Genomic DNA, 60,948 nt, shown 5'->3' on the forward strand with positions numbered 1-60,948 from the left:
CAACAGGCCTTGAATCCTCGAGATGTGTTATGTAGATTTGAAGTGCACCCAAAACTGGAATCTAAAATATTGACAGTTTAAGTTAACATTTAGCAAGGGGAAATTTAGCAAACATATGCAGTTGCATTCTATGTCCAGTATGAATGCAAAGCTTCTGATTAATCGCATTGGTTTCCTTTTGCTGTCAACCTTTAAAATGATATTACTGTACATACAGTTCAAAGTGAGTGCATGAAAAATGGGTTTTGGTTTTTGTCTTATGAACACCATCATAAAGTCCACTCAAACAACATGAGCAGTGATTATTTTTTTGTATTTCATTATTTAAAGTAGCAGAAAAGAATCTAAGAATTTGAAACACAGTGCATTAGTGGGAAATGGACTTTGCCTATAGCACTTAACCTGAAACAGCAGTGGGAAGATGATTGTCAAACACAACTAGCGCAACAATGGAAATATTTACCAGATAACATTTTCCTAATGCATTAACCATTACCTTCCCAGCATTTTCTGATCATAATTTGAGGCCTGCAGCACCAGTTTGTAGTGAAAACCTTATGATGGGCTGCATGGGCCCCATATCTCACCTGCCATGACCTTCCCCCCAACAAAGGATCATGAGGTTGAACTTCCCATTCCCCTCATCTACAAGGTTTCTTGTGTACCTGAAACAAACACAAAACATTTGATAAGATGTATGTTTGTGCAAACACTCAAAAACAATTAAAGTAAATACACAATGGTGGTACCCTGAGTTTGGAACAGTCAGTTATCTTTGGCTACTGTCATGCATGAATTCAAAACCCATGATTAAGTCTGCCCTTGGATTAATTTATAAAACACAGACACAAATTGCCAAGGACTGTATTAAAAGAGACTGAAAATACAGGTGGATATACAATGTAAGAATTTTGGCTTCCTCTCAGTGTTGCAGTTCTCCAAAAACTGAAAACACCACCAGCCCCATGAACATAAACAAGCACTTCACTTCTGCAATGATGGTGAAGCTTTGTGGAAAGAAGCTCTTTAAGGCCCTTAAAGAAATGCTATTTTTTTTGACGTGGTAGTGCTTAAAGACCTGCTAAAGCAATGTTTCTTTTTTATTATTTTGAACGAAAGGAATTCATTGGAGGTGCAGTAGTTAGCATTGGTGCTTTGCACCACTGGTGCCCTGGGTTCAATTCCTGGGGTCTTATCTGTGTGGAGTTCGTAAGTTCCTCCTGTATTCATGTGAATTTCCTCTGGGTGCTCTGGTTTCCTCCCATAGTCCAAAGACATACTGGTAGGTGAAGTGGGTTCTGGGAAAACTGGCCCTAGTGTGAGTGTGTGTGTTTGTGTCTGTGTGTGCCTTGCAATGCACTGGTGTCCTGTACAGGGTGTATCCTGTCTTGTGCCCTCTAGCTTGCTGGACAGGCTCCAGTTCACCCGCAACCCTGAATTGGTTAGAAGATGAATTAATTTACAGCACTGTGAGTGATTACAACATTTCATCTTCTGTGGTACTGTATTTATTTTTCTGCAGTATATATTTCAGCACAGCAATTCTTTCATACCTAGAAATTAGGTAAATGCAAAACCCATGTGTATCCCAGATTTTTTATAAGAAAACTGAAATTACTCCATGCCATGGCTGGTTAATGTGTATTCTGTATCATAAATAAAATCAAATAAGAAAACACAGTCAATTTCACATTACCTTCCTTGAATTGTGACACAGTTTCAGGCTCAGTGTTCAGTACAGTAAGGACATATTTAAGAACCAGTTTAAAACTAACACAGGAATATGACAGCAAGATAAATTGCTGTGAGCTCTTGGCACTCTCTGTGACCACCAGAAATTCTAGATCACGATGAGCACGTCTCAAGAGGATATGCTTTACATAGATGAGAACACATTCACAGTTCAGTTCTGACTGCAAACATTTCTCCTTTATGTGTCCATACTATGTCTACTAATTTAAGCAAGGCTTTTTAAAGAAAACAGAAGAAACTGAAAATGACTGACAGGGAATATTATTAGGAATGCTTAATTTGTATTAATCATCTAGAAAATCTGGTCGGTTTAGAAGGCTCGAATAGCTAATTAAGACAAATACATGATCCAGCTAAATATGAATAAGACTAATAAAGCCAGGTTCGTGTGGAATGCTCCAGGTTTTTTTATATATAATGCAGTATTTAAAACATTCTGTTGTAGTTTAGTGTTAGTTATACTGAATAAGACTAATAAAGCCAGGTTCGTGTGGAAACACTGTATGTGCACTCACTTGATCTGAAGTATTTCTCATACATTTGAAAACTTTCTAACTGTGAAGAAAATACGGCTAAAAGTTGGTGTTTTCTTTGGGTCCTTACCTTACAGATTCCCAAAGTTTTAGATTTGTCTGCTCTTTGGGTCACTTCAAATCTATTTTTATGTGCATCATTTTATGATGTATATTACACATACAACAAATATTTATTACACTTATGATCTTTCTCACTGTGATTTCTTGGGTGGTTTTATTTTAAAGGTTTAAACTTATAATCATTTTTTAAAGGCAGGTGTATGAAAATGTGTCCAAGATCATAACTGTTCTGTTTAATGTCTTGTGAATTTATTAAGAACATCACTAACATTGCAAGACAGGGAAAGTCATTCCACCTACTGGCTGAAACTCTGGCTTGTTTTAACATTGGCAATGTATTCATCCAAGAATTTAATCCAGACGTTTCTTGAAGGATCCCCTAGAAATAGTTTCTTCCACGACTTGGGAGAAGCAGTGCCTCTGATCTCTCAGTCATAAATACACTTTTCCAAATCAGATTTCAGTTTTCAATTAATACGCACACTGGCTGTGTCCTTTCCTTTAAGCTAAACATTTCTCAACGTTTTTATTCATTCACAATTGTACTTGTGTTGCTACAGAAAATTAGATGGCCTAATGGATGAGAATAGTCACTGAAAGTGCGATTTTCTTCTTTCTTCCCCTTGGATTAGTTTAAGTAAACAAATACCGATTCATGCTTAACGAGCATGAAATTGGAAAAGTGAATGCATCTGTTGCAAGTGTAATGCGTTTACCATGTTTTTATGTAAGATGTCTTTAAAATAAAAACGACGGACATAAGTCAAAATATCCAACAGATAAGAAAATACTTTCGACGGCGCCAATGAACAGAATTTTGCCGGCACCCTCAATCTGTAGCCTGAGGTTAAGAGGCAATTCAAAAGGAGATAATTAAATTACATTTTAATAGAACTTCTGTTACAATTGAGTATGTACCGTACTAAATGCTGACAAGATACGCTTCCTAAATGTACCGCAAAAAGACACTAGGAAGACAGGGATGCGTGCCCGGCGGAAACCTTCAAGATGTGTCTGGACTTCTGCCGCGTTGTCTGTCTTAGGCACATTAATCATCTCTAGAGAAAGTTCTCCGCGTTCCTCCAAGAGATCATATTTTCGGCAGCAGCGAGGGTGTGAGTATTTATCTGCTCTCTGATTGGTGTGCTAGTCTTCCACCCTCCACAAGGAATTTTCATTCCAAACAGCTTCTCGCGCTCGCTGAATCTTTTACACGTCTACCGCAAGCGCTCAATGCTTAAGTTAAATCACACCTTGGCTAAAAAGTTTTCAAAGGACAAGGAAATCAAAATAAATGAATTATTATATAATTAATTTAATATTTAACATTAAACCTGGCAATACAAATTAGGCTACGGGCTCTTCCGTTAATATGTTTTAAATTACAATCCATTTATGTTGACGTATAGAGCAACTGTAAAAATTGTACGGGAAAGACGAATTTTAAAGCATTTTAACACTAACAAGTCAAAATTACGTACTTGTTAAATTACTAAAGAAAAACGTAGCGCTTTTTCGATGTAGATATTGCTTAAACTCCAGAGTGATGCTTTATTTGATAAAAGTATTTAATAAAACGATTGCAGACAATAACGCAGTCGCAAGAGATAGGGAATGTATATATCCCCTGCAGATTTCAAATTAATGAAAAACTTAGAACATAAAAATCAATAAAACACACCTCAAAGCAATCAGCCGTTGTTTTCAGGTTGTAGTTGATAATTATATGCAACAGAAATATACAGTACATTACACAGTACCACAAATGAAAGCTCCATATCTTTATCTTTGCTGTATGTTAGTAATCTTGTTTATTTAAAAAAAAACAATATCAGATTTTTATAAACAAATTGACCTGCTTGCATGTGTACATTTCGAGCAACATAAACATCACACCGAAATTGCCCGTTTAAAATTAGCCAATATAAAGCATGATGCGAAATCTTCTTGACGCACTGTTCTTAGCCGGGCACTAACCAAGGCACTTTTATTCTCCCTTAAATATAGTTGACCATCATGCTGCAATAGTGAAGAATGTTCAAATCAGCACTATAACCTGTTTACATGATTAAGGATTCAAGTCAAAAGAAATCACACAACAGCGACAGTAATATTAACTTTACCTAAACTGGTCGAATTTTGCGTATTTCTTCCATTCCTGGGGTTTGCTCTCATATGATTCCATTATATTTTGCACCTCTTCAATATTAATATTGTTGCCGGAAAAAATCTCGTGCAGAATCTTAATCAGATCATCTAGCGTTTCTGGTTTCATCACTTCGGTTTGCTCCATTGTACGCTTTATTACAAGGTATCGATCACCTCAATTACCTTTACTATTGAAAGAAGAGAGCAGTCTGCCACTCTTTATTCCAACCCCGGCTGAGGTTTTATTGGATTGTACCATCTATAATGAAAGATGATCCTTTACTCACACATCAAACAGTAAAACTCTAAACGGCCGTGGATTTAGAATATGAATGAAAGTATGCCAGTCCAAGTATGTTATAGATTCTTAGAGCAGTAATTTAAACTTTGATGCACAAATATTGCAGATTTTAAAGTGAAAGCTGTGAAAATCCCCCTGTATATTTGTAGAGATATGGTTTCTTCTCCTACCAGTAGAAGCTCCTCAGCGTTCTAACAATGCCCCGTGCTTCTGCTTCCCCTAAGTTGGCACTTTTGTGTAGCTACGGGAATGTTAGGGGCGTATCTGAGCCCCTCTTTGCAGTGTTGACTCCCCTGTAGTTTGAAACGTGGCAGACGTAATGGTTGAAGAGCTACTCTGCACTCTTGCGAAGTAAAAGTGAATCAGTATTTTGCACATTGTTTTTGTCTTCAGTTCAAAATCAAATACATAGTGCGTCTTAATGTATTAACAGTATTTTGTGGCATTTACTGTATTAGTTCGAAACGGTAATATTGGCTTGAAGGCAGATTTGATCAGTTACCTCATCAATGAAAAAAAATATATACAGCATATATATGTTGTGCAGTTCCTGTCCATTTTTGAAGTTCCTTTTTGTAATTTACATGGATGACCAACGTTTTAAGATAAGGTAGAGAAAACCTATTGATATTGCCTACCAATCAGCCAAAGGTATGTTTTGAGATATAGAAAATATGTTGTAAATTGCTTCAGTTTATCAGTTTAGGGAAACAAAACAGCATAGGTTTCAAATGAGAACATAGTGTCTGCACCTTACTCATTTTATTGTGATTAAGGTACCACTCCCCTAAACATTACATTTTCTTGCATCCAAAAATATATTTGGGTACTTTTTATCCACTTATTTTCTCTTTAGTAATTAATAATAGTATTATTAGATTATTAATAGTAAATAAATGCATAAATGAAGACAAACTCTTAATATAGACATACATATTTTCTAAAAAAAATGTAGAATTTTGCGCTCATTTTTAATTATCTACTTTTTCCAATAATAAAATGCAAGGTTTCTTGTATGTTCACAATGTAAAAATAAAAATGTACATATAGCACTGACAGGGCAAGGAAAACCAATAGCTGTTACTATGTTGCTGGTTTGTCCAAACCCAAGTGCAAGGGACAGGAGAGAGGTGGAACACCTGAAGAGAACAAGCTCTCTCTGGGGTCTCAAGCACTCTGGGAAGAAGGGAAAGTGAAAGGAGTCAAAGAAGGTGATAATAGAATAGCTGATGACTGGCTGGAGGGGCTTACTCAGTCCAGGCTGGTCAGTAATGGAAAAGAGAAAACGTTAATTAATAAATAACTTGCCGGAGGAGCAAGGATTCCCTTAGCCGATCAGCAAAGAAAAAAAGAAGTGGTGAGGCACGTTTTGACCTACAGTAGGAGAAACCGTTTCACAGTATCCCTGGTGAAAAGAGAGCGCATCCCCAGCCCTATAGAAACTGCTCAACACAGTCCGTTGCTCGGAATCAGGGAGCCTCAGCTTCAGGATGGAGCCAAGTGGTGAGCTGCTTGACAAAAGGGAACCGCATGGGTCTTGGAGAGCTGCCCTCATGAGTAGAGAGGGGTGCAGGTTAGCAAGCTCGAAAGCCAACATGCTAAACAAAGGAAGAGCCACCAGAGATCACAGCTGTGCTACTCCCCGGAATCTCCACTGAGAAGAGGGGTCTCACTGAACAGCGGTGAGGCAGGATGCCCCAACTTGATGATCCAGTCGGAGGCACATGATGTAATGGGGCGTCTTCTCCAAGAACAGCCCAGGTGTGAGCTGTCAGCGCGGTCTCCCAGGATTCTCACTCGGACAGAAGCGCACAGGTGAGAACAAAATTGAATACCCAGATGCCCTTTGGATCAACATCTCCAAGGCAAGGGTGACAAAGAAACCTGTCCTTAGTCCCCTCTCAATTCCAGGATCAGCACAGCTGCAGGGAGCCCGGGAACAAAAGAATCCTCAGGGAATTCATAATAATGGAGTGATGCTCACCAGGCATCGGAATGGGATGAAGATGCCTGGTTCCCTAGAGAGAAAAGGGAGAGGGCCCCAGCTGGGGCACTGGAAGGCGGCAAGAAAAAAAAGAGCAAGAACAAAACAGTGAAAGGCAAAGGTGACCCAGACAGCCCAAGAAATAGAGGGTGAGTGACAAAAAAGAGCCTTAAAGGTCTGAAGAAAAAAGCTGCCTCAGAGAGAAGCCAGGAAGGCGGGAGGAATGAGGGCAATCGCAAGTACAGGAGTCTACAGAACAGAAACGGGACTGCTAGGCAGAGGGAAGATGACTGCAAGGAGAGAGCCCTGGAAGATGAAAGCTGCCTCCTTGAGTCAGCCGGAACTGCAGGAGGAGAGGAGGCCAGTGGACAAGAGTCCAGGGTTCCAGGGCGGAGGCCAGGAGCCGCCGTGCAGACTGGAGTGCAGAGCAGAGTGAAGACTTGAACTGAAGTTGCGGCGCAGAGTAGAGTGAAGGCTTGAAGCTGGAGCTGCAGCACAGGCAGAGTAATCGAGTGGACTTTAAAAGTGCGGGCTGATTCAGCGAAGAAGGGCGAGGGTAGTTTATAAAGAGCCCGGAAGAACAGAACTCTGGATGCTCAGCCCACTGACTGGGATTGGCTAGCCTTGGCTCTCGGGGTATCACTAATTCAGTCATGGAGAGCAGATTCCATGAAAACCATGAGCCCTCGTGAGAATGTAACAATTTCCCAGGGATATCGTTAACGGAGGGCCGCCACAGGACAGCGACCAAAACACCAGCACAGTCTTTTAAATGATGAAACATAGCCTGGAAAGCCAAGGATTTGTTGTCGAGCTCTTGAAGACATTCATTCTAGCTCTTTAGAAGTGTGATTTGTTTTAGCCAATATGGGGTTAAACTTCATTTTAATTGTTGAAGCACATTTTTAACAATTTCTACCTCCTGCTTAGTAGTAATGGCTTTTGAGTCTCAACCAACTGGGTACTGCACTTCAGGGTTGGATAAACTTTTCCCCAAAGTACATTAAATAGAATTCAAATACAGGCATCCCTTTTCAGTAGCCACCTTATTCTTCCAGGGGCAGTAAGGTGGAGCCCAATGCAGAAAACACAGTATGCAAGGAGGGCTTGTCCGTTGAAGGGCACTCACGCACACACAAGCAGAGACAGGGGACGAGATCAACCTGAACAGCATTTCTTTGGACTAGAAACTGGAGTACCTAGAGAACAAAGGGAGAACAAGCAATTTCCAGGTTTAGATTCGAACTCAGTACCCAGGAACTGTAAGGCAGCAGGACTCATCAGCAAATAACCCTTCCACCCAATTCAAATACGATAGAGACAATCTTAAAATAAATATAAAAAGCAAATAACTGAGGTTAATCTGAACTTGCTGTTAGCATCCTTTCCCAGGGGTTCAAAGACGTGTGCAGTATACGAAATACACATCAGAACCTAAAAGTATCCTTAGACTGGTTTCATACATTCCTCCAGCATTCAATATCAATCCGACCGCTTCTTCCAGTTCTGGGTGGTGGGGGAGCCAGAGCCTATCCTGGAAAACTACGGGCACAAGGCAGGGTACACCCTGGATGGGATGCCAGTCCATCACAGAGCAAACACAAACACACAATCATACCAGGGCCAGTTTTCCACAAAAAAATCCAAGTTATCCTACCAGTGTGTTTTTGCACTGTAGGAAATCCACATGAATACAGGGCATTTACTCCCCACTTCACTTTCCCTCTACCACTTTCATATTTTGTTTTGTCTTTTCTTCCCCCTCCCCTTTGCCTTATATTTCTACTCTGCCTCTCTCTTCCATTCAACTGAAGAAGGGAGGAGCCACATTGTGTTTTTTCTTCCATTTTGTTTGTTTTGTTTCTATAAAATTTACTAACAACCTCAAGTTTGCATATACATTTAAATGGAGAGGCCAAAAGGCTGACTACTTCTGAAATCTTAGCATTTTAAGCAATGTCAGTCCACCCAAAGAACTTTTCAAGATCTAAGCTTTACTTGCACTGTATGTAAGAAGAACATAAAATTAGGCACTGTCTGATGCTCTGCAATCTGTAATTTAACTCCTTTGAAATCTGTCTGCAAATTTCTCAGCAACAGATTGACCATATCACTCCCTAATACCCATTACCCTTAACACAGGAGTAGGTTTTAAATTTTGCCCTAATAAATTTTAAAAGGACAGTATCTGTGAAGCAGTCCACATTGATAAGCCCTTGCACATGGAGAAGAAATGAATTCACTAAACACGTTGTTATCCCTCTGAGTCTGAATGCTGTTTCTTCCTACACTCTAAATCCTGAGGGACCACTAGAAAACTCCCTGCCACTCACAAGGTTCTAAGGTGTGACGTTTGTCTAATTTGATTGCATTTCAGATACCGTAGTCTTCAATAGTAAAAAATAATTATGAAGCATATAATATGGAAGTATAAAATATGGAAGAAAGCATGGCTAGGGTGCTATCTTCAAGAAGACTAAAAAATATGGGAGACTCCCAGTAAATGGGGAAGAGTTTAAAGTTCTGCACACCGGGTCCCAGAATTGGGCTATGACTCAGAGCAGCACACAGCACTTGACAGAAATTATAAAACAGTTTATAACAATCTGTGGCTCAGAGGGCAGCACTGTTATTTTACAGTTCCAGGTTCCTGGCAGGGTCCAATTTTACAATAAAGTGTTCCCATCACTATACTGGGGCATAAGGACCCACACAGACCTCATGGTGAGCGCTCCATAATGGTCCCAGTAACACTTCTTCAAGCAGTAACCTTAGTTTTCCCAGGAGGTCTGGACAGGCTCACACATGCTTAGCTGGGTGATATATTCACTGGCTATTTACTCTGATTTCCTCCTCAAATCCGACAACATGCTATTAAGGTTAAGTGACATCTCTAACTTGTACCCTGTATGCATGTGCCAGTGCAGTTATGTGTGTGTACCCAGAGATTGACTGGCATTCTGTCCAGGGCCATAGCTCAGTCTTGTGCCCTTTAATGCTCTGGATCACTGTGATCTTCTAAGAATCAAAGAAAAAGTGTACAAAAATGGAAAGCTAATAAGTTCTACAGTGTGGTGTTGGTTGTCTGCATCAGAAGTCCTCCAATTCATGCCCCAAAATAGAATAGTCCAAGGCTGAAACCAGTCAGTCTTTGCTCATATGATGTCATAAGAAAGGTTAAAAAAAAGAGGGGGCCATTTGCTCCATCTAGCTCAACTTTCATTGATAAAGCACCTTTCCAAGCCCTAGCACATTGTTCATCATGAATAAAGAAAAAGACAAAAAAGTACAATAAGTAAATTAAGGGGAAAAAAGTGCATACAGGTTTTTACTGATGTAGGCAATCGGATGTAGACCTCGGTAAAAAGATAAATTGTAAGTTTAGATTTTAAGAGTGTTAAAGAAGTTGTCTCTTGTGTAGTCTGAGGAAGGTCATTCCACCACACTGGAGCAGCGACAGAAAAGGCATGGTCACCAAAAGTCCCTGATTTAGTCTTGGGTACAGTGAGTACGGGACGTGACTCAACTGAAATGTTTCACTGCTGACTACGAAGAAGTCCAATGGCTTGACTACATCAGTGTCTTTTAGGGTTTTATATAATTAAATCATGTCTCCTCATTTTCTTCTCTATTCAGGACAAAATCGAGGAGCACAAACCGAGAACAAATTGAAACACAGATTAAATACAGAAATCCAAATGGGACAGGATTGGGCACACAGTGAAGAAACCAACAGATAATACCCCCAGGCAAGCCCTCACTTAGAACCCACAGGGAAGACCAAGAAACAGCTGGAGAAGAACAGTGTGGCTGAACTGAAAGGAACTGGAATATCAGGGAGGGCGATGGAGAGAACAGCACCGCATTAAGCCCGCTGGAAAATATGTTTGGATGACCTATGCTCCCCAAAGATCAGTATCTTAATGCCTTAAGATCTTCTAGGCTGTCCTGTTAAATGTGCCTAATTCCTGCTAATTTGAATTAATTTTGGACCATAGACACTACAAACAGAGCTTATAGAAAGTCTGCATGTCCCTTCCAAAGTATCAAATTTTGTGGACTAACAGTCTGAAATCAAGGCACATTAAATCAGATTTTTTTCCCTTTTATTTACACATTGTGATACACAACCTCTAAACAAATTTTCAGATTTTCTGAAGAGTAATTACACATGAAAACCTGAAATCACGAAAGGCTGACTTAGGTAGTCGATAAAAACACAGTGTATTTCTAGTAAGTCAAAGTGCCTCACTAGTCTTGCAGGTGGGACAGACCTTAGATATGAGGTTTCTACCCCAGCACAAGCACCACAAGAAGCCTGCTACGATGCAATGAATACAGCTACAAATTTTTCAGGTTTTGTGAATGTCTAATATTTCAAATACAAAAAGCAAGTAGTGTTAATGTGCTGTACATACAGTACATGTATAGGTCAAACGATTAGTCATTGTATATGACTCATTAATGTAACCAGTTACATAACACTAGTTTGCAAACAGCACTTTTATCTTTTAAATATACAAGAAATGTTCTCCCTTTGTGACTGCCCTGTGAGCATTACTTACTGGGCACACTGACTCTTTTATCTTTTGAAGCAGTGACAAAGTCATTGTGTGGTTGACATTGTGGACAGGTCAACTGCGTCTGTACAATTCTATTGTCTGTACAATTGAAAATTTTACAGGGTTTTGTTTTGCCTTGAGAGGCACTATTCCTGGTCAAGGCAGTTGGATTTCATGACAAAAATCTGTGACTTTATTCTGTACTCCAGGGAGATAGACTACAGTGATGGAAATTTGATATAAAGATAAGACCCAACACATACACTCATTATTGGTGTCCTTTATTTTGTGAAACTACTGGAGAGCACAATGATCACTTTCCAGTCTGAATTGTGACGGAGACACTACACTGTAAAAAAGGTCCCGTCTTTCAGATGAGATGTAAAACTGAAGTCCTGACTCTCCATGGTGATTAAAAATCACAGGGTATTAGGTAAGGGGTGTTACCCCGGTCTCCTGGCCAAATTTCACATTGGCCTTTACCAATCATGGCCTCCTAATAATATGCATCTATGCATTGGCTTAATTATTCTGGTTTCTTCCCCACTGATAGCTGGTGTGTGGTGAGCATACTGAAGCACTATTGCTGCTGTGCCGTCATCCAGGTGGGGCTGCACATTGGTGGTGGTGGAGGGGAGTCCCCATTACCTGTAAAGTGCTTTGAGTGGAGTGTCCAGAATAACGCTACATAATTTTAAGGCTTATTTATTGTTATATTTATAATAGCTTCTGTAGGTGCTCTTCTTTGATTGTTGAGTATTGTGTCTCTCTTTGTTGCAGCTCCACATATAACTAGGTGGGTGTTCCTTGCCTGCCATTGTTCCCCAAAAGACTTCACGAGACCCAAGGCAACTGTGTGAATAGAAATGGTGCTGCAGCCATCAGCTCTCCAGAGGAACTTGTGCATAGTTTTTATCCTGATCAGGCTGGATAAAGGAAGGGTCATCATGTCAGCAAACTGGGGAAGAAATGTCAATATCCAGCTGACTGGGCCAAGAAATGACCTGACTCATTTAATTGTGTTAGGGATGGAATACGAAAGTTTATAAAGTCACCAGTTTTAGAGATCTAAGCAACATGCAAATAGTAAAATGTTTTACCATGTAAAACAATTCAATACTTCTTAAAATAACTTTTCCCCGATGTCTTGTTAAAAAACAATCCTTCACACAAGTAACCTTTACCTGTAATGGATTACTTTTTAAAAGTAAGTTTCCAGAACACTGATCCTAACATTTACTATTTCTTTTTCACATTGTCTAGAAGATGAAATTGCGTTTTAACATAAACACTGAAATAGTTTCCACAAGCTTAGTTTTTTTCCATCTTATATCTTTAGTATGCTTTTGCTACTTGCTTATAACAAACTGTACTTACTCAAATGAATTTCAGAGCAAGTCATTTGGTGGCAAAGGGAACCATTATTGAAGTGTGGAAAGGACAGGTTAAAATATATCAGTTTATCATATTTATTGTTTACACTGGGAAGTACCAATCTTGAGACATTAGGCCTTCCTAGTTCTGATTCTCTTTACTTCAGCAGCTGGTGGTTTTTCTACTTGAGCTCTCAAGTCTTTAATTGAATCCCCAAATTTAAGCACTAATGTACTTTTTTTTTCTGGGAAAATGGCCTGACGGGGGTATGTGCATGTTTGCGTTTGTGTCTGCCCTGCGATGGACTGGCATCCTGTCCAAGATGCTTCCCACCATGCGCCCATTGCTTGCCGGGTTATCTGTAGATAAACCAGTTAAAAAGTGGGTGGATGTACTAGTTAATGCCTTCGAATTTATTTTCAGTTCTGGAATGGCCAGGAAAGTTTATTTTGCATATATACTGTAAAACATAGTGAGCAAATTGAAGGCATTTTTAGCAATGATATACATCTCTAAGCCATCAACTTTAAGTAATTTCAGTTAAGGATGCAACTTAAAAATCAGCTGACATAGGGTAATGAAAGCCTGAACTGAAAATCGCTGTTTTAAATTGTACTCGGTTAAAATTACATATAATCTGCGGTTTTTGGCTCGAGTGTTTTCCCATTCTCCGCACTTTCATTTCGAAGACAAACATTTTTAGGAGGTGCTTAAATATGCATTTTAAAATTATTTTTGAAATAGGAAAATGTCACAGGGGAAAATGTAGTTTATCAACAACCTCCTCCTCTTTTTTACACGTAATGACATCGCCATGATTTCATGAATATACACAATAGAGATATACTAAATTCGTTTTATTATTACAAATGCCCCGAATTTCAAATCTTAATGCTCTGGGAAAGTATGATGTTAAAAATATATACCTCCAACAAATGAATTTGAAGTGATGTTTTATTAGCTTTTAACAGGCTCGTCACATTATCAATGCAATCTTGTTTCGCATTGTCCACTATTATTTCTCTTTTATTAAACCATTTTAAAATCTATTAGCCTCATCTAGTGGAGAAAAGGAGAAAATCGGTTCTCGTCATCAGCTTTTCAAACCTGCGTAGATTTTGAAAGGGTGTTCGAAATTAAGACAAGGATGAGGTCGCCATGTTGTTTGACGCACAACCCCTATTGTTTTAAATTAAACTCATTTAATGGATTATCTGCCCAAATACACTCACTTAAACGGAATCTCAAATACCCTGACTTCGACTTCGAACACAACCACTTTAAAACTGGAGGAAAAAAATCCTTACTTTCATTATATTCTACTTTGCACGCTAAGTATTACTGTGCTAAACATTTTCTAAAGAGAAAAAATCCTAAATTGCTGGAATTACTGGCTAAACGGCCCTAGCACAGCCAGAATATCTGTGACAGGGTGCGATGAAATTATGGTTGATATTGAAACTGCCCCAAGTCCCACAAAAGTAATTATAGTTATTTAAAAATAACTAAAATATATTGAAATTTCTTTTTAAAAATGCATTCTGATAGTGTACTTGTATAGAAAAAAGTCTTATTGCACAAAGAGGTTTAAAACACGAGGAAGTTTGATCCTTTTCTGGGTGTTTGATTCTCTTTACGTCATATTCAGAAAAACGATCCCTGAGGGTAATTTTCTATTACAAAACTGGTTTTGCTTTACAGTTATAATACATAAATAGTGCCCGAAAGAGAGTGTGGACACATGACAACATTTTAGCAAGTAAATTCTCTATGATGGAGTAATTTTAGATAGCTTGTATCTCAAGCAATAACAACGCCAGGTACTGACCAGGCTCACACCTGCTTAGCTTCAGTGGGTTGCCAGTTGTGAGTTGCAGGGTGATATGGCCGCTAGCAGTCAATAGTAAGAAAATGGATGGATGGAGTATGTTATCATTTTGTGGTGTTATCAGTCCTTGTTTGAGTTGGTTGTGGAAATTCCATGTGATCAATCAATATCCATGCTGCACAATCACATTTTCTTCCCTTACATTGACGATCAGGCATTAGGAACACCCCCTGTTCTTCTGATTAAACAAGCTTAGCTCAATGGTATTTTTCACTAGTCATGAGGATGTGGACCTATTCCAGTAAGACTGAAGTGTGACTGAAGTGGCCCTACAAAGTCTTTACTGATCGAGCTACTATCTTCACTGCTGTTTTGAAACATACTGTAGTTACGATTTAACGCTTCTGGGAAGAAGCAAGACTCTTTAAAGGAACTGAACATTACAGAGTGTACTTTTATACCTAATGTATTGCAATCATAAGAAATTATATAAGATCAGGCCCTTTTATAATCTTAAATATTTATAAAATATCCTAAATATTTATAGAAATGCTTTTGATTACACTAGATAAAAATTATGTACACTGCAAGCAATTAAGTGACACTTTCCAGTTGTTTAATTTGTTTAACAGCTTGTATGTCAACATATTTTCGATGTCCTTTTTCTAAAGTGTTTTATCATTTTATCAAATCAAATACCTGTAAAGTAGAGTTGAATAGCCAGAGAACAAGTACTGGATATATTTTTTTTCATTTTGCATTAGAGATTCTTCCTTTTCCTGAAGTGCACAGGTGAAATTACAGTATGTAGAACTTTTTGCAACAGTATTTGTCAAAAATATTTGAAAGAAATATCTATTTTTTTCATTGGATTTTGCCCCCGGACATCTTACAAGTATGGTCCCCTAAAACACATTGTTTATCCTGTGTCCCTATTATAAATTTGTTCAAGTTAGAAACAGGCTAATACTTTGTGGAACATGTAACATGAACATGTGGATATGTAATTCTTACATATATCAGACTTTTACTTATAATTCTTGATTCGAATTTACAGTATTTCAAAACAACTTATAACTGTATTATTTGTATTGATATTAAATATTACACTTCAAAACATGATGAACTGGTTCTCACAAACCTGATCTAAACAACATTAATCTTAAAAATAATTAATTTATTGCTAATCACTAATTTAGAGTATAACTTTTCAAAAACGTTTTATTTAAACAACAAAAGAAAATACAACACAAACAAGAGTACATATAACATATCAAAAATGTCGTCAGGGGTACATATTACAATATAAATATACATTAGGAAAAAAGTTTAAACAGAGTAAATAAAGATAAAGTCTGCACCTCTTTCACGATTTTACATTTTGAAATAGTCTGCAAATACGCCTTTATCTCTATTTTAAAATACTCTTCCCAGACCATTTCGCTTTATGTATATAATAGCGTGCCAGTATAATAATTAAGTCCATTACAAACATTACTTTCATTTTATTTCCAATGGGATTGAAGTTTAACATAACATCTATTTCTTTAAAAATAATATCGAATTTGGCCTTTATTTTAATATTTTAATAAGTCTGAAAATCAATCCAGAAGGTTTTTACAATAGGACATAACCAAAATAAATGTTGAAGGGTTTCAGGGCTACTTTCACCAAAAAAAACAGCTATCATCTATATTAATTTTAATTTAGAGTATAACATGCTGGCATGGCCTTTATCATTATTGCCTCATAGCATTTTATGTTCTCTTCCATACTGGTGCACCATCTGTGCGGTATTTGCTTGTTCTCCTCATATTCATGTGGGTTTTCCACAGGTGCTCTGATATCTTTCCACCTCCTAGAGACACTGGTTAGGTTTGACATTTCAGTATTGGCTGTGGGATAAGAGAAATAGAACCAAATAAGATTGATGGGAAGAACCGCCTTGCCTAATTGGTGATATTTCTGACGTTCTAAATGTGTCAATCCATAAGCGTCTAATTGTTTGAACTGTTGAAAACTTAAAGAAATAACAAGGTAAAAAAAAACAATTGATGTACAGTATGTAACATTTTTAACTGAATGTGTTCAGATTTTTTGTTTGATTTGTTTGTGTTATTTGATGTTCATTAAAAGTTGGAAAAAAAAATAAAACGTCGAATTCATCGCTCGTCTGTGTCGACCAGATTTACGCCCAGCCACACAGTTTGACCTACTTCGGCTTCTGTAGCGGCGATGAGGAATGAATGCTTTGACGTGGAATGTTTCCGCTTTGCGATTCGGGAGAGGATTTGCAGCTGATGTTCAGGTGGAATTGGGTCTTTAATAAAACGGGATCTGAGTAGTTGTTATCTTCTAGTTCTCAGACTGACCGTCAGAACGCAGCTTCTGATACGTTTTTGGTGAAACCATGATCAAAGCCATCCTAATATTTAACAACCATGGCAAACCCCGGCTTTCCAAATTTTACGAACACTATGTGAGTATAGCTGAATGTGTGTACTGTCATCAATGTGTGACTGGAGCTGAAGTTTTCAATGAAGTCCCTGACGGGAATGTTTTACATAGAAATATAAACTCATGATCACGATGAAAACGGAATGTTTTTCATTTTTTGTCTCAGTACTGTACGTGTTTTTTTTTCTGTCCGCTGTTACAAACTACATTAGTATCTGGCAAATCAAGTAAACCACTTTGCTTAGGAGTTTTTTTATTTTATTGATACAGTCCATTTTCTGTTTCACTCTAGCTCAGTACTTCACTTGTATATTTTCTAATAAATGTTCAATTTAAGTGCTGGCGAGTTAATTTGAATATGCTATCAGCATGAAAGCCATCAGATTCAAGACAATCTGGAGCTGTCATCCTCTGAGCACCACTAGAATAATACTGTCTTGCTCCTGGAGAGCAATAATCCAGTTAGTTTTATAGCTCACATGTACTTTATTGATGATTAATTAAGCAACTGATCTGTTAAAAGACTTCAGACCCCTGAGGGATGCAGGGAACACGATTTGATTCCAAATAAAGGCTAAATTTATTTCACAAATTATCTGTTAAATTGAAATAGTCTCAACTATTGGCTTTAAATATACACATAAAATTGGCTTCTTTATACGTATAAAATATATATAGGCTTCTAAATAGAATGCTGACCAATATAAACTGCTGGATTGGCGGCTCTCCAGAAGCTGTTTTGAAGAGCTTTGCAGACTTCTTTCACTTTGGATGGGAATACTGAATTGTGCAATCTACATTTCTATAGATGCCCTAGTAATTTCTTCACAAAAAAGTGGTTTTGTAAGTCTAGTAATGAATTTGTACATGGTTATTTCACTACACAGCTAAATTACTAGATAAATATGAAGCTTTTTAATTGTGCATGCCAACTTCAAGTTGTATTTGATCCAGTCAAATAGTGTGTTAAGGGATAATGCATTGTCCTCTGTAAAGGCTGCAGTGAAGCATTCATGTTGTTTGAAGTCAGTCTCTTCAACAGTGCAAGTCTCTAATGACATGTCTCTTTCTTTCATAATGCAGTCTTGAAACTTTGTGATGTGCTTTGCAATCTCTGCAGTAAGACAAGTGGTTGGAATTTAACATTGTAGTGGCTAGTACAGTAAATGGAACAGCTGATGCATTGTAAGCAGATTATTTTGGCAAGTTTTCAGTTACAGTAGATGTATAGTATATCTCACCTATAATCCTAAAGGTTTGAAAATATATAGTCTGTGTCAATTTATGCTATTGTAGCCATCTTTGAAAATAACCTATTTTATAATACATTATCCATTTATAATGCAATAATACATTCAAATTCATTTTAGAAGTAGGATTTGTTTGAACTTTGAGGAATATATCCTTGATAGTCAAACAAATTAAAAGAGTTAAAGTAACCAAGATTTTTTTTTGGCAGCTTTAGCCTAATCTGTGATGTGTCATTTACTCATGCAAGCATGTTGAGGTTTTTAAACAAGGTATGCTTTACGATTTAGTTTACCAAAAGTATTTCCCCAGTGAAGTAACTATTTTAAGTCTTTTCAGCTCAATGTCAGAGGCATTGAACATGGCAGCTGTGACAGAGTTTGAATAATTTAATGACTGGAAAGGAGAAAAGACTTATGAGGCACAAAAAGCTGTGAATACAAAGGTTTTAATTTCAATTTTCTGTTCTTTTTTGCTGTAATTTATTGATAAACATTAAAATAACAAAATAACATACACGTGCTGTCCATTTAGGTATTTTGTAAAAAAAACGAATGGTTACTTAGTAAATTCTTTGACTCTTGTTTCTTGGTGTCAGAGTTCTTTGTTGCACAGTTCAGTACAGAAGTGCAAAGTTTATTTTTTTTCTTCAGTTATTAGATACACTTAAACATTTTCCATAATGTTTAACATGAATAAATAGGTATTTGTTTTAGTGAGTAGATGTGCAGATTACATCAGCTGACATTCAGTTTTAATCTTGTCAGCATCACCAAAATCATGTGGTGCTTTTTTTCTCTTCCATGTGATGCAGGCAGCGTGTTACATATGCATAACCATCTTATGTTAATAACTTAATGTGATACTACATTCACAGGAAATTAGTGTTCAGAAGTGACGAAGGATTATCCTGTAGAGTTATTTTAAATGTAAGCCACTGAGAAGAAGATAAACTGTTAATATATAGTATTTTAACTGGGGGAAAATTTGTGCCCAGTTTCCTGCTATATGAATGAAGCCAAAAAATAAAAAAAATGACGTAATACGTCCAACATCCTATACATTTTTTATGTTAGCTCATGAAAAACCCGGACTGTGGATATTGAACATTTACAGAAAATACTTACAGATGCATCTTAGTCTTTTTGGACCAGACTAGCAAATCAGGGACAATGTTCTCCTCTTTTCCTGTGCCATTTCAGAGTACTACTTCATCTGTAATTTATGCTTATGCAATAATGCTTGGGGATACTTTATGTTGATGGTGTGTTGCCAGACCTTACTGTCCTACACAAAATATAACTGTTGGTTAGTTGACTATTACTGAATCCTGAATCAAACTATTTAAATATGGTGAAGGAGCGAGGCTAAGTGTTACGTGCATGTGAAGTAAGTCATTTGAGTTTTAAACCCATAGCCTGTTTGTGTGGTTTAAAATTAATTCATATGTTATGTAAGAGGTGTGGTTTATTGTGTAAGACCTGTAGTTTGTATGGTCCCTGCTTTTTAAATGATGTTCCTTCATTAGATGTGTTAATTTGCGTGATAATCTTAGGAAAGAAAAGGGAGAATGCAGGAATCAGGTTATTCAAATTGTAGGAATTCAAAAACTGTGACACAGGTGACTTCTCGATTAGTAGATGAGTGGCAGATTGTGACAGAATGAACAAAAAGAAAGTTGACAGAATGAGTCTGGCCTCCTGACACTGTGTCATTTTTGTCTTTATAAGAGAGAGCAGTCACAGGTTTGGCTGAAGCACAGTATTTGTTAGTCAACCTGAATGTGGCACTTGGATATGAACTAGTCCAGAGCCTGGGTGGAGTGGGTAGTTTGTTGTTCCCCTCCCCCATGTGTCCTGTGTGTTCTCAGTCCCATGCTACACATCACATGATTCAGTACAGCTGCGTTCATGCAATGAGGAAATGGGCTTTAGATGGCCTCAGCTTCTATCTTATGTTAATGAATTACAAAGATAGTGCTGGCATCTACCTTCCCCGTAATTTTTTCATGTACAAAAATGTAAGGTACACGGTGTTATGCAATTTTGCCGAAGCATTTGCATTTACATTAAAACACACCTTCATAAATCTTTGATCCAAATATGTGTTGTGCAGTAATTAAACTGGATAAGGAACAGAATGTTTTTTTGTTTTGTTTAGACAAAATCTGCATACGTGCCTTCTATTGATGTTTTTTTTTGTGTAGTGTTTCCCCGAAGTATTACACTTTAAGAATATATAAAAAAAGATTATAATTGAGAGGAAGCCATTTCAATCCATCTGGTATTTAGCAGGTATTTATTTAGCAGGGACAGAGCGGTTGCTCTGTGGCTAAGGATCTGCGCCTGTGGCTGGAAGGTTGCCGGTTCAAATCCTGCAGCCGGTAGAGGAATCCTACTCCGCTGGGCCCCTGACCGAGGCCCTTAACCCCAACTTCTCCAGGGGCGCCGTATAAATGGCTGACCCCAAGCTTCTCTCTCCCCGTCTGTGTGCCTGTGTGTCTCATGGAGAGCAAGTTGGGGTATGCGAAAAGACAAATTCCTAATACAAGAAATTGTATATGGGCAATAAAGTGATCTTATCTTATCTAATTGATCCAAGGATCTCATCCTCTTGTTCCATACACTCCTGTTCTCCGTTTTAAATGTACTGCTATTGAGTTTCCACTTGTACCCTCTGGTGTGTGTTTAACCGTTGGTTATGAAGAAGTCCTCTGCTCTTTCCAGAGCAGCAATTTCTTTTCTATGATGTGGTGACCAAAATTGCACACAATATTCTAAATTAAGATTTATTATTGCTATATAATTTTAGCATAACATTACTTGATTTAATTAAAAGTGTAGAATTATAATGTCCTTAGGTTTTGTATGCCTTTTAAATTGCTTGCCTAGAGGATGTAAGCAATGTGTCAACATAAACGCCGAAGTCTTTTTTGTAAGTTGCGTTCTCTAGTAGCTCATGTAGCAGGTATAAATTGTTTTTTTCTACCTGCAGCCAAAACACTGTGCTTGTCTACCTTAAACATCTTCTGTCAGGTGTATGTACAGTCATACATTGTATCTAAACTGTATCTCTTTGAAGCATTTTATTATTTAGAATTCTCTGCAGATTTGGCAAGTTTAATTTCTTGCCAAATACAGATCTACAGTATGTGGTACTCTACTAGTTAGGGAGAAAGCAGGATTTTCAATTCAACTTTCTGAATATATTCTATTAAAACTATTATTAAAAATTTTTGCAAAGATTTAGTTGTGTACTTTAGCTTTAGTAGGTAGCTGCATCAGCGTGCGTAAGCTGCAAAGGAACAGATAAAGGAAAGACACAATGTTTCGGCTGTGGAGTCTTCTTTAGGTGTGACATACCTGAAGGTGACACACCAGAAGAAGGCTCCACAACTGAAACATTTAGTCTCTTTTCTTTTCCTTTCAGCATGGAATAAACCTTTACCTGCTCCTTTGCTTTTTAGCCTTAAATTTAACTGTTTTTTAACAGTTTGGCTTCAATTTTATGATGAATTCTAAAAAGCCTACAGTACAGTAGGTTAGTCCTCCAGCCGTTCTGCAGATTGCATGGGAATTAATGAAATGTTGTTTTTGCAGCATAGGTGTCTGGACCCAAGTGGGCACCTAAGAGTCCCCCTGTTTTTTTCCTTCCAGTAATCCTCATATCAAAAACCAAGTTAAGTCCATTATAAACTAAACATTTCTGAAGCATGGCCTGAGAAGTTTGCTGTGAACTCAACTGTTTTTACGACGTAATTCTAATTATTTTCTGCTTTTTTCTTTAGAGTGAAGACACAGAACAACAAATAATAAGAGAGACGTTCCACTTAGTCTCAAAAAGAGATGAAAATGTATGTAATTTCCTGGAAGGTGGCATGTAAGTGTATTTATTGGAAATTTAAGTGTAAGCTATACCAGCCTTTCAGAACTTTGTCAGACTTGAAAGAAACAAATACATGGAATGTGTTGCCTCTGTTTTTTTACAGTTTACTTGTAGTAAACTATTGCACGAGACCTTTTCTTGATCGGATTTAAAATCACCATGAAGTCAAACAAACAAGCAGGAGAAATCGTAAATACAAACCACAGGATACCCAAGGATGTTTACAGTGTTCAGGCAGTCCACAATGAAAGGCTTCAATTACGTCTCTGCAATTTTTCTTAGTTACAGGAACACTAAGGCCTTTTTGTAAATGTTTCAAGATAAAATACATATGTCTTAGTGTATTGTACATCTAAGTCTTATTTAGTTGTCTGCTAAAGTTTTTAAACCTTTCTATTAGTTTTATTTCTCTGATTAATGGAGTTCAGGGTTGTGTTACAAAGTGCTACAAAGTTACAAAGTGCTTATCCTTATAAGAGGATAGCCTTGTAAAGTAAGCTGGAAGCATTAAATTCGTAAGGCAATCTTCTTTGTCTTGTGAAACCTTATCACACTGTGTGGAAAATATCCTGCTGCTGGTGTATAATGTGTCTGGTAGCTCCAGTAATTTAACATGAACCGAGTTCAAGTACTGTAGGTAGCTGCGTCACCATGCTTGGGCTGCAAAGGAACAAGTAAAGGTTTATTCCATGCTGAAAAGAGAAGAAAAACACAATGTTTCGGCTGTGGAGCTTTCTTCAGGGGACACACCTGGAATAAACCTTTACTTGTTCCTTTGGAACATGAATTGAGTTTGCTTGAGTAACAGAGAAACAGTCTGCACACTCTAAAGGTTCTGCTCACCTTGGCTGTGTCAGTCTCTATAAAGAATGAAAATGTATTGTTAATATATGTGTAAAGTTGTAATTTATGATAACTGCAGTGTCACAATCTATAATAGCTTAAATATTGAGTTTCCCCACATTTTACAAGACGATCTTCATACTTTTCTATGTACAGTACATAGTGGATTTGTCTAGTACAGTATATGGTGCTCTCTATAGCGCAAAATATTATTTACAAGAAAACACACCAACCAAAAAAATGTCACACCAGTTTTGAGGTCGGGTATGGTTCATAACAAAACAATAACATGGAATATACTTCATTTTTCTTTGCTAATATAATGCTAATATAGCTGTATATAATCCCTTTTCTGAAAACCAGATAACTATTTTTTGGAGTTCTTTAGAAAGTGTTCTCTGAGACTGACAGACTTGTTTTCATGAAATTATTCTTGTAAATTTTACTGTTGATCTCTAAAAGGTAAGTGTTACACATTTTAATCAAATTGAAAATGCAAAAGGATGTTTGTATTCCTTTCAAATGCAAAGAAGATGTATGTGACTTTTTGTTGCCTTAGTAACAACAGAGTGTGACTGTGTTACTAGTTTCTGGCCTAGCATTGGAGAGATTCTGGAACGTTATTCCAGGCAGTTTATAGAGTGGACATGTAGCATTAATTGAGCAACAGCCAAGCAATAGATCTAGATCTTATTCATCACAGCTCATGGGAAATGACATTTTCCTGAAATTTGGCTCATAGTTTTGTCCCATTTGGTGAAATGATTTGAGGCAAAGTTTCATGTCAAGATATCCAATCATTTTCATAATTTGGTCATTTTGGGGCATTTTTGTACCTACAGTGCCCTCCAGAATTATTGGCACCCTTGGTAAAGATAAGCAAAAAAGGCTATGAAAAAATGTATTTGTTGTTCATCAGCTTGATCTTACACTGAACTTATGCGAGAAATCTAACCTTTCAGTGATGTAAAATTATTCACAGAAAAAAGAACATTTTTCTCAAAAACATGTCACAAGAATTTTGAGGGCACTGTACCCAGGCTTCCTTGAATACAATGTAACTTCTGATATACGTGTTACGGACGCATTCTTGATGTCATTTCAAAGCTCTTTGCATACCCAAATACATTGTCTTTGAGGCCGGTTAGGAATTAATGAAAATTCATCTCTTATGTAAAAACACAGAACACAGTAGGACCTCTGCCAGTGTGAGAGCTGTGACAAACAATGTGATAATGAGAGCTCATCATTTAAAGAAGGCAACAAATGGAATGTGATTATGAATACAGTAAAAAAACCCTCATCAATGACCTAATCCCAAGTACTTTCATTAAATATTTTTGTTTTTAAAAGGGACTCAGTGACACTGCTGGTAAGTCCACCTGAGATGAAGTTGTCCAAACTCTAACATTCAGATCACACAAAGGCATTGTTATCTTGATGTCTTGATAGGTGGGACATATGGTTTCCTTTCCGTGTTTTTCTTTTGTGATTTTCACCAAGCGTGCTATACAGCAGGGTAAATTACCTTATCAGCTGTGCACAGTGCTTAATTTGTAAATCTGGAGGTGCTGTTGCTCAGTGTGAACAGGAAAATAAACGAGGGGCAATGGAACTCCTGGAGATCTTAACTGTGACATGTGCATAATGCTTAACAATGTGAGCTTTCAAGCCACCACTGTCGATAACATGCTAACAACGTAACATAAAACCATTTTTAATCAGTCATTTCCAGATAGCACAATCCTAAGCTATTAGACCTGCTCTGCTTTTCAAACATTTCCACTCTGAATGACCTGTCAATGGGTCTGTAAGGTTTCAGAATCCGACTGTGTGATCTCCCATTAGCTGCACTGTGTATTTGACAAGGCTCAATGCAGTGAGAATGTTACAGAAGTGATGGCACCACCTTGAAACTAACTATAGTATTCTGCCGTTGAGAGAAGAATACTGTAGTTTTGACACGGAGTCTTGACACAGTGATGCTGTCTAGGGAGTAAGACCATGGCCAAATCCCGGAAAGCGCACAGCAGATGCCTTGCAAAAGTATTTAGATCCTTTAAAAGTATCATTTGTACTCCAGCAACATTTGAAAACTTTTAAAGGGTCTGAATACTTTTGCAAGGCACTGTATGTGTACTCCGTGAGTATCTATATAGATCACAATATATCATTTTATTTTAAGAAAAGTTCTATCATCTTCGTTTTCCTAAAATCATGATGCAAACACCTTTGGCTTAAAAAAAGCTATGAGGAGGTGTGTAATACCATCAAGGCACTTACCTTGTACAAGCTGGCTTCATCTACCATTAGCCAGATTGCATGATTGCACTGTACTGCCTCCTCAAACAATTTTCTTCCCTTTTCTGAGGAAAGGTGTTGTTTAATAGTTGAGCAGAATCTCTTCAGATCATGTCAGTCTGCCCTGGCAGGCTGCTGAGTGCATCAGTAGAGAAGCAAAGTGAGAGGCTGGGCATCCTGTTCATTTTTTTACACTTCACATCTATTTTTAAGGTGTTTGCACATACAGAGCAAATAAGGACTTTTTTCAGAAATGTAACTGAGGAGATAAAACAGTGACTGTCTTTAAACCTCTTTAGAATTCTTCGTAAACATGCAAGCTCAATTTTTTATGTCATGGGAAGGTGCTGGACTTCTGTCTGCCGATCCTGATTGAGAGGTATGTCAGAGCTCCAGCCAAGTGCATAAATAAATTAATTGATTAAATAACAGTCACAAATTGGAATATCGAAAGCAGCTCCCCAGCGCTTGTCATGCTTTACAGTTGAAGTACAAGTTTCCCAATATCCACCAAAACAGATTTGTTTTGGCTTTTTTCTTATTTGATTTTCATTTTTAATCTGAGTTTTATCTTGGAGCATTACCTGGGATGTTGGTCAGCCCTTGGCTAGCAGATATTGAAAGACAAACAGTGACACGAATAAACCAAGAGGTTTCAATCTTTTCCTTAGAAATGTAATATCAAGAGCAGTTAGAGGCAAGGGCACATTTAATAGATATTAGAAGGGCCAAAAAATATAATAACAATACTAATGTTTCACAGTCTTTACAGTACAGTTATAATACAGTGCTATAGGAGCTGTGAAAGGCAGTGACAGTGTGAAAGAAAATCTCTTTGATTTTTTATTGTCCTGAAGCTACTCTGCTTGAGATGAATCTATATGGCTTCATGCTAAGTGAGTTCTACAGATATAATCATCTCTCAGTTTGCAAGGCCATCTGTCACTAGTGCCCATATTTTCATTTTATTGTTTAACATGGTGACATTTTCATGTTTTTTTTATTTTAGGACAGAAAAAGAAACTGTTTGCAAAAGTTTAATGATTTTATATTCCTTCCAAAATTCTGGTGATTTTTTTGATCTTAAAGGAAGATCTTTAAACATAGTAATAAGGGCTTTGTAGTTTTTATAGTAGAAAAAAAGTTACAGTTCAAGAAAAGTTAGAAATGTATTTTTCTTTCTAGAATTGAATGGAAAGCTGACATGCTTGATAAGTACAACCAGTAGCTGTTACCAAAGAGCAATAGCAGTAGTTGTAGAAGTATTTTTGGTTGCTTTTTTTCTGCAGTTTTTTTCACAGTGAATATTCACAAATTGAGCACTTATTTATATAGTGAGGGGTTGGTGTACTGGATAGTCGCTCATTAATTTTTGCCAGTTATAGAATGGGATGTCCTACCCATATTCTTTTCAACAGTAAGTTTACATTGTATACTCACAATTGTGATATTTTGTATAAGTACAGTTAATGATGCTAAAAAAATCCATGCTGGACTTATGGGTCATTCTGGATGAAGTAGGCAATATGCTTGCTCTTATGCACTTAAAGTACTTTAAAATTAAATCACGCCCACCATAGTAGATTTGTTCAACACTCGCCTATCCATCCTGTTTCTAACGGCTTCATCCGATTCTGGGTTGCAGGGGAGCCAGAGCCTAATTCAGCAAGCTGCATGCACAAGGAGACCCTGGGCCAGTCCGTAGACACAGATACGCTTGCGCTTGCTCCAGGCTCAGTATTCCCCAGTGCTGCGAGACAGCAATGCTAACCACTGCTCCACTGCCATCTAGTTTTACAACACTTGCACTGAAATTCTTATTGTAGAAAGTGACAGTTTTGCTATCAGTGCCCTCTTTGTCAGATTGAGCCCCAACAAATATTTGTTGGATAAGCTGAGATAATATCTGGCATCTACGGTTAGAATAGTCACATGCTGTACAAGAGGAATAGGGCAGAAGCCCACAAGACAGCATCTGCAACGTAATGCAAAGCATTTCACAGATTGTTCACCTTTTATGCCTCTAACAGTAGCCCCACACAGCACTACAAAGCCCAGTGACTTTTACAGTAGATTGCTTGTTCGACTCTGTTGACAAGTATTAATCAGTATAATTAATTTTACATACAGTACTTCACGTGTCAATAAAATGTCACTTCATAGCAAATGTCACTTAATCTGCTAGAGAAAAGCTTTCTCTCCATCTTCCTCCTAGCAGAAAGAACCAGAGAAAAACATTTTCCTGATAAGTTCGTGAATTTGTAATAGTGAAAAGTTTCGACATTCTAAGTACCAGTGGGTGGCCAATTTGATCTTCAGTGATCTTTACAAATCCCTACAGTTTACTAACCATAGCAGAGGCAAATTCAGCTGTCACAGAAAATATTTTTCCGATATGAATTCTTCTTTCCTTCAGATGATTTACAAACGTCTGTGCTGCGTCTTCCCCTGTTAAAGTTCCATGTATGGGTTTTAGGCGGCATATCTCTTTTTGATACCTTTGAACTCATATTATCTCGCAAGAATTGCTAACCATACTAAACTACGCACTTACCAAGTGCAACACTAAGTATCTCTACAGAAACAGATGGTGACATCAAAAGATGCAAAGTTTTTTGCTATTTAAATAATGCATCTTTCTACTTCATCTGGCGGGCTTTTATTCTGGTGATGACTGTGTCTTTCTTGGTCAAATGATTGAAGAAAACACCCAAAACATAGAAAATCCTCTTATATATATATATATTACCCACCTGTAAATTCCTTTTGCAACACATTGTGTGACTTTGTAACTTCTCTCTGTTAAACTTTGTAAAGACATTGCTCGACTTTCTGTATCTCGGATTGGCCCATTTGAATGACTTGACTTAGCCCTTCCGGCCTCATCATGCTTTTGTCTGAAAATGTTGTTGGATGTGTAGCAAACAGTTTTCTTAATGCCTGGCCCTTATGCTGAACGAATCACCTGTCCAAAAGTGCTGAATCTAGCTTCCTTACGGTATATTGTGTCTGAAATGTTTGACTTTCAAGTTAACTATAAAAATGTGATCATTTCAGATCACATCAGATCAGAGCTTCCCAGTGAAACAAGGTGGCCCTTCTAAAAGTAATATTGTAAATGAGCTAATCATTTTTTTCTTTCCACCTCAAATAACTTTGTTGGCTTAGTTTAATTTAAAGATGGCAAGTTTTTTGACACTTTTGTTTCTTTGCCATGAGGTACATTTTCATTGCGTAAGCCTCTCCAAATGATTTTGTGCCACTCATGGCGTGTGTGACATACGTTTTCCACCCCAGGACTAGTGGATCACCCGTAGTCTGATTCTAGTGGATACACACAGTTTGACTTTTATTTCCAGCTTCAAGTATTTACTTTGGCACTTTGGTCTCCCGAATCATTGACCATTAGTTGTTTTGAATGTAAGCAGTTATCCTCCTGGAATATGGAAACATCTTGAAGAAACAATGTTCGTGGATTGGGTGAACCTGGTTACCTAAAATGGTTTCCTATTCCTTGGTCTCTTTCTCCAACCTCACAGTCTTAATTAATCCCCTCCAAATACATTACTTTCTTCCACTGCTCAGAAGTCCAGGTTTTGTGCTCATTACACCATTTTGTGCTTTCTGAATGGCAGCCCTACTATAAATATCAACTTTGCGAAGCTCTTTTTGTACAGTTTTGCTGGATCACAGAGGTCTGCATTAAACTCTATGGTAATTTTTGAGGCCTTTGCTTTGTGGTTTCTAGCAACTATCTTAACGTTCATCTGTCCCCGTCAGCAAGCTTTACTTGTGACCACTGTTCCTCTAAGTGCTGTTTTCACTCGTTTGGCATATACCGTCATGCTTTTCAACACTGTTACCCTTGACACATTAAATAATTTTGCCATTTCAGTGACTGACACGCCTGCAAGTCCAGCACCAACTATTTTACCTCTTTCAAAATCTATTAGGCCTCACATGTTGCTTTAGAAACTCGCATATTAAAGTGTTGATTATAAGATGTCTTTTATAGCGGAAGCCTATTGGTAAGTAGTATAAAAATCAATCTAACAGTGAGTTGTTGGAGCAGTGCAAAGCAGCACTGATGGCCTGTAGTTCTGATTGGAAAGTTTCTTTTAAAATGAGATTTTCCGGTTTTATCATCTGCTGTCAAGATCTACTTTACTAACTGTACCTGAACTAAGATCTCAGCTATATCATAGAAAGAGCTCTGGTGCATACATAGATTTCTGTTACTAATTACATCACCCCATTTAGAGCATTTACCTCTATTTCTACTATCCATTGATGAACAGTCAACTAATTACCTCGAATACCTACCACATGTAATTTGATAATTTAATAAAATAAAATAATTTATTTTATGTTGAACATAAAAATATCTGTAAAATCCTAAATGTATCACAAGCAAATTTGTATCTACTACGGATTATGGAGCAGGTTTCTATGGAAAAGCTGCTGTTGTTTTGAAGAACTCTTGAATGTTTGTTATGCAAGACCTACATTTCTAAGTCTATGTATCCCCTAGAATCCCTGCAGATGTGTATCCCTCCAGGACTGGAGTTGTGCATCATTGCTTTATTGTCAGTTTTCAGCCTCAGCTGGTGTTCTTCCTAACTTTATTCAAAGTTTATTGAAGTAAACTTTATTATACACCCTTGCTACAGTACATGAAACACTCAGTCCTTTGTAGCTGTAATAATGCAGGTGTGTTCCCAAAAGCAGTAACACTGTTTATTTGTGTGTCATTTTAGGTTGATCGGAGGATCAGACAACAAGCTTATTTATAGACATTATGCGACACTCTATTTTGTGTTTTGTGTGGATTCATCAGAAAGTGAACTGGGCATCTTGGACCTGATACAGGTATGTAATGTTACTTTAAATAGTCAGTTGTAGTTTCTAAAAACAATTTAATAATGTAAAATAATATAATGTTGTGTATGTAATGTCATTGTTACCATATATGCTGCTTCTGTAAAATTGAGGGAAAGCACTGAAATACTACTGTTTTATGTGTGTGTTCTAAACTAACCTTACTTTATAGTGTTATTGAACTGCTTGATCAGTTTTCTTTAATGAATTGTGAAGTATAATTGAGAGTTCTTCTAAAAAAAAAGCTTCTTTGTTAGTTTCCTTGTATTTATAATCCTGACCTGTAGATTATCTGTCTGTTTGTGTGAATAATCTGACTTTCTGTTGTAACAACCTGACTTAAAGGTTTTTCTGGCACAGAATTTAAAATACGACAGTGTGGCTATTTCTGTGTCAGTGTGTATAACTTGTTATTCATGAAACACACAGATGACTCCGTTCTAATTAGCTGAGGGAGACGCAGCAGTTGTAGTGTGACTTGAAACAGCACCTGTCTATATGCAATGAAATATTTATACAGAGATGAAAGGAACACATGAAATATGAATACTCCTCTGCTCAGTATCAGCACTATTACAGATACAGTAAGATTCACTTGTTCCAGTAATTCCTACGTATGTACTATCTGTATATGATTTTTCTTTACTATTAACAGCAGTGAGCAAGCATACAAAAGCTCTTCAAGTGAACATTTGTTTTTTTTACTATTTGTAATCTTCTGGAAACTGTTGTCAGGCTTGCTTGCGCCATGATCATTTAATTATTGGCTCAGGATTTTGAGATGCAATAATTCTTTGCACCACCAGGGGGCAGGACCACACCTTAAATGAGCAGTGGCACATTCTTTACCACTTTCTGTTTTTTCAAGAGGTCATTAATTAACATTAATCATAATAAATCACATTTATGTAGTGCTTTTCATCTCAAAGAATCCCAAAACACTTAACATGTATATCCAGCCATCGTATGCCCGCGGTCTCACAGCCGGTCAAATGGAGAAGACAGAATATGTTAGCAATCAAATTAAGTGGGATCTGGAACTGGGCCAGATATTTCAAGCCCAGGGTGGATTTTTAGTGGTTAATACCCCTGCTCTTTTGAAGAGATCTTTAATTGAGACATGTCTCACTCGATCCACTGTACCAATGATTTCCCCATTCGCCATATGGGGACATGGTTTGGAAATCCTGTTCTGGAGGAGCAGTGCTACCTTCTCTTCCACCAACAGCACTTGCAACAGCAACCCGATTTCCTTGAAAGTCTCCCATTCCAGAACCGGGCTTGCCCAGCCTTGCTTAGCTTATTCAGTAAATGACCATTTAAAGCGAATGCTAATTAAAACGTTTAAAGGCAGGAAATCTATCGATACCATCTGTTTATCTTCCTGTGTGTTTCTGGTCATCTGACGATCTATGTATATTTCTGCCTTCACTCATGGTGACATTGCTAATGCCAAATTTTATTGGCATGGGGAAGTTGTATAGAGTGGGAGTGTCTTCATCACCCAGTTTATCTGTCTGGCTCAGCCTGCTTACTAAATATCTGTCTTTATTCCACAACATGCAGTGGCTTACTTAATATCTGGCTTTATTCTGAAACATGCTGTGACTTCCTCTTCTAACCCTCGGGATATATTTTAATATGCAACCTAATCCAAAGCTCTGGGTTATGCACACTATCATGAGACGTTTTCCATTATTCACCACTGGATGCTCAGTGTTTTTCCTTCTTTATGCAGAAACACATTTCTGTGGGTATGTTGTGCTGCAATTTTAGCCATTTTGATTTTTCCTATAGAGCTTAATAGCTTAATAGCTTAATGCTGTAGCTAATAGTTTATAGCTTTATAGCTTCATGGATCTATACAGAGGAACATATACAGAGGTGTTCAAACTAATTATCTAAATTTTTACTAATTAAGTAAAAGTAAAAGGGGTCCAAACAACATTCAGCGACCCTGTAGGTAAAGATTTTTTAGAATTCAGGAATTTACTTTATTCGGCAATTACATTTTCCATGTAGTCAGCATGTTTGTGTCATGAAAATTCTGTTGCTGAGGTGGAAATAATCTGTAAAGTTACCCAAATTATAGTTACAGTTCTGTAGGCAGTACTGTTTCTTGGGAATGTTGTGCAGTTGTCCATTACCGTGCATAGATGCATTAGATATAGCCCATAGAATTCAAGTAATCAACATTTTCTGTTTAAATATGCATTAGTGGATTGGTTAATTACTTTTCTGTGTGAATCGTTAGGGGAGCTTGTTGTCTGTGTGAAGAGGTTCCAGCAGAGGGAACTGTGTGCACACTACCCTTCTATCAGTCTATTGCTAAACCAGACAAACAAACCAAAGCAGTCTAACCAGTCATGTGGAACTTACCCAGGACAGAAAGTAAAATAGTACTTTTATAAGCAACAATTTAAAAGTGTTAGTAAGTGAAAGTGCTTGTATTCTCATTAAAGCTCAGAGGTGTTTTTTTGTCTCATTGGGAAGGTTTTTGTACTACTGTTGCCCAGCCGTCTTTCCTCTTGAAAATACAAAACATACATTTGTATGCCAAGTTGTCGCTTAGACAGGTGAAACATCTAGCCCATTTTTTAGTTAGTAGTTCATTGATCCAAGAAGTCAGAATATCACCTTCAACAACATGGCTGGGCAGTTTGTTCCATGCTTCTACATCTCTTTGTGTAAATAAGAGCCACCTGTTCTTGGTTTTAACCCACTTTCATGTAGTGATCGCTTGCGTTTCACTGTTTATTCTGAAGAAATCCACTGGATGGACTTTGCTCAGTGAGGATTTTGACCAAATATGGCAGAGTATTGTCTTAGATGTTTCCATTCCACGCACAAAGGTTTCTTGGAATATCAGGGTAAATTCATTTTAAGTCTGGCAAATCATTTGTGGTGCTCTGAAGGATACTTGACACTACGACTGTTGTTTCATTAGAATTTGTCATAAACCACAGAAACATTTCTGAAGGAAAAAGCTGTCTTTTGGAAAATAATACCACATTATCAAAATTATGTTAATTCTCATCTCTGGCTAATTTAAATTCTCCTTACAAGAGCTTAACTTTTGATTCTTATGACATAGTATCTTCACAACTTGATATTTTAGGTTTTTCAGTACACAGTTACTGGGGGGGAATCATCTTTAAAACCTTAATATGGCTTTATTTCCTGTTCAGTATCACCATTGAATGCATCTGGGAGGGGTGCAAACACAGTACAAAGAACAGTTTTTAATTTCAGGGCTCTTTTAAAGGAACGGTGTTATCTTCCTTTGACCCAAGGAAAAAGATACCTAGTTTTATTGAGCCTAAATACCGTTTTAAGAAGGTAAGAAGTACCAGGAAAAAAGCTGAAGCACAGCAATAATAGTTATTATGGTCAATATTATGCACTCCTACACTTGAGAATGTTTTACTTCTATTTTTAATTGTTGTAAGAATTCCAGTACAGTAGGGTCTCAACATTCATGACGATTCGGTACAGAGAACAGTCACAAATAACCAAAGTCGCATTTACCCAAGTCCACCCCCATATCGTTACATGTTGTACTGCAGTATATAGTGTGTATGGTTAAAATACAAAGTTAACCCTCCCTTATATGATAATTAAAGTCCTACTGCATGGGCTTTAAATTAAATAGCACTGCTCAACTAAAAGAAAGAACAGTAATCAGTTCTCTGTGTCCAACCTGAACTTCTCTCTGCCTTTGGGACTAGCATGCCTCACTGTGTGAACTGTGAAAAGGGCAATAAAACTGTAAGTGAGCTCGTAAAGTTGTCTCCAGCATGCCATGCCCCACACTGCAGACACAGAACCTAGAGTGTGCATTACAATATACAAGACCATGCTTAGGTGCAGATGCTGGGTAGTGAGTTCTCCAAAGCTAGATTCATCTCCCTATCCTAATCTGTTAACAACCTTCGGCTCGGTTTCATCCCACTCTGCTCTGCTTCCATTCAAGACCCCGTCAGCCAGACTGAATCTTGAGACCTTACTGTTTTGAATATCTTCACGATGTGGACAAAAAGTTTCAGTGAAGGTGCTTTATTCTCGATTGATTTGCAGTGTGTCCAGCATTGATGTACTGTAATATCTGTAGGACCATTTTCAGAGCTGTAGTGGGATTGTCCATTTGTGTCTTGCATTTGTTATTTCATTGAGCACAGTTATAATTTAATACCCCAAATAAGGGCTACTGTATTTTAAATGTGGTACTGTCTATGTATGTGTACTGTATAGCTAATTTCAAATGTAAATATATTTATATTTTAATACTGTGAGTAATTACTCTATGCATGAAGTCTACCTGCCTTGTCATTTCATCACTGTAGAGCACAATACATTTGATTTTTTATCTTATGCTGAAGGTACTGCTCATTTGTTAAAGCGATGTGCTCTGTTTTCGCTTTCCTCGGCTTCCTGGGGCCTCTCACTGAGGCTTGTATTCCTACTGATGCTTGGTAGACCTTTTTAGATTAAATATTAGCTTATTTTAAGATTATACTTTGCTTTATTGTTGACATTTTGCTACAGTTGGCATTCTTTCTTTCAGAAAACTAACCTCGTATGTCTGTCCACAGGTATTTGTGGAAACACTAGACAAATGTTTTGAGAACGTCTGTGAGCTGGATTTAATTTTCCACGTTGACAAGGTAATACAGTGCTCTTTTGTTACAGCTTATTGCATGTGAAAAAAGATGTTCACATTTGGAATTAATGCAGTAACGATTGATTAATTATGTCAGAGTCTCTGAGGGAAAGGTCTTTTGAATTAGTGAAACATGAACAAAATTCCTGGCATGCAGCTGATCTCACTAATTACTATGAAATTTCAGAATGGAAAAGCTTTGTGTAATTGTTCCTCCCAAACAAATAAGCTTCCTAAATGAAAATGGTCCAAGTAAAACTGCCTAAAATTAATTCCCATGTAGCTTGTTTATTTCCAGAGTGGTTGCAGTCATTAACTCTTGCTGTTTAAAAAGCTGTCCACTTCATTGTGACTTAGTTGTTTTAGTCCAGAATAGAATATTTTACTGATATGAAACTATAGTTAAACAAAGCATTTCATTTTGTTTTTAACTTTTGAGTCTGCTTTTTTATTAAATGTTTGAAAAATATATCACATATTAAGACGTTAAGTTATCTTAGTAACTTGGGATTTGGGATTTGTAAAATGCTTAAAATGTAAGTGATGTCAGTTGTGGTGCCAATATATTTTTATATATTTGAGATGGGTGCTTTATCAATTCCTCAGTAAAATTGAAGTGATCATTGTTGTTTTCAAAGCCTTGAGAGTCTCTAACAGCCTTATGTGTTATAAACTCCTGTCACTCTGCCTGCTAGTACTGTTATGCCCATATTAAACACACTCGGACTGGTCTTTAACTTCATGTTTTGCAACTGCTTTTTTATGCAGTAGAGTAAGGAGCAGAAGGTTGACTTCTGAGCTACTGAGCAACAGTCTACAGTTTGCTTTCTATTAAATGGACTAGGTTGAGGACACAATTTTTACCCTTTCTTTTTTCAGTACGAAAGAGGCTTCAATTTGTGCCAATTGTATTTCCAATCAGGAAATCCTAACTGGTATTATTTCCATTGAGGGGCTGTAAATATATAGCATATAAGTCCAATAGAGTATTTTGCTAAATTTCTAGTGATTTAAAAATAGGAGAAAAAAGACATTGATTTCTTATAAAATAAGAAAGCTGCAAGCAGTTTTGGAGGCTTCCAATCACGTCTGAGCTTAGTATGTTTAAAGTTAATTGGCCAATCGCTTACCAGAAACAAAAAGCAGCCATGCAGCACTGTTCATTTGCACAGGAAGCCCATATCACAATAGTTGAACTGTATCGTAACAGAAATGGCACTTTTTACAGAGTCAGTTGACCCAGCAGTTCTTGCAGGAGCAGCTGGCATGATGAGCCGTGTTCCTCAAAACAGTATATGCCCCATTGTAGGCGTAAAACCATGTTTAAATCATGGTTTTGTGGGGGTAAAAAAGATGAGAATTTTACACTTAAAATAGCATTTGTCGATTTGGTTACCCACAGGCTATGTATGCTGTAACATATGTACTGTAGCTCTTGCCCCTGCTAGGATTCTGTCACGGGGCTCAGAGCCAGAAATTCTTCTTCTGTAGCAGCAGGATTAGGCGCCTCCTAGGTTTATCAGTGTGATGTCATCTCTGTAACATTCACTGCTCTGGGCCCTGCCCCATATACAGTATGGGATTAGTGGGAGATCACACTTTCAGATTCTGAAACACTATGGACGTGCGGACAGTAGAATTGTTTCAGAAATACAGTGGGCCTAATAGCATATGATTATGATGTCTGAAATGACTGATTAATGGTTGATGTTAAGCACAACTGATGATTAAGAGCTCTGGTACCTCCATCACACCTGGTATATCTTTTGAGATGTACAAAAATAAACACTGCTTGTTGGCTTCTCTTTACCTCTGCATTTCAAGAAATGGGGCTGTTCTTGATATTCTTCAGAATTACTTAAGATTGGGGGTGGAGGCCAAAAAAAAACAAGCAAAATGGGAAAAGTAAAAAAAAAAAACTCCATGACCATGTAAGATCACTGCTTCACTGTTTGATATGCAGTGTTTACTGTATTTTTTTGGTAAAGAAAACTTTTGAATTCATAATGGCTCATTACAGCAGCATCTGGAACACATCTACAACAAAATACTGACTTTTCCCCTTGTTGACAGTACCTAGCCTGGGGGCATGTCAGTTTTTAAAAACGTTTTAATATCCCTGATTAAATGAAATGGATCACAAAATCTTTCCCAGGATTAGAGGGCCAAATTTTCATAGCCCCAGGCTACCTACTATTTTCTAAACTATGTACCATCTTGAACAAATATGCACAAGTTTCCGGGATTACTCAACTGCACTCTCCAGTCATGTGTGTTACAAATAACAACATTGTTCAAATGCTGTACAAAGACACTCTTTTTATGAAATCCCTAGATGAATGTTGGTATTTCCTATTGCTCTGCAGGCATGCGAATATATCTTGTTTTTCTTTGGAAATTTATTCATACAGGACAAAATAGTATGTTGTTTTTGGAGTGATTTGGTAATTAACATCTCATGTTTTATTAATTTTAAGCTGATGTTATTCTGAATGTCCTTGTAGTTTTGAAACCCTGTTGTCACTCTATACTTTTTAATACAGAGTATAAAATGACTTGTCATACAAACGACAAGGTTTAGCCAATATCACAGCTATCTGTAGCAAAAGCGATGCATATAGATTTCCTATGTCACTGAAGACTTCAAGATATTAATTGATTTATAATGATTAATTCTGCATTGCTAATTGATTAATCTGTTTCAAACATGATATTGGGAGAGGTTCCAAAATGCCTCATTTATAGTGTGCATCCCCATTTTTACAGTATATTCGCCATTACGTCTTGAGTATGTTGCTAGACTGCACTCTGTGGAAGTCTAGGGTTAGGATTAGGCACACTCACTGCTGTGGCCTGGGCTCAATTCCCGGTCAAGTCTCTCTTTTAGCTAGATGGGCTAAATGCCCTCCTCTTGTTTGTAGCCTCTCTTAGCTTGCTGACAGTGGCAGTATATCAGCTGCGACTGTGCTGCACAGAGAGCATGAGAACCTGCAGATCTGCTCCACTGACATGTTTTGTCAGAATCTGTCAGAGACTGACAGAGGCATCAATGTGCTGCACACTTCATTATCGCAGGTTTTTCACCAACTGGAGGAGCGGCGCACAGACATAAATGCATCTGAAAAACATTGTTTATTAAAAGGGTTAGCATTGCTGCCTTGCTTTGGCTAAGCCGACAGTGTAGCTTTTTGTGTTGGCGGCAATGTTAGACTTTTCAAAGGTGGTCTTACTAATGACCGATAAACTATTTAATGATGTGTAGCTACAAGGATTTATGTGCAAGGACATAACCAACAGAACTACAGATCAGAGCAGATAATCTATTAGACGTACCGGTTGATGATTCCTTAGAGAGAAATTACTACTACACAGAATTCATTAGCATCATACTTATTTCCAATTGATTTGTAGGGCTTTTTAAGATATAAATAGGATATTAAAATATAGGGGTAGCTCTGTGGTTAACATTGCTGCCTTGCAGCACTGAGGCCTTGGGTTCAATTCCGGACTTGGTGCCTTTTCTGCCTGGAGTTTGTGTGCTCCCCTTGTTCACGTGGGTTTCCTCTAGGTGCTCCAGTTTCCTACTACTGGTAGATAATTGGACCAGCTGTGAGTGTGTATGTGCCTGTGTCTGTGTGTCCCCTGCAATGGAATGGTCTCCCATCCAGGGTGCATACTGCCTTGCGCCCATTGCTTGCTGGGATAGGCTCCAGCTCCCCCTGAATTGGATGAACTGGTTAATTGGCTTCTAGGAACATTTGGCCCTGGTGTGAGTTGTGTGCCCTGCTTTGTGTGATAGGCTTTGGCTCCACCGCGACCCTGAATTGGAAGCAGCAGTTAGAAAATGAATGGATGGTAAACACATGTTAACTAAAAATAATCTTTTTATTCAACTTTTACAGGGGGATCAATTCATACTGGTAGGTTAATTGGCTTCTGGGAATAATAATTGCTTACACTTATAAAGCACTTTTCTGGACACCCTACTCAAAGTGCTTTACAGCCAATGGGGACTGCCCTCCACCACCACCCATGTGCAGCCCCACCTGGATGATGCGACGGCAGCCATAGTGCGCCAGAGCGCTCCCCACACACCAGCTATCAGTGGGGAGAACAGAGTGATGAAGCCAGTTCATAGATGGGGATTATTAGGAGGCCACGATTGGTAAAGGCCAATGGGAAATTTGGCCAGGATGCCAAGGTTACACCCCTACTCTTTTCGAGAAATGCCCTGGGATTTTTAATGACCACAGAGAGTCAGGACCTCGTTTTTATGTCTCATCCGAAGGACGGCGCTTTTTTACAGTATATTGTCCCCATCACGGTACTGGGGCATTGGGACCCACACAGGCCACAGGGTGAGCTCCCCCTCTGGCCCCACTAACACCTCTTCCAGCAGCAACCTTTAGTTTTTCCCAGGAGGTCTCCCATCAAGGTACTGACCAGGCTCACACCTGCTGAGCTTCAGTGGGCTGCCAATTGTGAGTTGCAGGGTGATTTGGCTGCTGGCCAAATATGACAGTGAAGTATGTAGTGAATGATGATTTGCTTTGTATTTACTTTTGTGTTTATCAGGTTCACAACATCCTTGCTGAGATGGTGATGGGAGGAATGGTACTGGAGACGAATATGAATGAAATTGTTACACAGGTTGATGCCCAAAACAAAATGGAGAAGTCAGAGGTAAGACCTTCCATAGCAATCATGTCCTGTACCTGTACTAGCATGACTGTGAAACCCTGCATCTACCCTCTCTTCCTTGTGTATAATCCCTGATGCAAAGACCTAGCTAGCTTATGTATTTTGCTGCTGCTATTTGACTGTGGCTTATGCATGTTGCAGCTTTGAAAAGTGCAAGCATTTGTCTAGCTGCCTCAGTTTTACGTTATATGATTTTTTTTAAGCTTAATATTTGCCTTCATTTCAGTTATAACTTTTCGGGGCACTATAACCTAGATTTAAGCAGTTGTGAAGGAAATAAATGCTCTTTTCTTCAGGAAAAAAGACTAATTGGAAGGAATTCTCTTCAACCATGAGTGATGTGAAATGTGCACCTAGGTTTCTGTGTATTATACTATAGGTGCACTGCCCCCATCCTGGTTTCTCTTCAAACACAGATTTTTCAACTGCAATTTCAATTCTTGGTTGTAACCAAAAAGGGTTTTGCCATGAAAATGGAGAAAGATGCAGTAAGATTTGATGGTATTTAAGTCAAAGACTTCCAGACTGAGCAGGATATACATTGTCACCTGAATGATTCATCTTTTGCTCACATGTCTGTACACATTTGGATACTATAAATACATGCTTAAGTGTACGGTATTTGTGTAGGCTGTTTATAGGGAAATGTGGATATTTTACCCACAAAATGGCTAAAGTTTTATTCAAATTAAAACACAGTTCCTCAGTCTTGTTTAATCTAAAGCTTGCTACTGAAAAGGATTGTGTTATTGCAATTGGCCTGTTGTACTTCCTTTAGTGCTTTTCTGTTTCTACTTTTCATTATTTTTTCAACATCTGATTTTAATTGAAGCACTGATGTCAGCCTCTCCCCGAGTCAAATAAGCTATAGTTTGTTTTAATAAATGGCTATTAAATTATTAATTAATGCCCAGAGACCCAAAAATAAACCTCGACATTTAGGTGTTTACATTCCTGTTAAATCATGTGACAAATGAAAACTTACAAAACCCCCAAAAAATATTCTCCAAAAAGTGTTTTAAAATTTCTCCCTATAAAGGTTAAGTGAAATTTACATTTGCCTAAAATGTTCAAAATTCTTGTATTTTTCTAATTGACTTTATTCTGTTTGTTTCCTGTCTTGATTGTTGCATTAACTGCCAGGGTTATGTTGCGCTTTATTCAGCTTTATGGGAATTTAGGTCATACAAAAAAACTTGTGGAATAACAGCTAATTATCTGGTACTGTTTACCTTATGCACCTTAAGTCCTAGAAGTAAGTTTGAAAGTATCGTTCAGGTGGTTTCATTCACATTACGATATTTACAAGTTAATGAATATTTACATTGTTATTTTATTATCCCATAGTTAATACTTTTGCTGGGTTCCTGGAATAACTGAATAATCTATATCCGTGTTGCTTCCTGCTCCTCTGGTGCTTGTAGAGCAGTTGGAGTCCATTGGGGAAGATTACGTCAAACAAATTTTGCATTATCTATCCCAATAGAGTTCCGTTTTTCTAAAAAAAATTATAGAGCAGTAGGACTGGTAGAATTTAGTTCTCCAGGTGGCAAGATTAGAGGATGTAAGAGAGAAAACCAATCCCACTTGTATGTTTCACACATCTGCAAATCTGTCCAATGAACCTACGCAGTGAAATTGAACCACATCCAGCTACAGCTGAGAAAAGAACGGTGGACACATTTAAGTACGCCCTGGCCAGACCAGCCAGCTCAGCTATGGCTGAGAAGTAGCTTTGAAAATGGGGCACAATGTGTACATGTACATGGTTGTCCCTGGTCTGTCCAGAGAGTTTGCCTGAAAATTGGCCAATGTGACCCAATGTTCGACTGTAGAAGCCACCTTGAACCAAACAGGTTTTCTGTAGTACAGGAATTATGAGAAATGCAAACAGGCTTGTAAATAAAGCTCTCTGGGCTTAATATGCTGCTTGTATTTCTGAGCCATGCAATCACCTGGACAAACCCACATGAGAGAACAGTGCTTCTAACTTCTGTAAAATGAGCCTTTGAAGAGGACAAATAAGAGAGGGAATGGAGCTTTATTTCTTGGTTTGTATTAAAGACTATCTTCCAACTGACTTATCACTTAGCTGTGAATAATTTTCACTGATACATATAACAGTTCCTATTCCCAACAAGTGTCATGGGACTTTTGCATCAGTTTTGCCATATTACACCACATATTTGTGAAGTAGCATTTTAAACTGTTCTGTTTCTCTTGTGACACATTTACTTGCATGTTTTCCAAGAATTACCAGATGATACTTTCCAGGAAGGCTTCAGCAAAAATGTAAAATCTTCATGCTAGAAAGCAATGCCTGTAAACGTTCCATAAAATCTTTTTATTTTTTTATTTTGCCAGATTGTACTTAATGATATTTTGTTTCTTTGACCTTTCTTGGTCTCTCTTGTATTGTATAAAGAAGCACTGTATACTTACAGTGTACACTTCAAAATGTTGGAACAAAAAGTAAGTTAAAGGTTAGAAAACCATTGAAGGTCAAGAGTTTTAGTGAGCCACTTTGAATGATTTTTTACAGATGTTGATCATAGAGAAGGAAAAAACACACACACAAATCCCAGAACTGATAAAACCTTCAGTAAATATTAAATTTTTCAAAGAGTTGTATAAAACAGTAGTTCCTGGAATGTAATCTAAAGGGTTTACAACTTTTCAGTATTACTTAAATGATTAAATGCAAAATGAAATAAATGTACATCTAAGAATATAACTCATTAGAAATGTAGCTGTCGTTCACAAAAATAATGGTAAGATGTATGTTGTACTGTTTAAAGATGGGTATTGCTAACTATAAAGAGAATGCACTTCTGTTAGAATTAGTGTTTTAATATTTTGTGAATCACTTATTTAAAATCCTTAACCAGTTCTTCAAAATCAACTTTTCTTTTCTCTAAGGGATCGCCTTCATTGATCGTACATTTACTTTTAAATATTTCCATTTCTCTTGTGTAGCATCACCTCATTTGAAGTTTTGCTAGTTAAAATGCGAATATGACTTTTAAGTATAACTTAGATAAAATTTCATTTAATCAGAAACGTATCGAAATGAAATACAATTCCATTAAATAAGGTATTCAATATAAAGGCTACACCGTTTTCCAGATGTTTTCTTGGGTACTGTTTATTGTTGTCGTTTCCAGTAACTGCAGTGCAGCCTGGGAATCAGTTTCTTAAAGAGGGATTACAAAACTGTCTTTATATTTCGGAGTTAGAAAGAATCGGCATTGAAGAGTTAATTTCAAGCCACAGTGAAAGTAAAATATACACGATAATGTGTAAAACCTCCAGGTATGCACGACGTTATAGTCTGCGATTCAGAACGAGGCAACAAGACTTCGTTCACGTGAAGTGGACATATTAAATTTTAAACAAACAGGCCTGTGAATACATCTATTTTAATCCAGTATAAATATTGCTCTTGATTTCGAGATGGTTTTGCCGACATCTTATGTGTTAACTCCACATGCAGGTCACATTTCTGCGGTGAAATATCTGCTGCACAACCTGTGCTTTTTCACTCGTACATTCCGTTAACGAGCAGGAAGGGCCACCTCACGTCAGAATTCGCGCGAACTCTCGCTCTCGCCTATGGGTGAGACCAGGAGTTTGCAGCGATTGTGCCGACCATACGGTACTTTCGCATAGTTCACAATTTTGTGGTTATTTCGGAATTTGAAAAATGTTGAAATGTTAAAGTCAATTAATTTATTTCGTTGCCTAGATTTAATCTTCAGTAATAACAGATCAGCGAAAGTGAGACTGTAGTTCCCTTTAACTTCAAGGGCAAAGTTTGAATGCAAAGTTGTGCTGTAGCAGTTTCTAGAGCAGTGGTTTTCAAACAGAGCGCCCTCCGGGGGTACGCCAGATGACCCTGGAAATTTGTTGTGTGCACTGAAAAATTGGGTACTGTATTTAAAATTGAAGTCTTGAAGTAGACTTTCTTTAGATCCCACCAGAAAAAAAATAATTTCAGAACGTGTTAGTACAGTAAATGTGCACAAATGTAAGATATTTAGTTTAGGAATCAGTATGTTAGTTATTTTAAACCTAAGGGAACTGCTGTCGTAGCATTGAAGTCATTGGTTTATAAATTAAAGTTTTGCAAGAACCCAAATTTAGCCATTGAAATGGCTACACCCCAAAGCCATTGAATCATTCATGACAGATGTATAGCAAGTCTTTGACTGCTCCTGAAACATCAAATCTGTTCTCTTGTCTCCTCTTCTCAGACCTACCATAGACCTGACTTCCTTCAAAATTGGGATTGAATTAATGTATTACAGCAGTACACTGAACTGATCTCTAATAGTACCTTGTTTCAGCTGCTTTAAATAAAAAATAATTCCAATGTGATCCTGGCAGTTCAAAATGGCTGAAAAAGTTAATGTGATTCATATGCATAAGACATGAAGTGGCTTTCTTTTCTCTTTAATCTTAATCATGTAATTAATATTTGTCTCCTTTATAACCAAAGTTTAATTTACAATTCACTTTCTAAATTGTTAACCTCTATTATTAATTTGAAATTAACTTTGTTAATTTTGCTTTCTAATTTACAGAGGTGTCCAACTAGTCAGGAGTTTGTTTTGTTAGCTTATAGATAAGTTTTTAAAGACAGAAAGCTAAAAAGACTTCACCCTACAGTGTTATATTTACATTAGTCCTGCAATGGTTGAATTAACTAACCTTTTTTTTTTGTACAGTGCGTAATCACAAATAAGATGCTAAGAATCCTATGGTCTTTAAAAATAAAAAATTGTATAGTATGCCTATACACATGCCACTAGTGACTGGCATCATGGACTTCATGATTTATATCCTTTTGAGCTTTTCATACAGTCAATTTTGTATAAAGTGGTAGCATATTTGAATTGCATATGAAAGTATCATAGTGGAGACCAGAATGGTCTTCAGTTACCCTTTGGTCTATGGTAGGTCACATCACTCTTTCTGTTACTATGGTACTGTACTTAATCTTTATGTGCTTTAAGATTCATTCCTCATTTCTCCTAATCTCTTGACCTTTTCTAGTTCTTTCCATTCTTCTCTCTTACAGACCTTTATCTTTCAGTCTCCCAGACAGGACAGGTAGACACAGGTACTGTGGATTTTCGAACAAAGCAACAGCCAAAGAAAAAAGTATCTCTATATACACATGGAAATATGTGTGTGCAGATCTGTCATGCTAAAATAAGCAGTCTTGACATGGATAAAACACCACCAAGCAAAAACATAGACCGGGCACAAGCATAGTAATGCTTATGAAGGGACAAAACACAGATGCTTGTGAGAAAGGCTGATATGTATACTGTGGGTACAGAAGTTTTTTAGAAAGTCTGTTTGGGGGTGCTCGTTTTAATGTGGTTGGGGTATGTTTGTATGTACTGTATGTACATTTGTTTGTGCTACTGTATATAGTCTGCCGTTGACTAAATATTTGAAAGCCAAATGATGCCAGAAACGCTTAAGCCTTTAAGGCAGACCCCAGAATGTCTCTTAAACAGGTAATCTGGACCATATTTTTCCCCTTTTGAACTTGCGGGGAAAAATGAAAGAAGATGTTAGGTGTACTGACTTAAATATTTTCCATATCTGATCTCATGTGGTATGTTACTTTGCCAAGGGAGTTATGCAACAGTGAATTAAGGACTGAAAAACACTTTACATAATCAAGAACAAAGGCACTTGCCTTTAGTGCCTATAGGACCTTAGAGGAATTGGGGGTTTCACGTTATAAACTATGCTTAATTTAGTAAAACAGTTTTGTGACATTTTATTGTGGAAGTACTGTAGCATCTTCCATAAACAATTTATTATATTTAGCATACATATATTTATAAATTATAAACCTACTATATGAACTTCTAAGCCAAGGGAAATTCTTACTCATAGTTATTTGCAGTGATTATCTGGAAAGCCCAATGTGGGTTAAAAGTTATGTATTACTGATACAATATATATTCATTTAATTATATGAATATAATATTTGCACTTTTGTGAGAAATAAAAGTAGTTAAGAGAGCCAGTAGTAGTTTTTTCTTGCTTTTTGGGTCTGGCTGTTTAAGGTAAGACTTCTGTGGAGCTCAGGCATCTCAAGTACAGCTCTGAAATGAAAATTATAGGTGAACCCCGGAGTCTCTAATCATGGTCAAGATTGTCCCCAAAGGACATCTCAGTTGTAAAAACAGGGAGTTCTCCACTTTTCAGTTGCAATGTATCGCCAGAACTTATTTTGTTTTCTTTTTGTGGTGGTGTGCACAGAACTGCACTGACTGTACAGCAATGAAATTCACTTTTGTTAAATGTGTCTTTGCACTCCGAACTGCCATCATTTTATTACATGCAGTGTTTTACTTTCAGCCCAGGAAGGTTTGTAGGTTGCTGAAGAAAGGTTTCAATTTTAAAAATTAAGTATTTAAGTATTTTTCTAATGTGATTTGTTGATTTTACCATGTCATTTTATAATGGCTGTGGTTAGTTGGATGTAAGGTATAATTAAGAATAATTCTGGTAATACCTGCGAGTTAAGGGAAGTTTTCAATCTTAGGGTTAGACAGCAGTTTTACAGTTTTAAAATGCTACTTGCTCTTAAGGTGTCATAATAAAGTGATTATAACTTGCTAGAAGAAACATGTTTCTTGTATAATGTACAGTAGTGAACCAAATATGCACTCAGTGGACACAAGAATAGAAACACCTTGGTAAATGTTGCACAAAGTATACTGGAAGTATGGAGTAGTCATAAGATGGAGGGAAAGACATCATCAGCAAAAGACAACAGTGAGTGATACTACTCCGATTGTAATATATGTACATAAATTCAAAGCACAAGTCAAAAAAGGAAAGCAAATCATACAGTATAGTACAAATTTCAGCCTGTGGTGTTAGCAAAGCAAGTGTGCTGAGAACCCCACAGAGTGGGATACCATAGTCACATCACAAAATGCTCATCACAGTTGGAAATCCAAGTACGTGAGTCCAGTGGTGCAAAGATTTCGGGCACTGCACTGCTGAGAAGTGGAGAAAGGCAATATGGCCAGACAAGTCATCCTTCACCATTTCATGAGAAATGGACGAGTGCATATGTTTTGCCAAACTAAATAACTCCCTACAACTCTAAGATAAAGATAAAGATAAGATCACTTTATTAGCCACATACAGTTTCTTGCATTAGGAATTTCTTTTCGCATGCCACAGCTTGCTCTCCAAGAGACACACAGGCACACAGACGGGGAGAGAGAAGCTTGGGGTCAGAGTGCAGGGTCAGCCATTTATACGGCGCCCTGGAGCAGTTGGGGTTAAGGGCCTTGCTCAGGGGCCCAACAGAGTAGGATTGCTCTGCTGGCTGCAGGATTTGAACCGACAACCTTCCAGCCACAGGCGCAGATCTTTAGCCACAGTGCCACCACTCCATTAAACTATTATTTTTGCTTCACAGTGTGCAATTTGTATTTGTAATCATGAGATTAATATGCATCACTATTTTATTTTTGCATCATTTCATGCATGCATCTAATCGTTTTAGAACAAAAAACGTACTTTGTATTGTACTCAGTGATTTTAATGTACCATAAGTGTTGGATTGGAAACCTCAATATTTTAACTCTAGACCGTTTCATCCAAACCATGACATTATCTCTAACATGCTGTAGAAGTTCCTCTGAAGTACAAAATGAACCAGAAAAGTACTTAAAGTTTAGTAGATAGATAAGACCAAGATGTAAAGGTTAAAGTGTGCACAGAAAGCAACCACAGATACTCCTAAAAACACTTTCATCTGTGAAGCATAGACTGGGCCTGCATGGCCACTGCTGAAACTGCAGCCTTGAGGCTAAGGGGAACTGCTGATCATTATTACATTTTTTTAGGTTATTGTGGTTAAAATGAGCAATAATGTTCAACTAATCATCATCTTAATACTACAAGGGTGGCATAGGTAAAATTATTAGATTTTAGAAAACTGTAGCATAAGGCAACTAGTGTGTTTTTCCAAGGCTTTAGCTATAGTGTGAAATGAACTACTAGATATGAAAATGTAGTTATTACTAAATCAATAATTTACTGCCCTGAAGAACTCTCAAAGACATTACAATCCAACAGATTATATTGGTTCAAATGTGTTTTCTTTTTCCTTGCACAAAAGTATCCCAGTTAAGTTTTGCTCAGATACAGTTAAGTATCTGTCATAACTGTTTATAAACAATTAGTGTTATAACACTTTCCGTTCCAAACCATCCCTAAGTGGTTTACATATGGGATAGTGCTACTTTCCATACACTGACATGTAGAACTCAACTGTATGCATTGGGTTCTACATCAGCCCCAATGCACTGCAGATCAGGTAAAGGACTGAGAAGTTGAATTAAGGAGAAAATTCAGTGAGGTCAAAATGTACAATACCAGAGAGAAATATAGCCAGGATATTGGGGTTAAAATGTCACCGCAATGCCATTTTTTATATTTGGGGGTTATTATAATATCAGGGTTAGTCATTGCAGTGACTAGTGAGCAGGAAGGGTCGCTTCACATCACAAGTAGTGCTTAATTCCAAATTACTAAAGTTTTTCTACACCATCAATGAATTAATTTTGTTACCGAGATTTAATAACAGATTTGAGAAACTGGGACTGCAGTTCCCCTTTAACAATGCCATTCGTGTTATAAGTGCCATGGTAATGTAAATCACAAAGCAATCACTACCCTTCGTGCTTCTGTGTTGCTGCTTGAGTGGCAATGGTGCCTTGACTAATCTACTTAAAAGCTACTAATTGATAGAAGCAATGTCACACACCCACCTCTAGCACCCAGGTTGGGAACTACATGTCCACAACTGATTATATTGCTGCCAAATACAGTAGTTTTAAAGAAAAGGCAAACACTGAGTTTCTGTTTGACATGCATAGATCATATGTTTCTTTACACGCTTTGAAAATGAGTTCAATATTAAGGAGCCTTAAATAACTAAACATCTTTGGTAAAGGCTCAATAAAGGTGGCATTTCAGAATTTACAAGAGACTGAAAGAAACAAGGAGATTTAACCTGATGTGATCTATATATAGTATGATGAGTGCCAATATCCTGAATCATGTTCTGAAGTTACACTGGGGTTTATTCCCCAGCTTATGGTCTGGCATGGATCAGCAGACATCACCTTATAAGCCCTGAGCTAAATTCTCCCGTTTCCTCTAGCTTGTTTTGCTTTTCTGATCAGATGCTTTCCTGGATCAGCTTGTTTGCATGGCACCATTGTTCCTCTTTCCTCATTGAGTATATAATCGATAATGTTCCTGTGACTGTGCCGCATGTCTTCCTGGAAGCAGTGATAATTGTGTGCCTGCTGTAACCTCATTGTCATTACTAGAGTGCATGACTGTATATTGTGTCTGTGTATTTACCACTCTAGAACTTTCTTACTAAAACAAGATTATTTTTAACCCGAAGTGCCTTAATTTTATTTTCACTTCAGGCACAAGTAAAAAAAAAAAGATTCTCAGTTTCATAGTAAATGTTTTGAAAACAGTTGAATTGTCCTATGTACAGTATATGGAAAAAAATCTAAATTAAGTGTTCAAGGCTTCAGATCACAACAGCAGTAGTGGTTTCAAGTTCATTCATTATGTATATCTTAACGTCTAAAAGTCTTTGTTGTACCTTATGACAGTTTTCCCTTAATTCAACAGTGAGCCTAATTTTTTTGTTTTCTCAAAGTTCATGTGTAGAAAACAAAAACAGTAACTTGTGGTCGGGGTAATTCATATAAAAGTGGTGGGGTGTCCTCTTAGATACTTCTCAAATAGGAGCAATAAAACGGTAAACCTCAATGTAACAACAACTCCACACAGGATTAAAGAGAACAAAAAGAAGAGATGTTATTGTATATTAAAACTAAAATGTTTAAGCACTTTCAACATCAGCTAGGGGTGATAGTTAGGTAAAACTATTAATGTGGTTTCTTTATAGCAAAAAAGTAGTAAATATATAAACACAATCTTTAAAATTTCTTGTATTGCCATTAATCTCTTTTGGGGGGGAAAAAAAGGTAACTTAGCGCCATAATAGGCCTTAACTATCAGCTAACAGTAATGGCAGTCAAACATAATGTTGACACCTTGGAATTGACGGTTAAATGCTTGAATTCTGGTTGCAGAAATATTGGCGGAATAACAAATAAAGTGATTAAGGTTTCATGAGGCATTTATTAACATGCTTAGGCAGTGCTTACACTTTTTATTGTTTTACTTTTTCAGATGTGCAGATGTCCCAGGTCTTATGTCAGTTGTTTTTTTACAAATACATATTTTTACAAAAAATCAGTTTTTCAGTGTCTGACTTTTCTTAGGCCCTTCAGAGTGCACATTGACATTTGACCAATATAAGTCGTGCTTCAGCAGTTGCAGAGCCCTTGGTACGGTTCATGGTTCACCTGTGAATTACCCTGAACATGAGTTAAACTTGCTCTTAAGGAGGTTATCACAAGGAGGTGCACACTATCATGGCCTGCAGTAAAGCTTGCACTGGTAGAGTCCCAAATACAAAAGTGCTATGAAAGTTTGTATGTAACTGAGGCACCAAAATGACTTTGCATTGGGTTTACTTTTATTATTATGGCAAACCATTGAATGTTTTAACAGAATGTTATGTTAATCTTTGTAGGATTTATTATTATCCACTCTGTAAGTGCTACTTTGTATAGTAAAGTACGTAATATTTTGGCCCAATACGATATTGCATTCCTCCTCACAGGACTAACAAATTTGTAATACCTAAAATGGTTGTGCCCTTTTCCAGAATGTAATTGTATCATACTTTATACATATTTGGAGAAGTAAAAGTGCCTTTCAAATTCTAGACATTTCATTTAAAATGTTTTATGTCTGAATCAGAACATTCTTCTAAAGTAAAATGATAGAAAAAATGTGCTCCACCACTTCAAAGAAAAGATGTGACCAACAAATGTGTGGTTCTAAAGTGCAGTGTACGGTTATTGTGCAGTTATTTCTGTAGAGCAGACAGCTGGAAATCAAACCAAAAGGCCACTCTGCCATGCTCATCTACTGCATAACCCACACGCTCTGGAAAAGGAGCCGCAGCATTTCACTTGGAGGTGTACTACTGAATGTAGTATGACTCCACTTTTAAGAAACAACATGTAGGTGGCAATGAAACAGGAGGGGCTTCCCTCTCAACTTGGATTATTTATTTTCTTAGATCATTTATAAAAATAATAAACCCGCTGGAAGAGCCTGCTGGGCAACAAATCTTGGAAGTGGTTCTAAAAAAAACAATTCACAAAATCACGTTGTGGAAATGCACTATTATCTTTATTTTTAATTTTAAAAAAGCCAGTTCATAGACGGGGATTATTTTAGGAGGCCATGATTGATAAAGGTCACTGGGAAATTTGTCCAAGATACCAAGGTAACACTCCTATTCGTTTTGAGAAACTGGGGCATTAGGACACACACAGACTGCCGAGTGAGCTCCCCCTGTTGGCCCCACTAACACCTCTTCCAGCAGCAACCTTAGTTTTTCCCAGGAGGTCTCCCATCCAGGTACTGACCAGGCTCACATCTGCTTAGCTTCAGTGGTAGTTGAGTTGCAAGAGGATATAGCTGCTGGAATTTATTCTCAGATTTCCAATTGTTATAACAATTACTTCCTGTTGTTTTTCGTAATAACTGTGCTGGAGTATTTGGTTAATAAATTCCCGATATCCTTCGGGCCAGCATTTGGTATTAACTAGTTTTCTAAAAACAAGGCATGCTCCTCTATTTGACTAAAAAAAACACTTTGCAAACATTTCTCTCAAGGGGATCCCTCACATGTTCGCTTCGGAGTTGGGCTTCTGTGCAAGTCATGGTATGAGTGTGTAACCAGACAAGGATGCTGTGCATTGTGTGACACAGGCCATGCCAAGTTGGCAACATACAGACAGGCTGTACACTCACAGTTTTCAATGTAGCCCACAATACCACTTCCTACTGCTCTTCACTCTGGGTACTGGGCACCCCTTATTATTCCTCTCTCATACTTATTACAAAATCCATACTGCATCATCAGTTTGATAAAGAGTAAAAAATATACCATTTCTCCACCAAGTGTTACATCATTATATATGACCCATGTCCACTCTTACCTAACACCAGGCTGAATGACACAGCTCTTTTGGTTGTTGGAAAGGAAAAGACAGGTAGCACACTTGTCTGTTAAGGGTCACTGCAATTCATGATACCGTAAACAAATCTGCTTTTACTGGAGGGTTTTGGAATTTTTTTCAGGGGACCGTATGAGTTATTTATGCGTTATCTCATAAAGTCCTCAATGCTTGATACTTTTCTTATAAATTGACTTAGTTTAATACCAAAAACAGAGCCATTGTGTATTTACTATACAGTGCATACTGTACACTGTGCATTTACCGAGTAAATGAAAAATTCTGTTAGGTAATTAAGATAGCATGTCTTCGTGACAGAGAACACAAACAACACAAACAGAAAAATTGGAGTTGACATCTGACCTTGTGCTAAGTTATCAGTGTGTATGGCTTTTTTAACACAGTAGTTTAAAAACACAGTATATTGAAAGCGTTTTCACAAGTAATTGCTATCTTAAGAAAGCCCTGACTTACCTGACTTATGTAAAAGCATACAGTATCCCTTCAATATGCGCTAGGATTTTACGTTGTGGTATTGATCTTTTTACTAGTATGCTAAAGACAGCCTTGAAATGCATTTCCATGTTGTATGTCCTATATTTCCACACGTAGAAAATCTGTAATTTTACTTGCCTCGTTTATTGGCATTGTCTTGTTTCCACTCTGTAAATGCTCCAAAACAGCTAGTGGGGATGACATTCCCAAAAACGGCATTTTACAATTCTGTCTCTTCTTGTATGTTGTGTCCTACATTGTATGTTTTGAATATAAACCATTTCAAGATGGAAAAATGTGCATGTGCATCTATTTATGTACTGTAGTTCGTACATACTGTATGCGGATGGAGTCTGTGCTTTGAATATGGTCTGTTCATGCCTGTAAATGTACAGTGAGTTTAAAATGGGTTGTTTTATTTTGCTCTGTGTTGTTGTTTCATGGTATTGTATTGTTAACCCTAACTGTGTCTGTATTCTGTGTGCAGGCTGGTCTAGCAGGGGCTCCGGCAAGGGCTGTGTCTGCTGTAAAGAATATGAACCTTCCTGAAATCCCCCGAAATATTAATATTGGAGATATCAGCATAAAAGTGCCAAATCTGCCCTCCTTTAAATAATGTGGCTGCTTCCAGTACACTGCTTCACCAATGTTTACGATGCAATTTGTTTACCAAATCAAAGAAAAAATATTTAACTTTTATCAGAGAAAAAAAATTGAAGGTACTGTGTGATTCTTTTTGTTTTGTGTTATGGAAAATGAATGTTATCTGCCTTGCTTTTTTTCTTTAAAAGTAATTTGAGAGTTCTTACAATGTTTCTTAATTACACTCCTCTGCCCGTGAAAAGGCATGTCATTGTCTTCGCTGCTACAGTATTTTAAAAATACAGAAAAGTATTTAAAATATTTCCTGGACTTTGTAAAAACAGTTATAACAAATTATTCTTATATAAATCAATCTGTTTTTTATATGTAAATGTATTTTTTCCTTCATCTTTTCTTTTGCTGTTTTACTTCAATCTTTGCATGTAGGGGGGTTGTTTTTGTTGTTACTGCAGAACAATAAAGAATTCAAACATTTTTTTCTTCTGTTTTAATCACTCTTTTTTTTTAAGGCTTCATTTTTTTTTTATTTATTGATACCCTTACCTCAAAAATCAAATTTAATAGTACTTCCTCGATGTGGTATTTACAGTGTTATTTTTAATGTTTTCAAATGATATGGGAATTACTTTTTTCAAGTCCCATTCGGAATGTATTAAAATGAGCACCCCCACAAAACTGTTTATTTCTTACATTTGTATTTGCAGAGTCATTCAGAGAAATGTTTTTAATCATAAAAATATGTTATGACATTTCAGGGCTGGCAGACTCAAAGTAATTGAGCTGTTGAGTACTGCACAAATAATTTTTAATATGTCTTTGCTTCTGACAAAAAATTGCATACAACTGATTTCTTTGTGCTATATGGAATTGCATTGTTTAAAAATATCATATTCCATTTTTACGTTTTTTTATCCTTTGTTATATCAAATGAAGGCGGAATAATAATGGCACCCAGTAGAGATTCTGATTTGTTTTTTTTTAAGAAATTATTTTTTATACCTAGCTAATGTATAAGTAAAACGTCTCATAGCATGTGACTAAAGGTTTGATTTATAAGTAGGATAGTATGTTCAGTGTGAACCGGTGAATGGTGGTAGTGCTGAAGCTGGCGTGCAGCACATCAAGCATAGTCTTAAGATCTTTGCTGGTATTTTCTCCAAAATATTTCAGGTGTGTCAATCAGTAAAAAATACCTTAAATACCTTTAACATGTATTTGTTATGCTTTTTTCAGTTCCTGAAAAAATGAAATGGTGACACAATCTTGAAATTAAAAAAACAACAAATTAACGAGAAATTTAATGTGACTGAGTGACAGGCCATCTGTTTTTTTGATTTGTATGATCTGTAAATGGCTCTGCTGAATTCTTCAGGATCTTTCGAAAAAGCCAGTAAACTGTGACATAGCATATTCTGTGTTGATAAAACGCTGAACTGTTTAAGGGAATGAATTACAGTAACCAGAACTCAAAGTTTAAGAACATATACCAAAATAATGTTAGATTTTCAATTCACAAACAAAATGCTCATGGCAAAAAGAGAATTAAAACATTCTGCACCAGAACTTCACTCTTAGTTTTCCCATTAGATATTTCTTAAAATCATTAAATATCTTTGAACTAACCTAATTTCCACAGTCAGTAGAAAGGTAGCTATGCCTACACCACAAAACATGGTAAACAGAAGTTACCCTGCCACCACAACCTTTTCATTTTTAGAATCTGTTGATTATATATTGCTATATACAGACCGCGCATGCTGGATTAGTATGTGGTCTTGACAGCTGCTTACTCTGCCTTGGGAGTATCCTGGGTGCAGAGAGAAGAGAGAGAGTCTCGTATCAGGGTTCAGTAGGTAGCATTGGCCCTCAGGCAGCTCTGCAAGGAAGTAATGTCGTTCTAACTTCTGACTGTATTTAAAACAGACAGTCCACACTTGTCTTCTTGGGATCTGGCTGCAAGATCCACAGGTGGAAGAACTTGGTTTGTCCCGGCTATGGCTTGGTTCTGAATATGCTTGGCTATTCAGGATGTTGACAAAAAGAAAGATTTCAACTGTCTTATTGCATTGATCAGAAGAAATTAACAGTGGGTTCAGAAAGGCAACACAAATATTATTAGAAATCTATAATAATACTTAATTCTAAGTATGATGATAGGTCTTTTCTCTTACACTAATTTTTGTTAGTTAGGATGTGCTACTGTAGATCTGTGGTTCTCAAACTGTGGTACGCGGAGCGACGCCCGGTGGTACGCCAGATGACCCTGGAAATTTGTTGTGTGCACTGAAAAATTGGGACGGGTTTTCATATTTTCTATTTTAATAAAATTAGTTTGTGTCAAATACGCAGCCTATGTACTATGATACAGCGCGTGCTAATACTTGAGTGGACACAAGAGCTACTATGTAATTCTATACCATTGTACAGTATAGGAATGCGTGCTATGAACGTAAGTGACCAATTATATTTAAAAAAAGTTATCTCCAGCAAATAGGGAGGTAGGAGAATGTGCATGATTTTGGACCAATGCCAATCTTGTGAGCACAGGAAAGTGTGATAGAAAAATATTTAAGGACTGTTCTAGGTTAATTTGAGAAAAATACACAGAGCTTCTCTGTTTCGCTCCAATGCGCATGAAATAAAAACTTCTTTTAACTTCTGAGATGGACTCCTGAAACGGAAATGGGGAAAAATGCAAGTTTGCGGATTGCTAAAGCAGGTAAGCCCCACACTGTTTGTGAAGAACTTTGTTTACTGTTGGCAAAAGAGCTGACACATATAATGTGTGGAGGAAAGGCTGCTAAACAGCTCGACCTGCTGACACCTCCGAAAGACACAATCGTAGAATTATTGATATGGCAGTTGATGTCAAAAATATGCTGATAGAGCACGTTAAGATGAGCAGATGCTTTTCACTGCAATTAGATGAGTTTGTAGATCCCGTTGATTTGGCCAGTTTGCTCATTTACTGTACGTTAGATACGAGTTTGAGGGTATGTCCCATGAGTACTTTCTGTTCTGTAAGCCACTACCAACAGGAACTACAGGAGAGCACATATTTCAGCTTCTGAATGAATTTATCAAAGAGAATGACATTGACTGGAAAAAATGCATCGGAGTTTGTGCTAGAGCGTTAACAGGCAGACACAGCCGTCTAGTTGCACGAATTAGAGAGGTTGCTCCAGATATGAAGTGGACGCACTGCAGCATCCACCTTGAGGTCTTGGCAGTCAAGAAAATGCCTGAGAATTTAAAATCTGTTAGACTCTGTTGTCAAAGTTGTGAATTGTATCAAGGCTCAACCAATTAATTCACATATGCTTTGCTCGAATAAACAGGCTCACCCCTCTCACTGAAATGGAAAGTCCTCAGTGCTGTTTTTATTATATTTGTGCTTGCGGGTGCGTGCGCTCTTGTTGATCATTGAAGTTTTCTTCACCCATTTAATTTCTTATTGCTAAATTAGTTTCACTCATTGTTACTGCAAACCACTGGTAAGAAATAATGATATTACATTCATACCTGCTACCACTGGAGTGCTGGACAATGCACTATAAAAAGGTTGAAAAGCTCATAGCAAATAGTGTGGACCATATATTTGGTGGTGTTATTTTGTGTTTTGGCATATTTGATGTAACAATTATATATACTGTATATATGATAAGGCATTTACAGTTACAGACCGTAGACATAAGGTCTATCTCTAGTCTCAAACTCAAGGATTCTCTCTCTTGCTGGTGCTCCTGAGGCTGTAATTGCTTGTTGCCAAAACCCACTAGAGACTCTGTGACTGTCAATGTTTTTAAACTTGCTTAAAAATCTTTCACTATAGCTTTTAAACCTATAAGCAATCATATCACCTTTGTTTGCCAACATTAGAAAAATACAATTACCGTTACATGCTATACTTTAACTCACCTTCCATGTGGGATTTCTCTTTTAATTTCTTAAAATACAGTAAAGCTTTAGCATTTGCGAGCTTTAGGTACCTTGAAGTTTCTGCGCATGGAGCGGACCCCACCCACCATGAGCTGCTGGACCCTCATGGCAGGGCATGTACTGTATCTTCCAGAGAGGACAACAGGGGGACCGGTGTCACACTGCTAGACAGTGTGTGCAGGCACGTGAATCTGCTATGTGAGAATATAGCTGTGAGGCACCAGGTAAAGCTGCCATGCCAGTGCTTTCAAGAAAAGACAGCAAGGGAACTGAAGCTGGGGTCCAGACAATCCAAGAGATCAAGATCACTGGACGCCTTCCCTCTAAGAGCTTTGTGAGATGCTACGCAGGTGAGGACTATGGGACTATGCGAATCCGAGAAAGTTGCCTGGGATGGATGACGGGTGAGTGGGCCTGTGTAAGGTCATCGAACGGAGAAAGGAGACGGAGAGGTTGGGGACTCCATGTCCATGTGCGCTCCAACAGACAGTTTTCTCTATGGTAGAAGACAGGATGATGGTCTCAGAGCCAGTTGATGAATGGAAGGCCTCCCTCGTCCAGGAAGCCCACTGCATGTTCCAGTCCTTCCCAGACCAGATCCCTGCTGCTCCCATATACTCTGAATACAGTCAGTCAAGGTCTCCCTCAGGGCCAAAGAAGCTGAGGGGTGCTGTGTAGATCTGTGTCCCCCCGGCTGACCTCTCCTCTTTTACCCCAGGTTTCCTGCCTTTTTCCCTTTATAAAAAGGGAAAATCCCCACTTTTTCCCTTTTCTCCATCTGTGTCCAGCCTCTTTTTTCTGTTTTTCTAGCTATTTACCTACTCCATGACTAGCATGGCCCACTGTAATGAAAAGGACAATAGTAACTTTCAGTGAGCCTGTACAGTTGTCTCCATCCTGTCATTTCCAGAGATGCCGACACAGAAGTGTTCATTAAAATATTATAGCTTACCCTGTATTAGAATTCTTTCTTTCATTCTTACTAGATCACTTTTTTTCATTTTACTACTGTTATAAATGCGGCACTACTATACTGTAATAAAGTTTATTTCAGCACAGTAATAATAAAGAAGTTTAAGGGGAATTAACTCCCTTCCCACTCACCCAACTCATCCTTCTGCTCCTGTGATTTGTCAGATTCTCTTAGAATTTCTTTTTGTATTCTCTATTGCAAGACATGTGAGAACTGAGACTATGATACATAATGTTTGTTATTTTGTTATTTAATGTTTATTTCCCAACACAATGCTGTGTCACATGTGGAACAGGTCTATACACAATACACGTAATGCTTTCCTGAAGGAAACTGAATAAGATGCCCTGCTGCTAAAGGATGTTAACTCTTTGTTAAAATATGCTACACCTTTACAGAGACCGCAGGTTGATTGAATTAGATCTGCAAGATTAAGATGCTGTGGAAGCTGGTGCCCACAGTTGGTACTCTATTTCTGCACAACCCATGAATAGTCGAATTAGGTCTATGAATGTGGAAAAGGTGAATTTTATGCAAGTAGGCAAAATCACACATATAGAACTTGCAAATATTGAGGTTTTACTGTTTATCAGTTCAAAGTTCTAATTGCATCCTACAGTCAGATAGACAAAATTGAATATGTTAAAGGGTATAACATAGCTTCTTTTCATAGTTATATTTGAGCTACATGGAGAGAAAAGATGTTTGCCCCAAATACTTCAGGGAAAATTGTTTTCTCTTTTCATTATTAGTTATTAAAGTGCAACCTTGACTTAATAGCAATGACAGACATTTGGCAACAGTATTGTCAGTGAAGAATTCCCCTTTGAGACTTTATAATTTATAGTTGAATAGTTGTACTACTTTATGGAGATGAATAGCAGAAATGCACCAAGCACTTAATGCTGTTAACATTTTAAAAAGGCAATTGTTACCTTTGTTCTGCTTGAGTGTTTTCCTTTCTCTTGCCTTTTAGAAAGACACATCTAATGGCATACATCTTTCCAGAGACAGTGTGAGTCATAGCACAGGACACAGATGATTTTAATTCAGGATATAGACAGTTGTGGAAAATATAATTTCCTTAGCCATTTAATCATTTTGTTCTTACCACAGAAATGTGATGACATAATTTAACTCTTTGTTCGAGAATAATCTTCCATACTGTATGTATTAAATTGGGGAGTTTCGGTGGCACAGTGGTTAGCATAGTGGAGTTTGTACGATCTACTTGTGCTCACCTGGGTTTTCTCCAGGCGCTCCAGTTTTCTCCCATAGTCTGGTAAGTTATTGCTGGTAGGTTAGTTGGCTTGGCTTTCCCATTGGCTTCTGGGAAAAATATAGGTGTGGGTTTGTGTACGTCTGTGTTTGTGTCTGTATCTCCCCTGTGATGCGATGGTGTTCCATTCAGAGTGTATCCGTTATGCCTGGGCTGGGAGCTGCTCATATTCTGACGTTGCTCTGGGCAACATGAACATTAACACAGGCTCTCAGCTTCCCCCTGCAAAAATGATGGGGATACATTTCTCAAAGATCACCTGTCCTTCAATCAGGCAGTCAGTCCCAAGTTCTATCAGCATTAAATTCTATTAAACTGTCTATTAAGGCATTAGCCCCACTTATCAACGCTCTGACACTGAGCTAGTGTCACGGTCAACATTCCACCCCTAGAGGGTGCTCCATTTACTCCTGTCAATAGTTCCCTGTGATCATTTACAGTATATGTGTTCCAGGTGTGCCTCCCCCTATTAATTCTCAGCGCCTTCAGGGCTTAGGGCTCACCATTAGGATGTGGATGTTGTGAGGCCCGCCTTGTACCAGGTCACCCCATGTCCATGGCTTGAGGGCATAGGCCTCATCGCCGACATTTCCCGCTTCTGAGCCCAGGGTCTAGAGGACCTCGCCCCGAAATCCCAGGATCTCCATGTTAGTGTGTTCGTGTTTTCCACTTCCAGGGGATTTTGACCTTGTCACATCCCAGGATGGATCTGTCGGAAATGGACTTAAGGACTGTGCCCTGACCCTGTTTTAGACCTGCTCGGATTTGGATGCCGCTGTTTATTTCCCTGTTCACTGTCTCACAAACTCTCACTATTTACTTTATTGCACCATTAAATCCCTGTGTGTTTTTCCCCGTACTACGCCTCCTGTCTCCTTCAGCCTTTACCGCTTCGCATAGGGTGTATTACAACACCCAACACGGACTGCAGAACCAGTTCTTGACAGCTTTCGCTTTCACTTTACACTTTCCCTAACAAATGCCCTTTTCCCCTAACAAAATATTGTTCTCACTGTCCTCCGGATTAGCAGTACCAAGCCCTGTGAAAAGCATTCTCTGCTGGTGCAACATTTTAACCTTTTTTTCGACTGTCTGTCTCCTGTGAGGCATCTTCTCCCCAGCCTTTTCCACCTCCACTTTCTGTCAGTCTTTCCCCACTGGGGGACCCTGCCTCTCTCTACTGACAGCTCTTTCTCCATCCCTCCCAATTGCGGTTCTCCTGCCTTTCTGCTGAACCAACAGACAGCTTTTTTCTGTTGGTTAAGAACCCAACATTTACTCAACCTCTCCAATTAGCCTGCATCATATTTTGAAACACCCCTCACTTAAGCCTCCAAGTTGCTCCAAAGACATTCTGAAGCTTCTCTTGTTTGAAACTCAGCTTGCCATGGCCCTTGTAACACAGGGGCCACAGTATAACAGTAAGTTGCTTTGCACCTGTTGCTTGCTATGATAGGCTCCTGTTCTCGTGGAATTGGAAGAAGCAGTAAGAAAATGGATGGCTGGAAGGATGTGTTAAGTTGTATTTGGATATAAAATTTTAATCTAAAAACATTTATTTAAGAAATGAAACAGTAGTTCTGTGTCATGTCTCGGATTCTGTGAGTTGTTTTTTTTTCCAAATTATCCATACAAAAGGATGTCATGAAACAAAGATCACTATGTTATGTCAAAAAAGAAGATTGTTTAATTTTTTTTCAGTAGTGAAAATCCAAGTAACATGAGCAAAACAGGAAAAAGAACCACCTGTTTTTAGCATCTAATGTTGGCCTCCTCATTTTGTAGCACTGTGTATGAATTAAAGCAACTCACCAGAGACTGAATCAAACATCTGCAGATACAAATATTTGGCATGATTGGAAGTGCATTAGTAGATATGAAGCAAGAAAATGGTTTGTAAAAAAACATAACTTTAGATCATACAGTATGTCAAATGTAAGACTTTTCCAATTATTTTAAAGT

The 60,948-nt window shown here is 37.6% G+C and overlaps 2 protein-coding genes across 3 annotated transcripts in view; one reads left to right on the forward strand and one right to left on the reverse strand.

Moving 5' to 3' along the window:
* The window catches only part of cdo1 (cysteine dioxygenase, type I), a 12,565-nt gene extending 7,855 nt beyond the window's left edge, over window positions 1–4,710 (reverse strand). Inside the window, exons 1-2 of the mRNA XM_088912241.1 lie at window positions 4,472–4,710; window positions 588–665 (exon numbers count right to left, since the gene is read on the reverse strand). Coding sequence (XP_088768367.1) covers window positions 588–665; window positions 4,472–4,641 — 248 coding nt within the window. The 5' untranslated portion in view covers window positions 4,642–4,710. The remainder of the gene's footprint in view (window positions 1–587; window positions 666–4,471) is intronic.
* A 12,054-nt stretch (window positions 4,711–16,764) lies between these two features.
* Window positions 16,765–53,271, forward strand: ap3s1 (adaptor related protein complex 3 subunit sigma 1). Of its 2 annotated transcripts, XM_088911758.1 has the most exons (7): window positions 16,772–17,024; window positions 22,038–22,129; window positions 30,037–30,148; window positions 34,750–34,821; window positions 39,393–39,500; window positions 44,599–44,640; window positions 52,680–53,271. In XM_088911758.1, exons 1-6 carry the CDS (start codon window positions 16,956–16,958, stop codon window positions 44,632–44,634), a joined length of 489 nt encoding a protein of 162 aa, XP_088767884.1. In that variant the 5' UTR covers window positions 16,772–16,955; the 3' UTR covers window positions 44,635–44,640; window positions 52,680–53,271. The 2 variants fall into 2 exon arrangements, with proteins under 2 accessions (XP_088767882.1, XP_088767884.1); XM_088911756.1 differs by lacking the exon at window positions 44,599–44,640 and having other exon boundaries at window positions 16,765–17,024.
* Window positions 53,272–60,948: the final 7,677 nt, after the last annotated feature.

This window comes from Atractosteus spatula, chromosome 3 (assembly GCF_055471065.1).
Source record: "Atractosteus spatula isolate fAtrSpa1 chromosome 3, fAtrSpa1.hap1, whole genome shotgun sequence".
In the NCBI taxonomy this organism is placed as follows: Eukaryota; Metazoa; Chordata; class Actinopteri; order Semionotiformes; family Lepisosteidae; genus Atractosteus; species Atractosteus spatula.

What these genes read in the sequence shown, in the direction of transcription:
- ap3s1 (XM_088911756.1), top strand. Translation starts at nt 16,956, where the DNA reads ATGATCAAAGCCATCCTAATATTTAACAACCATGGCAAACCCCGGCTT. An exon ending in AATTTCCTGGAAGGTGGCAT is followed by an intron (nt 22,130 to 30,036) that starts GTAAGTGTATTT and finishes GTGTCATTTTAG; the next exon opens with GTTGATCGGAGGATCAGACA. An exon ending in ACAAAATGGAGAAGTCAGAG is followed by an intron (nt 39,501 to 52,679) that starts GTAAGACCTTCC and finishes TTCTGTGTGCAG; the next exon opens with GCTGGTCTAGCAGGGGCTCC.